At 45.0% G+C, this 72,089-nt stretch overlaps 1 protein-coding gene across 2 annotated transcripts; it reads right to left on the reverse strand.

The window, feature by feature from the left end:
- Positions 1-29,089: 29,089 nt before the first annotated feature.
- On the reverse strand, positions 29,090-57,542 carry Socs5 (suppressor of cytokine signaling 5). 2 transcript variants are annotated; one of them, XM_085833333.1, is made up of 2 exons: positions 57,395-57,542; positions 29,090-32,096 (listed from the first exon to the last, which is right to left on the reverse strand). In XM_085833333.1, the coding sequence occupies exon 2, from the start codon at positions 32,082-32,084 to the stop codon at positions 30,474-30,476; it is 1,611 nt and encodes a 536-aa protein (XP_085689459.1). In that variant the 5' UTR covers positions 32,085-32,096; positions 57,395-57,542; the 3' UTR covers positions 29,090-30,473. The 2 variants fall into 2 exon arrangements, with proteins under 2 accessions (XP_085689459.1, XP_021042087.1); XM_021186428.3 differs by lacking the exon at positions 57,395-57,542 and adding an exon at positions 56,822-57,268.
- Between the last annotated feature and the right edge of the window lie 14,547 nt (positions 57,543-72,089).

The raw sequence follows: 72,089 nt of genomic DNA on the forward strand, positions 1-72,089 counted from the left end.
AATGAGTAGAGACTAGGGCTGAGGATGGGACAGTACACAGCAGTAAGGGCACCTCTCGCTCTGCACAGGGCAGGGTTAGTGCAGAAAGGCCCACGGATACTGGTCCTCGGAGATGATGCTGGCTGCCCCCTGTCCCAGTGGTCAAGCATGAAGCACACAGCCGAACAACCCTACAACAGTCATCTATGTGAAACCATTTGTGGCGTGTCTCCTACGTGTCAGGCACTGTTCTAGGCATTGAGAACACGTACAGCTACAAACACATGGACAGGTAACTCTTCCTCCTTCCTGGAATCATAGCCGCCGTGGAGACTGAGCTGATTATGCCCGGGGTGGAGAAGAAAGGCCCCAAAGACCCTGAGGGGCGGGCTATTGGTCACTCAGAAAATCAACAGGCAGAACCAGGTGTCCTGACTCCTAGCCTTGCTGTTCTTCCAGCTTTGGAAATGAGCCTTTCCTAGGTAGCCAAAAGACCCTGTCATGTTCTGGGTCCCCACCTGGTGGGACCTTCACAGGTGAGCTTTGACATGCAGAGCCTGAGGAGAGGTGTGCTCAGGGCCCTGGGCTTCCATTTTAGGGAAGTCTGTAAGTGCCCAGCACTGACTGATTTATTTATTTATTTACTTACTTACTTACTTACTTATTTATTTATTTATAATGCATGGTATTTATGAGGGCTTTCCCCACTGGGACTGCCCCATGTTCTGAACTGTGAACACGGCAAGCAGGATGGATACATTTTTAGCACAGTAACTACAACCAGATGTGGGGAGGGGACTGAAGAAACACAGCAAGCTTTTGTGAGAGCTACAGAGCTGGGAGACCCAGCCTAGTTCTCTCCTCTCTGGGGAAATGAGTTTATAACTGGTGAAACACTCCAGACTAAGGTCTGCCCTGGATAAGCTCCGGGAGCCCCTGACAGACATCAGGGTCTGATCCTGCACCCACCAAGCCCTCAGGAACAGCAGGGACCAGGTGTTCGGCCACAATCCTCTCATCTCCCTCCAACTGAACCCATGGAATCCCGCCCCCCTCCCTCCGTGAGGGTAAAATGGAGCCTTGGTTTGGCCAGAGCCCACATAGTGGGCATGGCTGAGAAGAAGCAGAATGGTTGGGCTGACAACTTATTTCCCTTCTATTTTCCTTCCACATCTCTCTAGATTAGGCTCCATGTTCCAGATGCTTATGTCTGGGGCCAGTAGGCGCTCAGGGGTTCAATATGGCGACAGTAAGAAATCCTTCCTGGCATTTCTACAGCAGCTAATGATAAGGGTTCAAAATAGTGCTCATCCCTGAGTTTCAAACCAAAGGAGGCACAAGATGCAGATGCATCCAGCAAGCTGGGAGAGACACATGCATCAATAGTCAATCCTGATGGACTCCAACTAAATAAGAGGTGAATACTTGCCGGGCGGTGGTGGCGCATGCCTTTAATCCCAGCACTCGGGAGGCAGAGGCAGGTGGATTTCTGAGTTCGAGGCCAGCCTGGTCTACAGAGTGAGTTCCAGGACAGCCAAGCTATACAGAGAACTCCTGTCTCAAAAAAAAAAAAAAAAAGAGGTGAATACTTTCAGAGCTCCAGATTGTGACCTGGAAGTGTTCAGGCTGGAAGAATTTTCTTTTGGCACCCGAAAGATGGAGGATTTGGAGAGGCAGAGGCAGGTGAGAAACGTAACTAGGCTAGGAGTGCAAAGACTGCAGGAATGCAGGAATGCAGGGGGAAAGCAAAGGCTTGCGGGGAGATGGGAAAGAACATTTGATTGGTAATTTTTGTTTCGTGAATGGTGCTGGGGGGACTTGAACATGCTATAGGCCACACACACAAACACACACACAATTTAGTGCATAAGTCAATGAGCTTTGACAAATGTATATACCTCTATGACCATAGTCAATGTCCATATTTATGCCATCCCAAGGAGTACCCCTCAATCGTCTGTTGTGGTCGGCCGCTTCACCCATCCAACCAATCGCTAAACTAACGTCTATCACTAAAAATTAGGTTAGCTTTTTCTAGGTTTCGCATAAGCAGAACTGACAACCCTGGTTGGGCTTGTGCCACTGCCGGCACCAGCAGCCACGGAGTAGGATTTGATGGTCAGGTCAGACGGCAGTTTGCACATCCTCTCAACTACTGGGGAACTGCTCCTAGCTTGAGCTGAATTGGACCCATGTTCATGCGTGTTTGTGTACATGTTATTATATGTTACTGTGTAGGTGTGTTTTCACTCCTCCTGGATGAGTACATACAAGTGGAGTTTCTGGAGAGATGAGTGTAGGCTTTTGAAATAAACAGATTGTTTTCAAATATAGATTCACTGGGTTGCATTTCTAACAGCATTGGTTAAGATTGTCCCACCTACACGTCGACACTATAAGGTCAGCCATTAAAAGTTAGCAATTCTACTGGGTATGCAGGAACATCTCGCTATGGCTTGAGTTTGCGTCTTCCTGGTAATTACTGACATTATACATCATCTCTCATTTATTTGCCATTCCTATATCTTTCATGAAGGGTCTGAATTAAATTAATTTAACATAGTTTATACTTTTTTTTTTTCTATGCTGGGATGCCTTGCTTAACACTCCTTAACTGTGCCATTTTAAGAGCTGAAAAAGTTGATTTTTATGAAAGCCAATGTTGTATTTAAAGTTGTGAAGATTTTCTCCTCTATTTTCATGGAGATGTTGTAACATTTTAGCATTTATATTCAGGTCTATAAATATTTGAGGTTAATGTGTATGTGTACTGCGAGGCAGGGTCGGCGCTGGTCACCGCATGGCTATTGTTGTGGTGTCTGCTTCTCGATAGGACTATTCTTCCCCACTGAACTCCTTTTTGATCAATAAAATGTGGTTTGATCTCTTGAGTCTGTGTGCTCCATCAGCCTAAATGCCCACCATTGTGCAGGATCGGTGTCTTGAGAACGCCCTCCTCAGTCTCAAGTCAGGATCCTCGATGTCTCAATTTGATTTTTCCTCTTTCCTTAACTATTTAAATCTAGTTTTCAGTATTTGTTTATAAATTTATTTTTTTCCTGAGAGGATGTTGGTAATTTGTGTCATTCAGGAAATCTATTTCTCTTCATTGTCAACTTTGAAAACTATTCATAGTTTGCCCCAATGCCAGTTTTACTTTCTTTCTTATTTATTTTGTTTGTTTGACAGGGTTTCTCTGTGTATCCCTGACTGTCCTGAAACTTAGTCTGCCTCTATGCTAAGACTAAAGGTATGTGCCACTACCTCATGGACCTAATGTCTTTGTGAATGTGTGCGTGTGTGTGTGCGCGCGTGTGTGTGTGTGTGTGAGAGTGTGAGAGAGAGACAGTATGTGTGTATGTGTGAGTGTGTGTGTGTGAGAGTGTCTGTGTGTGAGAGTGTGTGTTTGTGTGTGAGTGTGTGTGAGTGTGTGTGTGAGAGTGTGAGTGTGTGTGTGAGAGTGTGAGTGTGTGTGTGAGTGTGAGTGTGTGTGTGAGTGTGTGTGAGTGAGTATGAGTGTGTGTATGTGTGAGTGTGTATGTGTGTGAGTGTGTGTGTGTGTGAGAGAGTGTGAGTGTGTGTGTATGTGTGAGTGTGTGTGTGTGATATGTGAAAATAGAAAGAGAGGCATAGGTGTTAAGTGTATACAGTTATGGAAGTTGGCAAAATCAGCAGGATAGACAGCAAGAGGAGAAAGCCAATGTTTCAGTTTAAGGCCAAAGCAATCACTTCCAGAATTTCTACATGCTTGGGGAACATGCTCTTTTAAGACCTTTACCTGATTGCATGTGGTCCATCCTGAAGGGTAATCCTTAAGAGCTAATCTGCACCTTAAAGCAATCAGTGAAGTCAAAACAAACAATAAAACCCACCATCTTCACAGGCACACTCAGAATGTCTGACCAAGTGCAAACATGTTTTATATTGCTAATTTAGATTTTTCTTTGTCAACGATCATAGATTTTTTTATGTATATCTTCATATATACTGTGCTAATTTTCTTCCTTTGAATTTCATATTTATTTATGTAATTATAAATGGGGTTGTTTTAAAAGTATATTACCAACTGTTTATTGCCAGGATATATAACTGTAACTTACTCTCAAAATACCCAGAATGCATCTGTGACTCTTAAATTCACGCATCAGTTCCAGGCAATTTATAGGGTTTTTAATAGTCTACATATTTGTCTATGAATAGCAACATCTTACATTTATTACCAAACTCCTGTCGTCTATCTCCTTTCTTTGGCTAGGACCTCTAGCACCCAGCTGAACAGTGCAGGTCGGCGCTGCTCCTGTGCTGATACCGAGGAACGCCTATTCTTACCGTTGTTCTCAAGCCTTCTTTGACTGGCTTGAGAAAGTTCCTTATCTTCAGTTTGCTGAGAGCCTTACAATGAACGGTGCTGAACCCCAGCCAGATGTTTTCAGCATCTGCCTAAGGTAACTGCATGTAAGAAATAATTGTACGCCACTCTGTGTGTCTGGACAGGCATAAGTGCAGGGTTTTGGCGGCCCAGGGCACCAGCAGTTGTGAGTCACCTGGTGGGTTGTCTGCAAAAGTGGTACCCACTGGTAAGCCCTGAGCCAGCCATCTCCCCGACCCGTTTCCACACGTTTAAACGTGCTCTTCCTTACTGTTCCCTGGGTATTTGATTCTCTGTTTGTTTGGTTTCTTCCTATTTTATGTGAATTGCACATTTCTTAGCATTCTGCTTTGGTTTCACCGGTGGCTTGCTAACTGTGCCGCTTGGTTTCCTTTTATTTAGTATTGCTGTAGGGCTTGCCTATGCATAGTTCATGAATCACAGTAGACTAACAGTATCACAGTCGTTCACAAGAAATGCAGAGAAGCCCAACAGCACACAGTCACTTCCGTCTACAGTTATTGTTACATTTTAAAGTTTTAATTTTAATTAAAAATTGTTTTGCCTCAGATTGCTGTCTCTCCAACTCAGCGAGAGCACCGTGCTCTTTATAAATCTCTCTCCCTGCAGCAGACTTCCAGAAGCTGCCTCAAGGAAGAACACTTGAGGCAACTACAGACCTTATTTTACAGTTTGGATTTTAATTACCCTCAAGGGACCTTGTGGTTTGAAATGTGGGTCTCCTCTAACAGTATTACTAGGAATTGGTGGACAGTCTAGGGGGTGGAGCCTATTTGCAGCAAATAGATCACAGGGGCCATGCTTTTGAAAAATGTATTTTGTCCCAGTCCCACTTCCTTCTCCTTTTCCTTCTCTCTCTAGCTGGAGAGAAGAAGAGAGATTTTTATATAGGTGTGCCAAGTTCTGAGCAGGGTACAGAATGCATTATCCAGAGCCCTGACTGAGCAGACAGTAGTACTGTGGCTTGGGTGTGGATTGTCCTTCCCGGGTTCATGTAGAGATGCTATTGCAATAAGAGGATGCTGGAAAGTGGGGAATTAATTATGTTGATTGAGGCTCTACCCCCATGAATGAAGTAATGTCTTTGAAACGCTGTGTTAGTTCTCTTGAGACTGTAGTGATTCTCACAGTGTCTTGGTTAGGGTTTCTATTGTTGTATTAAAATATAATAACAGAAATACAGGTTGGGGAGAAAAGGGTTTATGCAGCTTACACATCTACCTTGCTGTTCATCACCAAAGGAAGTCAGGGCAGAAACTCAAGCAGGGCAGGAACCTGGAGGCAGGAGCTGATGCAGAGGCCATGGACCGGTGCTGCTTACTGGCTTGCTCAGCCTGCTCGGGGTTGGTACCACCCACAATCCCCATCAATCACTAATTAAGAAAATGGCTTGCAGCTAGATTTCATGGAGGCGTTTTCTCAACTGAGGCTCTTTTCTCTCTGATGACTTTAGCTGTGCCAAGTTGACATGACACCAGCCAGTACACGCAAAAACAAGTTAGTTGAGAGTGGGCTGTCCCAAGCAAGCCTGGCTCCGGCTCTCACCATTACACTTGCTCTCTCTTCTGAGCATGCTCACTTCCACTCGTGTACAGTCTCACTGTCTGATGCCACCTGCCCTGCCAGAGAAGGCGCCTGGCCTTAAACATTTCTGCCTCCAGACCTGCTTTTCTTCATAAATTATCCAGTTTCGGGTATTTTGTTACGATAACAGAAAATGAACTATGAAAAATGATAAGAATACCTATCAAGGGGATGCATCATTTTACATAACTACCTTTAGTCTCTGGAAATGGCCTTCTCCTCTAAGATGCGCTTTCCAGGGTTCGTAATCAGGTTCTCGCCTGGGTCGAGAACACTGTTTGTTCCAGTTGGGTTGTGAATCCCAAGGCAGAATCTTCCAGCATGAACCTGGAGCCTCATTGACAAATCTTTGGAAATGAGAGCTGCAGGCTGCCAGCCCCGTGGCTTCAGTCCATCTGTTTCCCTCCCTGGTGTAGCAGAGTTGACTGGTGAGCAGGGGGAGAGCCAGGGAAGCTGCTCAAAGAGGCACAAACGCGAAAGATGGACTGAGCTTCACACTGTGGCTAAGAATCTGGCTTGCCTGCTCTAGAAACCCATCCAAACGCCCGTCCATGAGACCTATGACACACTCCAGATAGACTGGTTTTTTGTTTTTTTTTTGTTTTCAAATCCTCATTGTATATGTTAGTTCGTTATGAGGGTCCGTTCTCCACACCTATTCTTCTATATCCTCAGACTCAATCAGCCACAGATGGAACAGATGGGAGTGGACACCACCGTATCTTCCCGAACAGACTTCTTTCTCTTATTGCTATCTCTCTATAAACAATACAGCCGTGGTTTACATAGTCGAGATATTTTGAAAGTATTTAGGAAATCTAGAGATGAGGTAACACGTATGGGGAGGATGTGTGTAGGCTTTATGCAACGTGCCATTCTGTGGAAGGGATGAGCATTCGTGGATTTGGGATTCAAGGCTTGGGGTCCTGCAACCATTTTTTTTTCCATAGATAACAAATGACAACGACTGTGTTCAGCAGTAATGAAATCTGTATCTGGTCCTCCTTATGCCTCTCAGCATCTCCACGGGGGCAGAAGCAAGAGCTGTAAAGAGAGGATCTGAGGCAGAACCAAAACTAAGGACGTAGGAACAAACCGTTTGGAAACCTGCTGCTTTATACACTTATTAAAGGTAGCACAAAAGAGAGTCTGAATGGAAGTGCCCTCCATGGGTGGATAATGCTTTTTCCAGAAGTCATGGATTTTTAAATGAAAATCTCATTGCCAATAGTAGGATTGGTCAGGGAGGCCCCAGAGATGCCCTCACCGGCCATCGCTCTTGGTCACCTCCCAGAATTTTGTTTTGTTTTTAAGACAGTTTCTCTGTGTGGTCCTGGCTGTCCTGGGATTCATTTTGTAGACCAGCCTGGCCTTGAGCTCGGAGCTCTGTCTTCCTCTACCTCCTGAGTGCTAGGGGAAAAGGCATGCGCCACTACCCCTGGCTTTGCCTACCAGAAATTTATGGTAAGACCCTATTGCTAAAGTCATTGCACATTTTGGTCACAGGGCATAAAGAAATCGAGATGCAGCTGAGCTGGACGCCTCCTCCCAATGAAGTCTTACTCAGCTGTAACTCCTGTAAACTACTAACACTGCCAGAGAAGACACGCCCTCTGGGCTCAAAGTCCTACGGAGGTCAGGACTTCCAGCGCAGGGGATGCCGGGAGACCGGCAGTAGGAGGCGCCACACATCCGGAATCCCTCTGAAGCAGTAGTGGCTTGCCTGGTATGGGAATAATAAGGTGCTTTCTGATTGGATCTGAAGCCTGCTACACAGGAGTAAATGCATGCCTGTTACGCAAACCTGTTCAAGAGCCCTGGGCTGAGGCCATAGGCCCTGGTAGGGAATATGCAATTGTTTTGCTAAGTGGCCATGTTGCCAAACAGCTTTGTAAATGCTCGTGCTTATGTAGCCATAAATGAGTGCTGCACTCACTCAGCCTTCGTCAGAGAAGCTTCTCTCTGCAGTAGGTAATGCTTAATGCAGAAACCCATAGCTGGCCCAGGTGCCTAGAATAAATGACGATACGGTGCTCCCTTCACATCCGTGCTCATCCAAGGGACATCTGTATCCAAGGGACATCAGTGTCAGCCCCTCCAGAGCTCAAAGAACACGGAGCGAGACAGGGAAGAGAAAATGCAGGAGCCAGAGAACGGAGAGATGTACAAACAACAGGTGCATTGTAGACATGACCCAACCACACACTCACGAATTCCTGGCGGCTGCGGTCTGAACAACCAACATCTCCACGTGGACGGGGAAGGGACCATGAGGCCCCCTCCTCCTAAGGGGGTAGTGGTAGTTAATGGTTACTGGAAGGTGGGGGTTATCATTTTCTTCCATGGTGTAGCCATTGATAAGTTGTTTCTCCTTCAGTAAATACCCTTCCATTCAACATTAGTGCTAGAAATTAGTTTTAAACTCAGTGGGTCACGGACAAAAAGGGATCTTGTAGGAAAGGCGGCTTCAGTGGGAGAGAGAGAGGAATGGGGTGAAAATGACTAAAACTCATTACATACATGCATGAACCTGTCAAAAAGGGGAGAGAGAGAGAGAGAAAGAGAGAGGGGGGGGGAAGAAGAAGAATGAGGAGGAGGAGGAGGAGTGGGAGGAGAAGGAAGGGGTTTGGGGGCAGGGGGAGGAGGCCTAAGAAGGTTAGATAAATTCCCTGGGTGGTATAGAGTGAGCTGTGTGGGTGCCTTGACTCTTGGGTTTTAGATTTGTATGGAATTGGTTGTGGCTTAGATGGGAAGAGAGGTAAGATCCACTGGGCACGGGCTTCCAGGATCTGAAACAAGAGGCCTATTTACAGAAATTTTTATTCTTAATGGGACCAAAGGAGACAGAAGCTATACCTTCTAGGAGTTAAAGACAGTCTTTCCTCAAAACACTCAGTCCAAACTAAGGAGAACACTGTTGTTGATAAAGGCCAGATGAATCCCTGGGTGACTGCAACTTTAAGGAATTTACAAATGTGCTACCAGCTCCCCTAAGACCTGAGAGTGTGGCAAGGAGCTAAGAGACAGGGTCCTGGGCCATCTGTCCTCGTGGAGGTCTAGGGACAGCTGCCAATCATAAATGACTCATCTCTGTTCAGCATCCACTCTAAGAGAATTGCTTCATAATTCCTCTTGCTGAAGTCTCAGTTCCCTAGGAGGAACATGAGAACTGGGGTGTGTGTATGTGTGTGTGTGTGTGTGTATGTGTGTGCTAATCTAGAAAAATGTCACTTCCCTGGAAGTGTCCCATGTGATAGTAGAAATGGCACTGAAATGGTTAGCATTAAGTGTCACCACTACAGAGTATGGAATGGCCTGGGAGATGGCCTCTGGGCATAGCATACCTGTGCAGAACCACCTTGATTACCTTAACTGCTTTGAGAGGAGCCATCGGAACTGTGGGCAGGACCTGGGCTGGATAAGCAGAGAGTGCAAGCTAAACACTAGCTTGCTCACACTCATTGTTCCGTTCTGTTATGGTGGATGCAATGTGATCAGCTCCTTCAAGCCCCTGCTCTTCTTCACCATGATGGACTGTGACCTGAACTGCAAGCCAGAATAAATCCTCTCCCCCTTTAACAGCTTTTTATCAGGATATTTTTACTACAGCAACAGGAAAAGGAAGTAAGATAGGGGCCAAAGTATTTCTCTTCAGTCAGAGCTCTCAGGCACCCTGTGGGATTCTGAAATTCAGAGAGGCTCCATTCTGTCTTGGGGTTGAGCAGTAGCAATGGGCATGAAAAAGTTTGGAGTTTGCTGTGAGCTGGGCTGAGTTACCACTTCCAATCTATAGCCAATCCTGCCAAGAAGGTTCTCCAGTAAGAAACAGACAGAAGCAGATTCATCACAAGGGATTGGCTCGTGATTACGGAGGCCATGAAGCCTGGCAACTTGTCATCTTCAAACTGGAGGCCTGAGAAAGGCAGTGGTACCTACCGTTCCACATGAATCTAAAGGCCACGCGTAAACCTGTGTAAGTCTTAAGACCTGAGGACCAAGAGGTAAATGATAGAGTCTCCATCTAAATTGTAAGGTCTGAGAGCAGGGACTCTGATGTCTGACAGTGGGAGATGTCCCAGTTCCAGAGAGCAAGCTTGCACATCCCCCATCATCTCATTCTGCTCCTTGTGAGCACGGAGTGGGTAGATCCTCTTCACCCAGCCCACTGTTGTAAATAAAAACACCCCATACAGTGCTTCTGTCTACCTAGAAACCATGATTTAGTTTTAGCTCTCTGAGCATCTCCTGGCCCAGGCAAGGCGACCTATTACCATCACGATACACAAAAGCTTTGCAGTTGTGGGGTAGGTTCATATTCCTGATTGCTTTATGATAGAGTCATTATGTGCCTTATCGCTTATGTCCTGCTGGAGAGATGGCTTAGTGGTTAAATGCACTCGCTGCTCTTTCAGAGGACAGGGGTTCGGCTCCTATACCTTACACCCTCTTCTGTCTTCTCTGGGCACCAGACTCACATGTGGTACACATAGACATACGCAGGAAAACACTTATAAAGTAAAAATTAATCTTAAAGATGTCCAATTAGACGATCTTATTTTTATTTTATATGTCAAATTATGAAGTAATTAAGAGGGAAAGATGAATGTTTAAAACCTGGTTTAATAACATTTCTGGGACTCTATTCTTTTCTGATGATTTGAATTTAATTCTGTTCTTTCCCTTCTGCCTAAAGAAGAGATCTTTGGATCTTATGATATTAGGGGTTGAGCCCAGGACTTTGCACTTGCTAGGTGAACATTGCAGGCCTGAGTCTGCCTCTAGCACTTTAGCATTTCCTTTGCAGGCTGCTGCTGACAGCTCCTCTCTGTTTTAGTTCACTTAAAAATGTCTTTATTTTGCACCAATCCTTAGAAGATTTTTATTATGGAAATAGAGTTCTGCACTGACATATCTATTTACTTATTTTTAGGAACATGTTAAAAATTACTGTTGGGCTCTCTCCAGGTCATGTGGTGTCTGGTGAGACAGGCAGACAGAGAGAAGACTTCGTACATTTCCCTACACGTTAAAGGTTTGTCCTTTATAGCTAGCATCTTGTAATTTGCCTACAATAAACTCTAAGACATCCCACTCAGTGCTCCATCCATACTTTGAATCTTTACATTTATAGTATATGTATTATTTCTAGATTTCATAAATTGGTAGATTGGAAGGTTTGAGATAGATCACATCTGAGAAATCCACAGATATTGCTGCCTCCGCACTTGTCAGCCATCACCTTTCTCATTTCCTTCTGGAATTTCAGTATCATACATTGCTTACTGTATCTCAGAGGCTTTGCTCTTTTTTTCAGTTAAAAAACAAACAAACAAACAAACAAACCAAAAAAGAAATCCCAAGAACCAAAAAACAAAATAAAACCCCTCTCTACATCATGCTTCCTATGGCTCTAGCTTCAAGGCCCTTACTTTTTCTTCTGTCCTTTATATTCTGATGTTAAACTTATCCTGTATAATTTTAAAACTCTAAACACTTTACAGTACCCCTTTGTTGTTGTTGTTGTTTGTTTGTTTTCATTGATTGGCTGAAACTTCCTGTCTTAATTCACTGCAAGCACATATTAAAACTTCCAATGTGGATATTTTCATAATTGCTATTTAAAATGTCTTCAGCTAACTTGACACGCAGCTCCCAGCTTTGTTCTCGGCCGACACACCTCTCTTTTGGAGTGCATGGGTCACAACCTAGACACCATGAATGTTAATTTCAGCCATCTCCCATTCTGAGGATTATGTCGTTCCCTTCTCAAAGGTACTGTGTGCTCTCTCTCTCCCTCCCTCTCTTTCTTTTCCTCCCAGCAGTGAGGGGTTGAACCCAAGGCCTTGTGCCTGTCACAGAATTCTCTACCAACTGAGCTAGACCCCAAACTCTTCTTCTCTTTCAGAAAAGAAAAGAAAACAACAACAACAACAACAAAGATTCCACCTTTCCCCTTTTCTTTCTTTAGAGCAAGCAAATAGTTTTGTTGAATGCAAGCTACAAACTTTTGGCCAGCACTTACAATCTCAGATCATCTGTCTTTAGCTGGGCTACTTTGAATCTACTTTACAATGTGTAATTTAGGGGAGGTGGGATTTGAGCATCCCCTTCTAAGGCAGTGTCCTAGGTATTTATTTCTAGTCCTCCTGGAAGGCTTCAGACAGGCACTCTCCTTGATAACAGCCAAACACTCTGCATAAGGAACAACAGGGCTAAAGGAAATCCCCTTCCCAGCACAGAGCTCAGAGCACAGCTGTCTCCAGAAAGGAGCCGAAGTGAGCCCTTTTATCTTCAGGAGTGGGGCTTAACCAAGGCAGCCTCTGAGCAGGTGGCCCCCACACGCCATGACAGCAAGGCTTCTGGACCTACTTCTCCTTCCGCTCCGTGTCTTCTGACTTGCCCGAAGTTGACTGGAGTGAATGGACAGCAGTCAAGGGCTCTGTTCACTAACATGGCCACTTTAGTGTTTCCTCGTTAGGAGCTGGGAAATGTGGCTGGCACATGGCCTGTCTGGAGATCACTCATTGTTGGGAATGATGTGACCAGAGGACAAGACATTAAAAAGGAAAAAAAAGAAAAGAAAAGAAAAGACGAAGAGGAAGCAAGAAAGAGGCTGGGAAGGGGGCAGGGAAACTCATTACTCAGCTTTCTGCATCCAGTTCTACATTTCTCTGCCCTGGGGAGGGCAGAGGAAAGGGAAGTACAGAGTACACTGAAGGCAGCAGCCTCCAAATGAAGACTAACCAGGCCAGGGGCTGGCCATCTGTCCACCCAGCACATGAAAGGAAGTTATCTCTCCTGATGAGTTTATTTGTGGAGGTGGTAGTGTTCTACATTTAAAAAACAATCTTTGGTAAAATAAAAAGTTTAAATGACCATTAACCCGCTGTTCAGAGTTCTAGAGACACCATGTGCTGGGCACAGTGGGGAACTGAGCAGCAGAGGAAGCAGCCTTCTCACCCAGCTCCTTACTGACGCGTCACCTTTCAGGACAGGCCTGATGCTGAGTGTTCCCCAAACAGACCCAGAGGAAGCAGGCAGGGTGCTCAGCCCACATGCACCAGAGAGGCTGGGGGTGGGGGCAAAGGCTGGCGCCGGACCAGAGACGGTCAAGCCAGACATTATTAGGAAAGCAGTCCTTTTAGAAACCCTCGTTTCAGAGTTACAAATGGGCTAGCCTTCACTAATGAGAGCAAAACACAATTCCTGCAAGCAGGTATCTGAAGCTGAGTCCGGTCCTGACACACCAGTCAGGTTCTGAGAACATACTACTGGAGGTCACTGCCGTGCACTGCAGCCAGGGCCGACAGTGACTGGTAAGTTGGTTGAGTCCACCTGTATATGCCTTGACTTGCTGTTCTGCCCGTATGCTGCACATCTCATAATGAGCCAAAGTTACATTGAGATTAGTTGGGAAATAATCTTGACATCATAAGACTCTTAGAAACAAAGATTTTCACTGGAAGAAAAGAGCTGTATTTAGAATAAGTAAGCCAATGGATTGAAAACACAGTTTCCATATAACTGACAGAAAGTATACCACTGAATGGAAGAAAGCAATTCAGATACACACACACACACACACACACACACACACACACACACACACACAATAGATGAATCACATAATCAGCTCTGGAGAACTCCAGATAAGAAATACCATGCTGTAGTTGGTGTCTTAGGGTTTCTTTTGTTGTGAATAGACACCATGACCACAGCAACTCTTATGAAGGACAACGTTTAATTGGTGCTGGCTTTTAAGTTCAGAGGTCTAGTCCATTTTCGTCATGGTGGGAAGCATGGCAGTGCAAAGGCAGACATGGTGCTGGAGAAGGAGCTGAGTGTTTTACATCAGGACCAGCAGTAGGGGGGGAGAGAGAGAGAGAGAGAGAGAGAGAGAGAGAGAGAGAGAGAGAGAGAGAGAGAGAGAGAGAGTCGGTCTTAAGCTTTTGAAACCTCAAAGCCCACCCTCAGTGACACACTTCCTCCAACAAGGCCACACCTCCTAATCCCTGTCAAGTGGGCCACTCATTGATGATCAAGCATTCAAGTCTATGAGCTTATGGGGGCCATTCCTACTCAAACCATCACAGTTGGATTCTCTAGGTCAACTACTTGTGCAGAATTTGGGATGCAAAATATGATTAGGGCTGGACACTAGTGAAAGGAAGAGGGAGAAGGAGAATAATTCAAAGAAGAGCTGGGTTTCAACAAAAACTCCAGGTTCCTTGGGTCCTGCAAACCACAGGAACCCACTGGGCCTCAGTCTCCTGCCTGTCACAGGATGCAAGCTGCCCTGGCATAAACATGACCCGGAGCAAAGGAGCCCTAGGAGGCAAAAGGAAAGAGCTGTGATGGAGGCCTGTACAGAATTCGGCGAGAATCCACAGCACGTGGGACTGGGACGGTGTAACAGGGCCTGGGAGGCAGGTGGGTAGGCGGGCATGCAGAGCAAGGGAGCTCTTTACAGCTAGGCCAGCCTTTGAAGGGGCTGAGAGCTGCAGGCTGACTGCTGACTAGGTTTCCTGAAGGCCGGGCAGGAAGCTAGCGGGTTCCAGGAAGTGGATGGAGCAGCCACATTTACTACTGACAACTGTGCCCCAATGTTCTTGGTCACTTTATTTTGACAGTCTCTCTTTGGGCCAAGCATAATTAATTCTGGAATGTGTCACCCCTACCTTCCACCTCTGTTTCTCTTGGCTCATTTTTCATTCTCCTTGCTAAGTAACGAAGGGCAGTGTAGGGAGGATGAGGAGGGGTCAGCATCCAAGCCCTCTGCATCGGGCTAACGCTGTCCTTCCACAAATCGGCCTCAGCAACCAGGCCTTTCCCAACCACCGGCCCCTGTTATATGTCTGCACATTCTAATTCCTCCTTTAAGTGTTCTTAAAATCTCACCATAGTCAAGTGGAAATCTGAAAAACAACCCCCAAATCCTCGTGTACATTCTTTTTGTTCTCCCATAGCCCATGCATGAGCATTTGGTTTCATCTGGGGCAATGCTTAAACTTTTAAGCATTAAGTTCAGAGGTCTAGTCCATTTTCGTCATGGTGGGAAGCATGGCAGTGCAAAGGCAGTCCTTATTAGGAAAGCAGTCCTTTTAGAAACCCTCGTTTCAGAGTTACAAATGGGCTAGCCTTCACTAATGAGAGCAAAACACAATTCCTGCAAGTAGGTATCTGAAGCTGAGTCCGGTCCTGACACACCAGTCAGGTTCTGAGAACATACTACTGGAGGTCACTGCCGTGCACTGCAGCCAGGGCCGACAGTGACTGGTAAATTGGTTGAGTCCACCTGTATATGCCTTGACTTGCTGTTCTGCCCGTATGCTGCACATCTCATAATGAGCCAAAGTTACATTGAGATTAGTTGGGAAATAATCTTGACATCATAAGACTCTTAGAAACAACTCGGTTTCATGCAATGAGTCTTTGGCAGAAGGGTACAGGCCTGATCTTTCTGTGTTCTTTGAGGTGTCTGGATAGCGCTGGGCATGTGACATGTACTCCTGGATTTTGGTATTGAATCAGACGCAACTTCTTTCAGAAGGAATGTTCCAAATGCAATTAAATTACGACCATATATAAACACTTCCCGCTGCTGTGGTTTCCTCTCTGAAGGAAGGCAAGCAACCGTGAAGTGACTGGGGGAGCCACATATGGGAACTCAACTTCACTCATCTATAAAACAGGAAGAAAGGCTTATTTCTGGCTTCTCAGTGAGGACTGAACGGGTGGCCAGAGCCACACGGAAAGGCTCAAGGACTTAATGGATCCGGACTCTCTCGAACTCTTAACCCTCGGAGCCACCAAGTTGCTTATGTCATTCAAAGCATTCATGAGCCCCGCATAGGTTTGACAAGGTGCTTCAATAAAGAAAATATGATCTCCTTCTCTCTTGGCATACGTCATGAGTTTTAATTAAAACTCACTTGCAAATCCTCCTGTATCATCCGGGGACGCTGGAGGCTCCTCGTGTATCACCCGCTCCTTAGACAAGTGACGCATCAAGTGGAGCCCGGGGACGCTGGAGGCACCAAGAGTTTCTTGGGAGGTCTGGGAGGTTGAAGCTATTTAATAATAGCACTGAGATGTTTTTTTACCTTCATTCTCTCAGAAGCACCGTGGAGTTTCCCGGAGGATAGACTAGGATGACATCACTGCAGGGGCAGAGAAGGAGACATGGGCTTTGTGGTGTCTTGGGTTTCCTACAATATAAAAAAAAACTATGTTTTAAAATTATTCGTGTGTGGGGGGGGTGGATATAGGCTGTGTTCTGGTGCCTGTGGAGGTCAGAAGAGAGCACTGGATCCCTTGGAGCTGGAGTAAGAGGCAGGTGAGAGCCAACCCAGATGGGTGCTGAGGACTGAACTCCAGAAGAGCAGGACAGGGAACAAATGTCCCACCCAACCCTATAGTTTTTGAGGGTGATGCATTTTCAGAGGTAACTGTTTGTTTTTAGTAGTATTTTATTTTAGTATTTAGCATTTTAGTATTTTGAGAATGCTCTCTCTTATTTTACCTACTATAGTTTCTGCACTTTGCCATTGTTCCAAAGTTTGACATTTATTTGGAAGCTTAACAACAACACATACTTCATTATTATTTAAGAAACATTTCAAAAATTTCCTTCAAAATTATCTAAACTTACTACTTTAAGAGTCTATTTTTTTATAGGATGATAAGAAAAATTAGCTGGATGGTGGTGGCGCACGCCTTTAATCCCAGCACTTGAGAGGCAAAGGCGGGCGGATTTCTGAGTTTGAGGCCAACCTGGTACACAGACACACATACAGATACAAACACATACAGACACACACAGAAATACACACACAGATATATACACACAGACACACACAAGCAGATACACACCCATATAGACACACAAACACACACACAGTTACACACACATACACACATACAGATATACATACAATTTTTTTAAAAAAGGAAATATAATTTTTTAAAATACCCAAATTGGCAGGACATGGTAGCACAAGCCTTTAACTCTAGCATTTAGAAGGCAGAGGCAGGTGGTCCTCTGAATTTGAGGCCAGCCTGGTCTACAGAGTGCATTCCAGGAGAGCTAAAGCTACAGGAAGAAACCCTGTCAAAACACCAAACAAACAATAAAAAGATAAACCTATAGATCTGTTGTTTTGTTCACACGTGTCTGAAACAAGTTCAGAGTATCGGTCTCGATCGCTGAACATCCTTTATTCTGTGAACCGCCCTGAGCAGTGCCTGAGCAGCTCGAGTTTCAGGGTTTATTCTAGCACAACAGACACTGAGTTGCAAAAGCTAACCGGGCACACATATTGCTTCTCCCAGGACGAACACGTACGGGGTAGAATCCGGCTGCGCCTCTGTAGAAGGAAGTAAGTCCAGGCTCTCCCTTATAGGACTGGGGAGATGCTTCAGCATGTCAGACTGCGTGTTACTCTGTAGGGAACCCACAGTTTGGGTTTCCAGCACCCAAGTTAGGTGGTTTACAAACACCTGTAACTCCAGCTTCCAGGATCTGCTGCCCTCTTCTCTGTGGGCACTTGCACACACATGTGAATATCTACACACACACACACACACACACACACACACACAATCTTTAAAAAAAAAGAATGTCCTTAACAATACAATAAACATTTATTTCATTAAGCATACACTTTATTTAGTATTGTAGAACAAAGCAGATTCATATATATTTATCAAAATTTCTTATTCAGTGTGTAGTAGCTATTCCTGGTTGTCAACTTGACTATATCTGGAATGAACTAAATCCAGAATTAGAAGGCTCACCTGTGATCCAGATCTTGAGGCTGGGAAATACAAGTTTCCGCTGGATCTTGGCATGGAGATCTTGAGGCATAGTGGCCATGAAAAGCTGAGGCCTAGTCAAGGTAGTACACATCTTTAATCCCAGGAGACTGAGGCAAGGAGAGCTCTGAGTTCAAGGTCAGCCCGGGATAAAGCAAGTCCCAGATCCAGGCATGGTGGCACACCCCTTTAATCTGGGCCACACCTTCTGCTGGAGACCTACATAAGGACATTGGAAGAAGGAAGATTCCTTCTTCTTCACCTGCTTGCCTTGTGGGACTTAGCAACTGCTAGATCCTTGGACTTCATTCACAGCTGCTGCTGACCATTGTTGGGGAGTTGGACTACAGACTGTAAGTCATCAACAAATTCCCTTACTATATAGAGACTACCCATAAGTTCTGTGACTCTAGAGAACCCTGACTAATACACATTTTTTTTTTAGGATATTTATTTATTTATTTAAGAAGACATCTTACTGTGTTGTCCAAGCTAGCCTGGAACTCTCTGTGTAGACAGGCTGGTCTCGAACTCCTACAGCTGCACCTGCCTCCTGAGTGCTGGACCTCATTTTAACATGTGCGGAATTCATATAAAACATCTGTTGATCCTGAACTACAATGGGTGACTCCAAGAAGCACTTGTGGGGTTGTGCAAGTTACAAGCTGAACTAACCACCTGTTAGTGGTGCACCATTTTATCTGGAGGAATTGGTATAGAACTATGGTAGGTATTTACTGTCTGGAATTTTTTCTTAATAATGAAACTTAAGGATAACTACAAATAGCACTGGTTGACGATGATAAAATTTTGTGTTTTTTAAGCCAAAAAATATATTTATTTAAAAATCCTTCTTCTAAAATTGTGTCTCAATATTTAAGGCCAGTAGTTACTGGTGTTGTCAAGTGGGACTTTTTATATTGTCTACTGAAAATGAGCACAAATCAGAAGCACTTTCTAGCTCAGTGAACCAGTAGCTTCCGAATGATAGAAGTGTGATCCTAGAAAGATGCATTCAAAGTGCAAGGCAGATCACCGGCTTCTCTACTGTCCTGTGTTCTGATTGGTCCTACCTACCACTGTCCTGCATTCTGATTGGCCCTTCACATGGCCTCAGATCTGACTTTGTACCAACCCTTAAGAAATAATTGTTTGCCAAATTTTGTTCTAGCATCAACAGAGCATATCGTCGTAACTATTTGAAAAACCTATTAAAATACGCATCTCCTCTTCCAACTACACTTCTACGTGGAGCCAAGTTTTCTTCATATTTTTAAGCAAGGGAAAATACTGGAGCAGACTGAGCAGAGAGACAGAGAAATTCCCAGCTGTCTTCTATTAAGGCAGATGCTAGAGAGCCGGGCAGCAATGAGAACAGCGCTGCTCTTCTTGCTGCCTTGGCCTTAAAGAGCCCTCCCTCCCACAAATGTTACCCATGTTGTGCTTATCTTTTTGTAAACAATAAATATGTTTTCTGCTTTACATTTTTTTTCCAATATAGTACATATTGAAATATTGATAGATAAATCTTCAAGTTTGGGGAATCATCAATTATAGTATAGACTGTCAATGGGTCTTTAGATTTTAAGAAATGCTGTCCTGAGTGGCTGAGACCCTGTAAATGTTGGGAAATGGGCTCAAGTGACCTGACATATGGGCATCCTCTAGAAGACAGGAATTCTAACTTCAGGAGGAGACAGGGGAAACAGGCTGTTGTCCTTCACTCCTCTTGGTATAATTGGAGGGGATCTGTGTTCCATCCGATAGATGACTGTGAGCATCCACTTCTGTGTTTGCCAGGCACTGTCATAGCCTCACAAGAGATAGTTATATCAGGGTCCCTAATGAAGAAGCTAGAGAAAGTACCCAAGGAGCTAAAGGGGTCTGCAACCCTATAGGAGGATCAACAATATGAACTAATCAGTACCCCCCCAGAACTACGTATCTAGTTGCATATGTAGCAGAGGATGGCCTAGTTGGCCATCAAAGGGAAGAGAGGCCCCTTGGTCTTGCGAAGATCATATGCCCCAGTACAAGGGAATGCCAGGGCCAGGCATCGGGAGTGGGTGGGTTGGGGAGCAGGGTGGGGGGAAGGTATAGGGGGCTTTCGGGATAGCATTTGAAATGTAAATGAAGAAAATATCTAATAAAAAAAGACAAAACAACAAAAAAAAAAAAATGAAGGGGATCAAGCAGAGGACTAACCAGGACTGGACACAGCAACTCTCTGGTGAGAACGGCAAGGTACTTTTCTGAGAGGCAGGGTTAGGAGATCCCAAATGAATATGTCAAAGAAACAACAAAAAACAACAACAAAAAAAAAAACAAACAGACTTTAGTACATCTATCCAAAAATTTCAAACTGTGTGTTTGGAATCATTATATTCTTTTATCAAAGCAGAAAAAAACAACAAACAAACAAACAAATAACCCATGGGATTTTAAGAATCAACTGAGTTTTTACACCTTAAAGAAGTAAAGCCCCCCCACAGACCAGATCAGTGTTAAAGAAACTTCTGTCATCCACCCCCTCTCCTTAAGGTCTCTGGTTTATGTGTGTGGTGGTTTGAATGAAAATGGCCCCATAGGTCCATAGGAAGTGTCACTATTAGGTGTGGTCTTGTTGGAGGAGGTGTGTCACTGGGTACTGGCTTTGAGGTCTCAGATGCTCAAGCCAGGCCCAGTGTCACTCTCTCTTCCTGCTGTCTGTGGAGCCAGATGTAGAACTGTCAGCTCTTTCTCTAGCAAACATGTCGCCCTGCACGCTGCCATGCTTCCCGCCATGGTGATAATGGACTGAACCTCTTAACTGTAAGCCAGCCCCAATTAAATGCTTTCTTTTGTAAGAGTTGCCATGGTCATGGTGCCTCTTCCCAGCAGCAGAGCCGCCCACTAAGGCAGGATGTGAGCGCAGCATTAGCTAATTCTCTTCTCTCTTCCCTCTCTTCTCTTGTCATCTCCCCAGCACTGCCTCTTACAGCGCACACCAGTTTCTCACTCACTGTTTAACTGAAGTGGCCTGTCATTCCTCATCCTCCTGCCTCCATTTCCCTAGTTCTGGGATTAAAACTGTGTCATTTGCCCAGCTTATGCAAGGGTAGGAATCAAATGCATGCTGGGTAAGTACTCTACCAATCTGCTCCTATCCCCAGCCCAGCATCAGCTGTCTTGAATTGGAAGAGCCATCGAGTGATTTACAGTGGGATTAAGTTTTGCCTCTAAGGATGCTGAGTGGGGTGGCTTGGAGTTGACTGTGTTGTTTCTTGTTGACTGTGACTGGAGATGAAAGCGGTGTTGACCCCCACTGATGTGCTTGTGCCCTCTTATGGTGAAGGCCTGAACACAGGACAACAGCAGCTGACCTCAGAGAAGACTATGGGACCACAGGCATTGCCACCTCTCTACCAGGATGTCAAAGCTTGACTCTACAACCCTGCCTCTATTGATTCCCAAGACAAATTCTTTTACCCGATGGAAAACTAAAACATTTTATGAGCATTAAAATCAATAGAATTACAGCGTGCTTTAGTCTACCCGTGTCCTAGTAATTTTCTAAGCAAGAACTTTTATGAATTTTTTTTCCACAAAGCTCAGAGGTAATGTATCAACATTCTGACTATGTCCTTTTATAAAACCCCATATTGAACAAACAGTCTTTCAATTAGAACTACGGGTTCAATTTATCTTTTAGTGGAGCCTTCCTAGAGAAAGGAAAACTGGCCTTGCACTTAGGAGCTCTGGATTCCAGTGTGTAGATGGGTACAAGGACACTGAGAACAGCCACCCATGCCAGGCACTGTGCTATGCACATCTCCAAGATTATTTGGTCTCATATTTCCACACCCCCGTGTTAAGCAGGTGAGAAATCAGGCCCTGTCTAGAATGAGAAACTCACTGCTGAATAGCAGCCGAGCCGGGGCACAGCCCACTCAGGCTGACAATAATCCACAACTATGGAACACTGTTGACATGCTTGGAAGAAAATTGTTCTTTTCCACCACAATCAGTAAGGAGTAGGAGGTAGCTCCCCAGTAGAACCCTTGCTTCATACACACACGGTCTGGCTTTGATTCCCAGCACCACAAACTGCTAAGAATTCTAAAATTCAATAATGGGGCTGTATTCCCTCCTCTGATGAAACTTCCAAATATGGTTCTGTGAGGTTTTTATTTGATTAGTTACAGGAAGAAACAAAGGTCAAAAAAGCCATGCCTAAGACCATACACGTGTGGCAGGCTCCCCCTCAGCCTCGGTCCCTAATCACTCTCATGTCCCACCTCCCAGGGAGCGCATCAATACACAGATGATGGCTGGCTCGAGGGCATTGCTCTTCCTTAAAAGTTAAACAGCATCCAGTTATCGTATGACTTAAGACCCAAGATTTCAGTTGGACGGCTCTGTGTACACGAGGCCTCTCTTCAGTATTCGTTCCCTGTGTACCTTCTCCTTGAATTTCCTCACTCTCTCTACTGCCTCGAAGTTCCTTTTTTTTTGTTTTTTTTTGGTTTTTCAAGACAGGGTTTCTCTGTGTAGCCCTGGCTGTCCTGGAACTCACTTTGTAGACCAGGCTGGCCTCGAACTCAGAAATCTGCCTGCCTCTGCCTCCCAAGTGCTGGGATTAAAGGCCTGCGCCACCACGCCCGGCCCAGCCTCGAAGTTCCTTATCTCTTGTGTGGTTTTCAAAGCTACCTGGAGTGGCAACTTCCTGCCCACGCGGCAGGGAACAAACGCCCATTTCTATGGCCCATTCACTGAGCCTCTTCACTCCTAAGGAAGGGCAATTTACACCTGTCCTGTCCTGCAGAGGGCAAAGCCAATGAATCATGAGGCTGTAATCGCAAACCATTTAAAACCCCACTGCTCCTCAAGTAGTTCTCCTCAAGTAGTCCTCATCCAAAATACTACTCTTTCACGTTCCACCGAAGTTTATGTTGTTTCAAGTCATTAGCATAGAAGAAATTATTTCCATTTTCTGTATTTGTCAAATCACATGCATGCCTACATAGACATCTGGTTTTTGTGTACTGGAATTCATGAGAAGTTACCCACAGAACTTTAGGAAAGTAACATGGATGCTTAAAAAAAAATCCCTAACCTTATGAAAGAAAATTATTATTTGAATGCAATGTTGGCAAGCAAGGCTGGGGAAGCCACGGCCAAAAATGATAACAAGAGAGCTTGGTCCATTTGCTGGCATACTCCATGAGACCCACACTCTGAATAGCCAGGCAGAAAAATACATCCGCATTCTTCACACAAAACCAACACCTGAGCGACTTCCCAAACCCTGGATGGAATGGGGGGCGGGGGTGGTTGTTGGTATTAGCTGTCAGACAGGAACAGGGTTATCTGGAAGGGGGCGGGGCGGGGACGGGGGTGGGGTAGGGGCGGGGGCTCTGGGTTTATATTTGAGAGACCGTCTTGACTGTGGGCAGGGACACTCCCAGTGGGAACCCTGGACTGCAGGAATGGAGCCAGTGAGCTGCGCACCAGCATCTGTCCCGCTCCTCTGACTGTAGAGGTGACGTCACCGCGAACTTGGAAGTGGGAGCTAAAACAAACCTTTCGGTCCTAACTCAGGACATATTATCAACAGAAGCAGGGAAAGAAACCAAGAATCATCTTCTTTCCAAAGAGACTCTGACTCTGACTTAAAAAGAAAATCTAGCTGCAATTTTACTGCCTACAGTGGTCTATTTCACCTTCCCATAAAGGCTCCCTGCAGGACTCACTTCTGAGTTCTGTGACAGCTGTTACGCAAACACCGAATTCTAGAAAACAATTTGAGACTTTTGGCTCTTTATCAAGAAAGAAATTGCTAAAAAGCAGAGACAGTATTTTAGTGGCACAATTTATGAATTCTCAAAGTTGGAATTACTCAGCCAGACATTTCACTAGTCTCTTGGTGTATTAAAATTCAACACTGTCTCAATTACACTTAAGGGCACAACATATTTGTAAGATAATGAAACTAAAAGTATTACAATTCAACTGTTTTTAAAATGCTGTAGTTTTAAGACAAGCACAAATAAAATAATTTATCCTGTATTGAAAGAGAATCAGGGTAAAAGTTAGGTTTAAGTGCATAACTGCACCCATTTTATGAAGATGGAAAAACACAAAACCATTTAGTGTATGACAGATTTTCACCGTTATAGGACAAAAAGAGATTGTGTGGTGACGATACACCAGTCACCAAGCACAACTTGTGCAGTTTCAGGCCTGAGAACAGCTCCCTCCCAGGATTTCTGCTCCAGGAGCCCAACCTACAACTGCCTCCTGTGGCAAGTGGGGACCCTGGTGTACCTAGGCCACTGGGGAAGTTCCTGCACCAGCCTCACAGAGGAAAACGAACATGTCTACCCCACTAAGACCTAGGCCTTCCCTGAACGTTGTAAATGCCCCTGATGAAAGAAGAAAGGTAATTTGAACAAAAGAGAGATGCTCAGCCAATAAAATACTCTAGATTTGGAAGTCCAAGCACAGAAACAACACCAAAATGAACAAAGCAAGACCTGGTGCCTGCAGAAGTGACCGATATATTGGCATATAATCCATAATATTGGCATCGTCTGGAGTTCATCCAGGGCAGATTTGTTTTCCCCTTTCGCAGATGTTCAGTTTGTAGAGAGATTATCTGTGTACTGTATGGATGCATCACCCATCAATTAAGAAGACCTATGACCAATAGAAAAGGGTGGAATAGAAGGTGGGACATCCCGGAGGCACAAAGAATTCTGGGATAGAGCCAGGTGTGGGAGATTGACCCAGGAAGATGTGAGAAGACAGACGCATCATACCTGAGCACAGGAAACCAGTTACATGGTAGAATGTAGGCTAGGCGAGATGGGAGATTTTAAGTTAGAGGAGAGCCTAGTGTATGGCCGAGGTATTTGTAAATACTTTTGTGTCCAAGTCTCCTTTCTGAGATCATGGGCTGGGAGGAAGACCCAGGACTGAATCTACATCACTTTGCCATTACTACTTACCTCAGCTATTCCCTTAGCTCTCTTCATGCCCATGTCCCAGGGTAGACTCCTAATGAGGTAACATCCCTCATCTCCTCACATCTTACCTCCAAAGCCCCTCTCTAGCCCAGACATCACAGACTTGAATGGCTTGCCCATGACCTAACAATGACATAAGAAAACCTAAGACTTGGGGCTGGAGAGATGGCTCAGTAGTTAAGTGCACTGGCTGCTTTTCCAGAGGACCTGAGTTCAATTCCCAGCGCCCACATGGTGGCCCATGACCAGCTATAACTCCAGTCCCAGGGAATCCCATGCTTTCCTCTGGTTTTCAAAAGTACCAGGTACACACACACACTGCACAGACATACACTTACAATAAAACAACCAAAACCAAATAGCAGGAACAGCCTAATCCTGAGGCTCCGATAAGACCCAGACTTGGAGTGTAGCTCAACACAAGTACATTTAAAACTGACTCAGGATTTAAAATTGCTTCATCTTCTATTTATCATGTAGTATACACTTTATTAAACCCAGTCTTCCAGTTGTTAAAAACATTGGAAAACTGGAAAGAAACGGTTATTACCTCTGAAAGATTGTACAGTAGGAGGGTACAGGTCTTTAGATCCTTTCATGGTAGGTTTTGTTTTTTGTTTTCTTTAAACTAGGTTGGCCTCAAACTCAAAGAGATCTCCTGCCTCTGCCTTCCGAGTGTTGGGACTAAACTGTGTGCCACAACCGGCTTGTCTACAATTACATAAGCTTGTACTGTGTACACTGTAAATAATTGTGCTTAAATAGATGCACTGTAAATAATTGTGCTAAAATAGATGCACTGTAAATAATTGTGCTAAAATAGATGCACAGGCAAACCTGACATGGAAAGTTAGAATTCGATGCTAGGTTTGACTGTAGCTTCCTAATTTCTTTTGTAAAGCAAGGCTTCTATTGAAGTATGGTTTTAAAGGAAAAAGAAACAAACCTGATACCTTGTATCAAGAAACTAAGATGTCTCTGTAATTAGTTCCCTCAGACGAACACTTCATCCCATGGAAAATCCCGCTGCACCTGCCCTATGGTGCTAGATACTAGCTCTCCATGTTTAATATTCTTCCCTAAACTATATCCAAGTATTGAACTGTGCACTGTTTCCACTGGGGTCCTAGGAATCTCAAAATTGCACGCATCCAAGGCAAGATTTGATTTACTGCCCAATCTGCTCCCATTTTCCTAAAATCTCGGCCAATGGTGTCCTCATTTTTGTTTCTACCCAAACTCGGAGTCATTTCCCCCTTTGGACAGCTTGTCTGCTGACTTAATTGCTATAAAGCACCGGCTTGCTGTGAACTCATCAAAATCCTCCATCTCCCATGTACTGGGATGACAGGAACGTGCTGTCACATCCTGCCTTTTCTTTCTGTACGTTTAAGTCATCACCAAAATCTGTCACTCTTGCCACCAAACCACACCCTGACCTTGACCTCTAGCCAGGAGCACCAACCCTGCCCAGGCCCCCCAGACTTACCTAACAGCAAATCCTTCCCATCTCCTGTCCCCCTCCCGCACCAAATTTCCATACACCAAAGCAACTGAAAACAGACCATGCCATTCAAGTCCCCACATGGCTCCCGTCACACCCGGAGGAAACCTAAACTCCTTACTATGGCCCTTAATGGACAAAAGCTTGCCTGGCCCAGTGTCTTACAGATTCCCCCTCTACTTTATGGGTGTTTTCTCAGCTTTGGGGGGGTCTAGGTTTTATTTTCACTTCACCCAGAATGTTTTGCTTTTTGGCTTTTCACAACAGGGTTTCTCTGCGTAGCCCAGGCTGGCTTTGAACTCAAGAGATCTGCCTGTCTCTGCCTCCCAAGTGCTGGGATTAAAAGTGTGCACCCCCAGCAGCCAGCCTGAAGGCGTTTTTAAATTTTGGTGTTTCCCCATTGCTCAAGGTTATGACTCCCCAGAGAACCCGTGAACACCAGCACTCTCAGCGCGCTCTGCCGCCTCTCAGTTTCTGAGTTTTTTTTTTTTTTTTTCTTCTGTCTTACCTGTCTAATTCCAGAAGACAGGGCTTCATCTTGCACTCTGATGTCTGTCCTTTACAGCGAACAACGATGAACACATGACTTAAGTATTCCCAGGCTTGAAAACAAATACCTCAACTCATACAGACTTTGTAAAGGCAAGCGTTCTGCCCTGCCCACAATCACCAACTGTCTTCCGAAAGATCTCACTTGGGACTCCTGGGACAATCACTTAGATTCTATGTGCCATGGCAGCTGAGACAAGAAATGGGAGCAAACCCCAGCCTCTCACATGGGCAGCATCTCTGACCCTCTCCCCATCACCATTTCTCTTTGGAAACATTCTCTCCTGCTCGAGTGAGCACACTGTCTATTAAGCCAAACGATAGGCACAGGGGCAGGGAGTGAGCCTGTGACTGACAGGTTAGGATTCTCACTCTCAGGTATTTATGCATTTATGTATTTATTTATTTTGCTACAAAAATAGGACGTAGGGCCAGCCTTGATGAAGACCACCACCAGGTTAGTGACAGCGCCAGGCAGCGAATCAGCTTCGGGGTGAGAATGAATAGTCACTAGATCAAAAACATCAGGAAAGTTCATCAGCTTTGAGTTTTGTCAAAATAAAGCCTGGAATTTAAGTATCAGCTTAAAAGGTCCCAGCCATTATAAATCTTATAAAAATGTCCAAGGATAGGTGAATATAGATTGCTTTGTAGAGAATGGTGATTTGGGATCAATATTTTATCTAATAATATAAATTTGATTTTGACTGTATTATAGTTGTATTTGAAGCAACTATTTTTTTTTTAAACTTTCAAGCCAGAAAATAAAATACTGATAAATTCCCTCTGTAAAAAGACAACAGTACCAGGGCCAAACTTTAGGGGCACATAACGAGATCAGAATGGCACAATGATCCTCAGTGGCTACAGGATAAATGACATTAATTATTCTTAATTAATTAATTAAGCCAAGTGGAAATAGCGTTGTTTAAAATATTATCACCGTATGTGTATAAGCACATAAGTGCACACAATAGTGACTATAAATATGTATGCTGCATATGTGAACAAACTGAGGGACACAGGGGAGGGGGGACAGGGTGGGTGAGGAGGGAGGCGGGACAGAATGAGAGGAAACTCAGCTCCCTCCATGTGATATAGCCCTGTGGCTTACACTCGCACACAGCAACCGCTAAAGAACTCCTTGGTTTAGAATAAAATGTGCCACTCCCAAAACATAAAAACACTAATTTAGTCAAAAGGCTACAGTGGGCTTCAGGCAAATAGTGAAAAAAAGACTTCGCTGCACGTCCATGCTGGAGAATTTTTTTTTTAAATGTAAGCTACTAATATTTTAACAAAAAAATTAACCCCAAAGTTGCATATTTATATTGTACACAAACTGAAACATAAGTGCCTTTAGCACAGTGGACACATGCTTACATAAACTCAATAGTTACACTTAAAACAACTTGCATGTTACACAGGGAAAGTTCTGAAATACATAAAAGCATTAATATTTTCTATAAAACTAGAGTGAGAACATCAATTTGCTACAAGCATATAAAAACATCAAGGCTCTCTCCGAGTTTCAAGTTCTCTTCACAGCATCGCCTGATCACAGTCTTCCTCCAGCTCTCAGCATGGACTTATCTTTCCTTAAGAGGTTCCTCTTCCAGGTACACTGTAAGCTCAAGAAAACAGACCCAACAATTACACAATAGAATTACGTCATAACAACTTAATTGCACATTATGCTTTGAAAGTAGGTTTGGATGAAGTTCTCAGACACTTTGGTATATATTCCTCAGGGACATCTACTACAAGTAACAGAGAGATCCAAGTTCCTTCCATCCCCATTCTGCATTGAAATGAACAAGTCTTTGGTTAAAGGTCCGCATTTCAGGCATTTATCTTCAATTAAAATGGTCCCTAAACCACTAAGTGGAGCTGTGGCGTCCTGGTACACAGACTCCGTGTCCCCTGTTTCTGGTGTGGCTGGATGGTCTAACACTCATCTGCTAACGTGACCGCTGGTTTCAGCCTCTCCCTACTGCGCAGAGAATCACCAGGTTCTCAATCCTCTGGGTCCTGCTGTAAACTACACACTAATTTGCAGTGACTACAGACACTGGTTCACAAAATGTGATTAGGGTTAAAAAGCTAGAGAGCGTTCAACTTAGAGTTAGCGTATTCTGACAGGTCAGTATTCGGTTGTAGGTGAATCTGCATTAACTACGATAAGTTGTCAATGCTTATTTAAAAACCCCAAACCATTCCATGTACAAGAGAAATTGTGGCAAATGTATAAAACGGCAGATATACAAGAACACCAAACATACTTTATTAGCACGGAAAAGCAGCCAGAACAAGGCACAGCAAGCAGAAACATACGTTTAGCAGTTAAAGGGTTACTGTTGCATACAAATGTAGCATTTCTTTCTGGAAGCCCTGGCAATAGCCATGGGACAGAAAGCAACCTCCTGCAGCAGCTGGCATGAGGGCCGAGGAGCACCCGGCAGCAGTTACAGAGCACGGCAACACACAGGAATGGATTTGGCTACTGTAGTGCAAATGGCTAGGACAGAACCGAGAACACAGTCCAACACGAGAAGCAACACTAGAACTCGACAACACGTCCCAAGCATTCACTCAAGTTGTATTACTTACTATCCTAAGTGACAAAAGGTGCCAAGTAAAGTTATTTACAGGCAGCATGGGTGTACAGTACCTTTTAAATCTGCAATTTAGACTTCAGGTTTTCTGTTAAGAATTAACTGCACTAAAATTGTATAGTATAAATTGTACTTAAGCAATTCGGCTATGAGCTTACAACAAAGAGATAAATACTGCCATCCAAATGATTAATTATAGTTTAACACAACTTGGCATCGTCAACCAGTGGAGTTACTACTATCTGATGTGTCTGGGCATCTCCTAGTCTCATTTTCCTCTGGGTTCACATAGTCAAGGGCACAGGAAAGGATCCCAACTTTGATGAGACAATGGGAGGACTGCACATGTTGTCAACTTAAGAGCAAGACACCCCACTGGAAACCCCAACTGCATGCTCTCAGGTCACCGTGCTCATCCGAAATGCACACTGGGGCTTTTGCACAACTCCACCACTGACCTGGGAGTCTCAGGGTTAAGAACTGTCTAGGAAAACCTGGTTTACTTTAGAGCCTCCTTCTCTGAGGAGAAACGGAGGCTGACTACAAGCCACACTGACAGTGCACAATGCCCTGTGGCCGGAAAACTTGCATTTGTTTTTCTCTAAAGGGAAGGTAGTCTTTTATTTACTTGTTTGTTTTGGACTTTCAAAGCTTGATTTATAGTAACTACAAACATCATTACTTTTTCTGAAGGTTATAGAAAAATTCTTAGAAAAAATAATTTCAAACATTAGTCACACTATTGAAATACCCATCCGATATTAATAATTTGTTCTTCAGTAAGAAATAGAATTCTTCATAGCAAATGCCCCGGAGTTGCCTCCCTCAGTTGTCACAGCCCACCGAACACCTGCAAGCCACCTTGCTGTCCCTAGGCACCTTTGTCTGAGGAGCAGCGGATCCCATAGGGCAGAGGCTAATGACTAAGCTCCCATTCTGGGTGGGAAATCCTAGCGGCTGACTCTGCCTCCTATGGGTGCAGTCTGATGCACGTGAGAGCAGACTTAGTTAGTGCCCTTTGGGGACAGGAGTTACTTTGCCTTGACTGGCTCTCGTTCTAACCAGCGAACCCTAACTTTTTGTTTATAATGATACTCTTTTAAAAAATCCTGTAACATCGACGGTAGCGGGAGCCCGTCAATCCCATCATACGTAGTGCATCTGCAGATCACTGCGCGGCAGATATACTGCAGGCTGAAAGGAAAAGTCCTATTCAGTGATATCGTTAGCAACGGTTCAAAAAACATGCAAGAGCTGGGGTCTTTATAGTGTTCGAGAAGCCCCGTGACAGTGGAGGAGTGAAACACGCAGGGGTCGTGGGCATCGAAGCTGAAGTTGTGGTTCCACTGCTCGATCCGGGCGTGCAGAGACCTGTTGTAGCGGCGGAAGCTCACAGAGAAGAGGTAGTCCTCCTGCGCAGAGTCCCTGAGCAAGAACGTGCCTTCCGGTTTCCCTTCTAGAAGGGCTTCTGCCTCGTATCGGTCCATCACGCCCCAGTAACAGGGATTCCCTGTGATCTGCAGCAAATCTGGCACAAGGCAGTGTATGTAATCGATCTGCGTATGAACTTTCCACGCTCCCTGTCTGCTAACGTGCGCGTGGCTGTCCCCGGACACCTGGCGCTGCTTCTGCCTCCGGGACTGCAGACAGAGGGTGGTTGAATCCTCTTCTGAGTCACAATTCGTTTGTGGAATTGCAGAACCGTCTCCACTTATTTCTGTCATCCCAGGAGCTAACTTTGGTCCCAGCTTATACAATGGGTTGACCTGTGCAGTAGCTTCAAAGGTGTGTATTTGTGCATTGGGAGGGGGATCCACCCCTTCTTCGATACTAAGCCGTCTTCTCTCGCGAAGCCTATCTTCTTCATCTTCTGTAGACACCAGTGATGGATCAAATGTATCAAAAAATGTTGAGTGTGGGCTCACAGGGGCGGTATGCTGTTTAATCAAATGCCACTTTTGTGCTAAATCCGAGCCAGCAGGAAAAGGGCATTTCTCCAGCATTAATTCAGAAAGATGTATTTTTCTTTTATTGGAAAAGAGTGGCTTTGACTGCTTGCTGTAAGTTCTCATGGGAAAACACAAACCCACCGTGTCCTGGAGCCTCTGCCTCAGAGAGCGGCTCCCGACCGCGCGGCTAGAAACGCTGTCCATGTCCTGCATGGAGCTGACTCCATAGCGCCGCTCTCGCCTCTGAAGGCCGCTTCGAGTTCTACCAAACTTTTTCTCGGTATCCAATGAACTCTGGGTCTTTGTGGAACAGGAATGTTTCTTCTTTCCTCCCCACGGGGCGTGTCGAGAGTAGGAGTCTCTTCGTGCAAGCCTCGTTCCTGGGGTGGCACCCGAGTCACTGTCCTTCTCGATGCTGATTTCAACCACTTGAGGGATCTCTGCGGCACAGTTTTGGTTCCGTCTGGAAAAGGTCTTGGAAGGGCTCAGTCCCAGCTGTAAGGCAACATTTTCTCTTAAGGGACTGCTCTCTTGCTGGGGAGCTGCCTCTCCCAGACTGATGCTTTTCTCTTTGACAGACGGACATCTGTTGGGGTTCATCTCCACATTCTCATTACGGCTACCTCCTTCATGGCTGAAGAGATTCTGGCATCTGTATTTTAAGTTGTTCCACATTTTCCCCACTTTATCCATTGATTAGAAGAGCTAAAGAAAAAAAAATAGAAAAAAAATTTAACTAATCTGAGAGGCCCCTGCAGCTGGAAAATTGAGATCTCAGTTTAACAAGAAGACTGAGCGATACCAAGACATTGGAAGCCGAGTTAGTGTTGTGGGTTATGAAATTAGTGGACACTAACTTTGCTGTGAGCCTCCTGCAGGCTTACCCACATACTTCCAGCGTTAAATCCTCGGAAACTACCTTTCAGATAGATGCATATTTCTTTTGTTGGTGTTGCCATTCAATCAAGAACATTGTTGATCCAGTAGCTTTTTCTATAAAAAATGGGCATGGAGAGGCCCGTGCAGTTGTTTTCCTTCCTACTAGGAAAGGCACAACTCGGTGAAGATCTGGCCTTACACGGGCCACACCTACCTAAGCAGGGGCAGCAGGGAGCCCGGGCACCACTCAGGCCCACTCACTTCCCATTTCCTTTCAGAGAACTGAGTTAATCGGAAGGAAATAAGCCATCTCGAACTCTGCTTTCCGTTTCCCAGGCAGTAATTGAACCTCGTTGTGATACCGAGTTGTGTCTCCTTATTTCAAGGAACTGAATGGTCTCAGACAGTTAAAGGGGAAATCTATCCCTTACGTCAAAAGTTGTAGGTTTGGTGAGATGGCTCTGTGAATCAAGGTGCTTTGCTGTCTACTCTGATGATGCAAGTTCAACCCTCCTTCCCACATAATGGAAGAACCGAGTCTTCAGAGGTGTCCTTTAATCTCACACGGACACACAGACACATGCATACGCACAGTGTAGTCTGAAAGTTAATATTACTTATCAACTCCTTGATGCTCTGCCTGTCACAGGTTTATCTCAGGCTTACCTTGTTGAAGCCCCGTTTTTCAGCCCTCCCCACTCCACAGTGCAGAGTTTATCCTGATTCTGAAGCAGCAGTTTGAATAGGCAGGAAAAGGTGAAGAAAAAGACTGTAATACTTTTGGCTTAAAGGCAAGGATGTCCCTACAGGGTTCATGTTGGAGGAATAAGATTAGGAGGAATGCAAAGGGCTAAGGCACTGGATTAGCACAGGGCTAGGACACTGTAGCAATTAGCATAGGGCTGTGACACTCTCAATTAGCACAGGGCTGACACTGTAGCAATTAGCACAAGGCTGTGACAATGTAGCAATTAGCAAAACAGAGTACAAACTATGCACCTGGTGTCTACACCCCAGCCCTGCTTAAGGCAGTCTATGGTACTTCACAAAAAGCACCTAAGACTACAAACACACTATCCTACTTCAATGATGAGCAAGCTGTTAGAAGAACTGGGAAAACCTACTTAAATCTCAACTGTCAGCCACCTAGCCATCTCACTAGCTTGTCTTTTCCAGAGTTAAAAGAACAATAGAGAATATTCATTACTTAAAACTAATTAGTATCTCCATGCCCATTTTTTATAGAAAAAGCTACTGGATCAACAATGTTCTTGATTGAATGGCAACACCAACAAAAGAAATATGCATCTATCTGAAAGGTAGTTTCCGAAGATTTAACGCTGGAAGTATGTGGGTAAGCCTGCAGGAGGCTCACAGCAAAGTTAGTGTCCACTAATTTCATAACCCACAACACTAACTCGGCTTCCAATGTCTTGGTATCGCTCAGTCTTCTGCTCCTAAGTGTTAATCACAGGCAGTCCTGGAGCGTTTGTTTCTGGTGATTCTGTTGTCTTTGTAGGTGTGCTCTGGACTTCTAGTATTAGAGATTACTTGATGGCTTCGCAATATGGGGAGAGCTATATGATTGGTGGGATTTCGACCTCAGGGACTGGTGGGTTTTCAAAACCCGTAAGTGAGCTCGGACTTTCTGCCTATAGGTGTGGGGTTACTCACAGAAGCAGAAATGAGTCAGAGACAGCTGCATCACCAAGGCCCGTCCCAGCATGGGTGACAGCTCACCAAGCTGGGAGCCTGGAGCGCCCTGCACAGCCTGCAGGCCGCTCAACAGGCAAGAGCGTGTCCTTTCCAGGTGCCTCTGCTGGCTAACCCTCCTCCAGGCCGCTCAGCTGGTTTCTGGTTCTAGGAAGCTAGTCTGGTTTCACAGTCTGCAGCTTGACTCCACTCATCCAAGGGGGACTCAGCTGTTATTGCTTACTCTGTCAACAGTGAATCTGGTCAGTTTCAGGGACTTCTGGGTGCTCTTTCAAGTTGTTTCCCTTCCTGGTTAAGGAACTTCCTGCAAGATGGAACTCTACAGTCTTGAGGAAACTTAGATCAAGGCAGCTTCTAGCCTGGGACCCCTGGGCTGGTTCCAGAGATGGAACACGCAAGCCACTGCAATGCAGAGGCTCCCCAGGCTGCATCCTGACAAAATACTGTTTTCTTTTGCTTACAGACTGTCTTTGGGGAAGACAGCGGAGACTGCTGCTGCGTTGTTTTGTTTTTTAATGTAGAAATGCTACTGGGATGGGACTATAACAGCGGCAAACTTAAAAGTGTTGATAGTGATTAACAGTTGAGGCAAAAATTAAAAAAATGCATTCCAAATATCTTAATGTCACATTTGCGTTTCTGCTGCTAAATCTTTGGGAATGTACTTGGCTTGGAGCAGAGCACTTTTGGAGCTACGTACGTCACAACCCTTTCACTTTGTGGTTATAAGCGGCACAGGACTAAAGGAAAGGACTAAGTGTCAAATGGACCAGGTTCTAGAATGAAAGTGAAGGTCTATTCTAGTCTTTCACATTTCCACACATGCTTAACTCTATCAAAACAATATTCTAAATAGTTACTATTTTCCTCAAAGAGTTATAATTTGAAATTGGTTTTATAATGATTTGTTAAGTTAAATGGCATTTATTGAAAACTTGTATTTAATATAATAAGCAATAAATCAGCTTTAAGTAGAATCAGATCAAATTCCAGTACTTCAAAACTTTACATTAAAAAAACCTAAACAGTACAAAGACTCCCTTTATATCAAGTAGTGTCTATTACACATTTTCTATAAAAACAAAGTAACTGAAATCCTCTCCAGGAGTTCGATGCAATGGGACTGTGCAGGTTTTATGAGACATAGATTCAGAATGTTTTAAACACTGCACATCACAGTGGATAGAAAAACTAGAGCCCAACTCAAATCCTCCACTGCTCAAAATGGTCAGACTCAGCTCAGTGAGTCTCTCACACATGAACCAGCGCTACAATGGCCAGAAAAGCTGGGCCCTAGGACTGACTGCAGTGATTACAGTATTCCTTCCACGGCAGTGTGCATGGGAATCTTATCTGCTGTTCTTTAGGCATGTTAGCATTTGGAAATGGCAATATGATATTAATTCTACCATTAGAGATGACCCACAGTTCGAGCGATGTATGACCTGTCATATTTATAAACACTTCAGAAGGATCTGAGAACTATTTCAAAACATTTATTTTTCATTGTCTGAACACTAATGCTGTGATCTGGTCCGTGTTATCTAATTATTGCTGACACTGCTGTCTAATATTAGCTGAAACACATGCAAGAGATCCACATAAACAATGCTTTAAAGGCTTAAATGATCATATGATTCAGCCCCCACCCCCCAAGTTACAATAATGCAGTGCACACGATCTATCAATAAATGGACTGAATATGCACTCAAAAAAGTGTGGAGCCCTGGCTGAGCTATACTGAGTTAGTTATGCATCCTAAATCTGCTCGTGCCTCTTAGACTAAATCATAGGATGTAATTAACGCTGACTGCCATAATGGAGTGTGGGAGGGCTGCAAGCCTAAGGTGAATGACTTTAGAATTCTCAATGAAAATAGTTCAGTGAATTGAAGAATCCTACCAAAGATCTATAAAGATTCTAAATTTAGAATATATCAAGAGCATCTACTTAAACGTTCCCAACTGGCTTCGTAGCTGGTACACTGTGGACAGAGTTCTGTGAGACAGAAAGTCGGAACCTGAGAACCAGTGACCTCATCTCAGCACTTGAACTGGTCCCCTAATCAAAGGCTGATAACAGGGTGATTACATTTGCTAAAACGAGCTAGATTTAATGTGTGAGTCGTTTTACTAAGCTCTGGACAACTGGCCCAGATTGTGACAGGTAAGAGCCTTTGCTCAGTGAGCATCAGTCCATAGTGAAGCACGATTAAGTACAACAACATCCCATGATCACAGGAAGAGAGCCTGTCTTCGGAGCTGGCGAACAAGGAATCCTGGGGAGGTGATGTTCAGAATGTTGTCCTGAAGAATGGGAAGGAATGGATTGGGATGGAGAGGGGGATAGAGCAAAGTGCAGAGCACAAACAACGCTAAAGTCAGCACAGCCTAGCAGGTAAGGCCAAGAGCACTAGGAGAAAGCTGCAGAGAAGCAGGCTTTGTAGTCTGTACTGAGAGGATGCAGGGCTAAGCTGGAGCACACTGAAGGCAAGTGCAGAGCCCAAGTGAGAGCAAGTAATAGCCAGGCGGTGGTGGCGCACGCCTTTAGTCCCAGCACTAGGGAGGCAGCGGCAGATGGATCTCTTGTGAGTTTGAGGTCAGCCTGATCTACAGGGCAGGTTCCAGGTACGCCAGGGCTACACGGAGAATCCCTGTCTTAGGGGTGTGGGGGGAAGAGCTCTGACAGCAGAGATGGAGCAGAGATGTTTAGAAGGCTGATGACTGAGAATGCAGAATGGAGAAGTGGGAGTGCAGGATAACTTGGGCAAATGGTGACAAAGATGCTTTTACAGAGACAGGACAGGTAAGGCAGAACACTGTGAGCCAGTTAGGGCTTGGAGAAAGGTAATAATCTAACTTCTGAAATGCTGTGATTGAGATGATCGCAGGAACACATGAAGTGAACTCATGAGAAGTAAGAGTATTTCTATCAACAAAAATCTCAAAAGCAGATTAACACATTAATACACACATTATGAATTTATCTTTCATACAACCTCCACAATGTATTATTTAATCATATATATGTAACTGGCCAGTGAGTCTAGCAAAATGGTGAGCTCCAGGTCCAGCAAGAGACTCTGCCTCAAAGGAAAATGTGGGTGATAAGGAAACACCCGACATGGACTTCTGGCCTTCGCCTGTCCTAAGATTGTTCTACCTACCTACCCGGCATAAGCCTTAGCACTAAAATGTGACAAAGGCCGCAAATGCACTCCAAAAACCCCTGGCCTACTCGACTGTAGATGTAATGAACTGACGATCTGATAAAACGAATCCCAAGAACACGGTTATTCACAGCCCTGCTATGATCTGGTATCCATAGCCCTACTATGCTCTTTTATTCACAGCCTTACCATAGATGTTCTGGCTTCATTTTCATTCTCCCGGTAATGCTGGGGAGGGATGTTGGACCCAAACCTTGCGCACAGTAGAAAAAGCATTGTTCAGTCAGATAATTTCCCAGCCCTGAACATTCTGGTTTCAATTCTCCATCTACTATAAAACCCTTGGAATAAGACTGCAAGACACCTATAATGTTCTGCTACTGCTAGAACTAATCATCTATACCAAGTTCACTGACGCTAACAATGTGTTTGCTAGCACATGCCCAACTCAAAGAAATGATACTTAAGACGTTCTTGTGTTTTTCTATGCTGGTCAAGAGAAATAACAGTTAAAAAAAATAAATGAAAAGAAGAAAGAAATTAAGAGTCACAGTGTCTCATGGACTTCATAACAACATCCTTTGATGACAGAAGGTCAATTTAAGGTCTATTTTTTTCTAACTTAAAAAATAAGTAATTTTACAGTTTTCATTTCTTAAATTTATTCTCCTACTTCTAATGTACAGTGTAGTGTCACGAGGCAGGAAGCTCCAGGCCCACCTCATATACTATTCTTACACTAAGCCAGCACTTTGCTTGTTGATTCAGGCAAGAGAAGGAAAAGGCACAGGCTAGAAATAGTTAAGCCCGAAGGGGCTGGAGTGGAGGCTGCACTTGCCAGGTGACATTTCAGCTTCTCAGTGTGTCTCTTGCATGAGGTGGATGAGACCAGTAACACAGAGTGATGGGAACTTCAGAAGCACACACACAGAGCCCAGGGCTCCAGGACACACGGCGGAGGTTCCGGCCACACACGGCAAGGCACAGCGGAGGCTCCGGACCTATGTAACAGCAGAGGCTGCAGCCCCGCGGCACAGCACAGCGGAGGCTCTGGCCACTGCTGGACAGCGGTGGCTCCGGCCACGCGGCACAGCACAGCGGAGGCTCTGGCCACTGCTGGACAGCAGTGGCTCCAGCCACGTGGCACAGCACAGCAGAGGCTCCGGCCACAGCACTGCTGCTTCACATCGTCAGGGCTAGCCGGGCGTGGTGGCGCACGCCTTTAATCCCAGCACTCGGGAGGCAGAGGCAGGCGGATTTCTGAGTTCGAGGCCAGCCTGGTCTACAAAGTGAGTTCCAGGACAGCCAGGGCTACACAGAGAAACCCTGTCTCGAAAAACCAAAAAAAAAAAAAAAAAAAAAAATCGTCAGGGCTTTGATTTTTTCCCCTTTGATTCTCCCAGGCCACACCATAAACGTCAATATCTTCCTATGTATAATACCTGCCAGACTGCAAAGTCTATCACCCATTCATGCCTCTATAGCGCTTCCCAGGAAAGACTGTTCCGAGTTCAGCGTTCCTTAGCAGTTGAAGTATAGCTCGTCTACAACATAAACTACGGATGGCTAATCTGTGCAGACCTGGACAAGGTCCAACATAATCCGTACTCTCTTTTCTGTGTGTGTGCAGGCGCTTCAGAATTCCTTTTTAGTCTATAAAACACTACTACAGTTTAAATTGCAGCCTATGATGCTGGACATCTAGAAAACATAAAATCCTAACAGGTTATGTATGTTTTGTTCTTTCTGGTAAAGTATCTTGTGTAATAGACTAATAAGCATGCCAGTCACTGAAATGTTTCTTATCTCGCTGCTAGGCTCTAACACAAGGAACACATGCTTTGGATTTAGCTGGTCCCAGTGTCATATTCAAGCATTCATTAGCCGTGTGAGATGTCTCAACCTTGCCATCTAAAAATAGGAACAATTACCACCTCATGTTACCAGGATAACATGATACAAGTAGCTCGGGGTTCTACAGTGGTGCTTCTGACGTACAAGAGGAGATGGGGTGTTAGGAGCAGAGGCTGCTGGGTATCCAAAGCAAAGGCTGCTGGGTATCCAAAGCAAAGGCTGCTGGGTATCCAAAGCAAAGGCTGCTGGGTATCTGCAGGGATTATGCTGAGCTTCTCCTGCCGTGGTCTTCCATATGCAGGGAGGTAACTCAAGTCCTTTCACCGAGCACCGGATCTACATGCACTCAGTGGTACCATCAGTCACTATAATCAGGTCACTCATCCTAGGGCATACGACACCAACCTCACCCCCAGGGCCCCGCATACTAGCAAAGGGCGGTTAAGAAACAAACCAGCCGAACGGCAAAGCAAGTAACTTTTCCTTAAAGAACTTGGTGGGTATCTTGAGTCCAGAAAAGAGTCTCGTGGGGAACCCCTGAGCTCGTCGCACCTGACTGCTAACCCATACAGAATACCGTGAGTATCCACTCGCAGGACTGTTTCCTCTCTCCATAATGCCAGCAACCTAAAGTGTCACATCTAATCACAAAAGACACGGCTAAGACCTCAAGCGCTTCTGACGGCGATGCTTTCCCCTTTACTCTTTATCTAAAATGGCTTAGGACGCATTTACCTCGCATCTACAGACGTGGGGGTAACACTCTTCCAGCCCAAATTCTAGTTCTAAGGAGAAAGAAGTAGCGGCTAATAACTTCACTTGCAATAAATCGCAGCAAGAAAGCACTGGGGGTGGTGCCTTTCTTACGTCTTCCTAGTCATCTAGCCGCTCTCCCACCATAAGAGCAGAGAGCTGACGGAGGAAGGGACTGGGAAGGTCAAAGGAAAATTAGATGTTTTAGATTCATTTACACCACGTGCAGAAGCAGACTAGCTAAGGTTACAGATACAAACCCCGAGTCAAACCCCTTCCTTTGTTTTATGCATCACCAGGCAACTATCTGATTCTGATACGGGATCATCAAAAACCTTTGTTAACAGAAACAAAACTTGATCCATCAAATGCTGAGAAGCAATGGAAAAAAAAATCCCCCCCCCCAAGACTACGTAGGTAGCCCTTGCTCTGCAGATGAGGATGGGTTTGAAATCAAGAGACCCACCAAGCCTCTGCCAGCCTGGTCCACGGAGCGAGTTCCAGGACAGCCAGGGCTTCACAGAGAAAACAAAACAAAGCAAGCAACCAACCAACCATACACAAATCTGCCACTAAAAAAAGTGGTGACAAGCCGAGCACGGCCGCTCACCCTGTACAGTCAGCAGGCAGCAGGCAAGCATCAGTTCAACCGAACCACACGGTAAGATCTTGCTTTAAAAAATAAAAAGAGAGGATGGACCATCTAGAGACTGCCATATCTGGGGATCCATCCCATAATCAGCCTCCAAACGCTGACACCATTGCATACACTAGCAAGATTTTGCTGAAAGGACCCAGATATAGCTGTCTCTTGTGAGACTATGCCGGGGCCTAGCAAACACAGAAGTGGATGCTCACAGTCAGCTATTCCATGGATCACAGGGCCCCTAATGGAGTAGCTAGAGAAAGTACCCAAGGAGCTAAAGGGATCTGCAACCCTATAGGTGGAACAACATTATGAACTAACCAGTACCCCGGAGCTCTTGTCTCTAGCTGCATATGTATCAAAAGATGGCCTAGTCGGCCATCACTGGAAAGAGAGGCCCATTGGACACACAAACTTTATATGCCCCAGTACAGGGGAAGGCCAGAGCCAAAAAGTGGGAGTGGGTGGGTAGGGGAGTTGGGGGGAGGGTATGGGGGACTTTTGGGATAGCATTGGAAATGTAAATGAGGAAAATACCTAATAAAAATATTTAAAAAAATAAATTAAAAAAAATAAAAAGTTTAAATTTATGATTGTAAACATCAGAGACAGAAGACATCTCCATATGATGGGGAAAGAAATGCATTAGAAAGAAAGAACACGATGATTAGAAGACTTCATGATTCTGTGAGTGCTGGCTGACCAATAGAGGAGGAGTTTAAAGTCTGAGGCCAGCATGAGTAGTCAGTGAGGCTGAATACACTCTAGCCAGCCGGGCATGGCACACATAGCATCCACGGCTCTGGCACACTTGGTACACATGGCACCTGTGGCTCTGACACACATGGTACACATAGCACCCATGGCTCTGGCACACATTAGTATGCATGACACCTATGGCTCTGACATGCATGGCACACATGGCTCTGGCACACGTGGTACACATGGCACACGTGGCTCTGACACACATGGTACACATAGCACCCATGGCTCTGGCACCCATGGCTCACATAGCACAGACGGCTCTGGCAGGCCTTGCCCTTCCCCAGGTTCATTTCCCAGCATCCATCTGTCAGCTCACAAATATCAATAATCCTAGCTAGGGATTCTGATGCCTTCTGGCCTCCAAACACCAGGGACACATGTGGTACACAAACATGCAGGCAAAACATTTATGTACCTGGCATAAAAATAGATTTAAAGTATCGAAAAACTTATAGATAAGGAACACTACCACGGAGATGATCTCTGCATAGTTTTTGATTATTGTAATTTTATTATTTTTAATTGTAAATTAATTTTCTTAATTTCTAAACATTTGATTTGATGAGTATTAATTTTCAAATTGGAAAAATGTGCTATTTAAAACAGAAGTAGATCTTAGATAATACCAAGTTAATTTTATATTATAAACCCACAGTTATGTGTAAAATGCAGAATAAATAAAAGAAACATTAAAACTTTCCAAGGAGAAAGCGGGTGGCATTTGAGTCCTCGACACCGGACAGGTCAGATGCGGTGGCCAATCAGTGGCAAGAGTAATGACAGGTTCAGGTTCCATCGCTGTGAACCTCAGTCTCCGGAAGCCCTGGGGGCTAGCAGCAAGGGAACTGGCCAGTGACAGCAAGAGCATCGCCTTGTATACAGACATGTTTACAGATGAACTAGTTCCAGGAGAACATGAACGGATGCGATGCTGGATAACACCAACTGCGGGTACAGCCCGGGGCAGAGTGCAAGCTCTAAGACCCTGCTCTAAATAAAAGCAGAAAGTCTCTAATTCTGGACACTTGATCCTACATTTGTGCACTCTAAGATGTTATTCTATAATCAACAACATGAATGTTGTTGTACCCATTCTACATATTCCTAGCTATGTCAAGAAATCAGAATTCCACTCCAGTTATTGCCCTTAACTATCCTGCCTTACGCTTTGAAATGTCTCTCACTGACCCTTCGCTTCTCTAAAATTAGGTTAGAACGGCAGTCGGCAAGCCTTAGGAAGCCTCCTGTCTCTGCCTCCCCCGTACTGCAGACACAGGTACGTGGTCCGACACCCCGTTTTTTATATGGGTGCCAGGGATCCTGACTCAGTCCTCCTGCCTGCACCACGAAGGAACTACTCAATTTACTCACGGGGCTGCGGGTCTACCGAGTCCCCCAAGGGAAACTTTGGTCTAGGCAGTTTTTACATACGCCCCGCCCCTCTGCCTCATGCAGAGCGCTCTGCACTCTGTTTTTTAGGACTGAGTATCCGGCTTCTCAGCGGGATCTCAATTACATCCTTGAGTCCCTAGCAACCGCCAAGTTTTGGGAGAATTTGACTTTTCCTCCACTTACCACCACCTTATCCAACAGCCTCCCCCCTAGCCCCGTCTGTCTCTCTCCACTTTGGCTGCCTTGTGGAGTCTTTGCCACTTTCTTGGATTTCTCCAGCACCCGTGCACCGAGCGCCCTCAGTCCTCGCAGACCATCTTCTCTGAGAATGTGGAACAGCGCCGCACCTCGTGTCCCTATCACTGACTGCCGTCCTACGATTCGCTCCAGTCGTTCTCTCTCCCACATACTTTATTTTCACACCTACATCATGCTCTGGTGTCTGTGTACTGATTTTCTAAAAGAACTTACAATTAATATCGCAATTCATTCTTTTCTTTTCAGATCATTTTGGAGACCTCAAATTCACCTCTACAGAAAAATATATTCCAAAAGGAAGGACAATCTTATACTGTTTTTAATAACCTACAACACCAGGTGAGATATAGAAAACTACATCCAGGTTGTATATGGCAAACAAAGAAAGGGCATTGGAGCCCGGGTCTTCTGGTCTGGTCTTGGCTCAGATTTCTGATTATATCACTGCTGATATAATGTGATAGATATGTGGGTGGCTACTGAGCTACAACTCAAGTTCTGTCCGACTGACCAATGAGAAAGCTGCCTCAGATCCCTACTTACACTGCAGAGAATGCGTTGGGTCTGAATAGCCGGTTCCTGATCGGACTTTTTAGGAAGAGAAACTGAATGCTCTTTTGCTCTAGGTGCCTGCCAGAGAGCGCCCCCATCCACAACTCCCTAGGCAGGAGGCAAATTCGTGATAATCAAGCTTCCAATAATTACTGTCAATAAGCTTCCATCTGAAAGAAAAGGAATGAAGTTAATCTACTCACCTACCGTATAAAAACCCTTCTCGTTAATGTCAGAGAAGTTTCTATAACAGCGAAGCCATTAAAGCTGCAGCTGCCGTTTCCCTTCAGTGCCGTGGGAAACACTGTATTTGGAAGGAACGGGAATGTGCCTTCATGACAGAACTGATCAACCTCTTAAAACAGGATCTGTCCTCTTGTGAACCGTACTGCTGTGTTCCTGCCCCAATTCCATCCCTTGACTTTCAGATGGGACACTGGGGTAGCCATCATTATGATTTCAACTGTATCTTTGTTTATCTTCAGAGGCTGTAATTGGGAGACACGGTAATAGAAACTTCTAGAAAGCTGTTAATGCAGATGGTTTTATCTCCACTGTTCTTTTTTTCATTGTACTTTAAATATTTCCTTTTGAAAAAGTATCCTAAGGAGATGGTCTATATTTGGAGGTAACAAAACTTTAAAACAAAAATTCTTGATAAATACTAACAGAGTTCTTTCTCAGCCCATGGAAAGCAGGGTTACAGTTCTTTACTCCACCCCAGAAATCAGTCACAAGAATCAAGCAGCACTAGCTCTCTCACATCCACGGGTGCCAGCAGTGTCTGTACTAAAAGATCAGCTTCCCGCTTCAGACCTGAGCCTTCTAAGTAGAAGAAAACAGTCTTGTAAGATGCAGATTTCATACGCGTACACAACATACCTTGGTCATCCCCGGCTCCCCGCTCCCAGCTCTTACCTCCCCTAGACACCTAACACATCCCTTCCCACCTTCAGAAAACAAACAATCTGAACAATCACTGAAGAGCAGTCAAGGGCAAAGCCAACATTTGCTTTACTGGAATGACTTGAATGATTCTAGTTAGTCCTCACCGCAGTCTTATGAGATAAGTGACCTAATGATACAGGCCTAGAGTCCTACTTGGAAGCTGAGGCAGGAGGATCATGAGCTCAAGGCCTGCCTGGGCTACAGCAGAGGTTCAAGTCCACCCTAGGCAATGAAGTGAAATCCTGTTTGTGAGTGAGTAAAACAGGGACAGGGACAGCTCTGTGGGAACACACTTCACACCTGGGATGTCACAAGACACACTCAACCCCAGTGCCATCCAAATAAGTAAGAGTCTACACAGTAGCTGGGTCTCGTCAGTATTCTGATGAAAATAGAAGCTCAAGATACTAAACAACTCTCCTGCAACTACATGGCCCTTCACAAAGTCTACCGATAGAGAAAACTAAACCACTGTCTCCAACCTTGAGGACGGGAATGAGCTGTGGTCTCTGGCAGATACTAAACTGTCACTCTTTGACACCATCTAATCTTAATAAAATGTAAAAATTAGATGCCTTCTATATTAGTCTTCTCTATGTTTGTTTAAACTAAAAACCTATTTTTCCAGGCACAGTTAAGTTTCCAGGTCTGCAACAGCTAAAGAAAATGTATTCTAGAACATTCACATTACAGCCATTTTTGAATGGGTGGATGAATGGTGCCACCCTAGAGTCCATTTGTCCATCAACTATATTCTTTTATCTTTCTCAATATTCACATTCTCTAGATTTCTAAGATGTTCTATACATTGCAAGTATAGGAATCTGAGTCACTAAAGTGACTTTCCAGGTCCATATGCTTAAGATGCTAGGGTCAGACACAGGAAGAATCGTGCAGCCACAAGCTGCAGGGCAGAGCACAAGAGACTCTGAGAAAAGTTGAGAAATATGGATATGAAGGTAAAAATCTTACAAACTTTTTGAAAACACTTTCTACAGAAAAGTATACAGTACTGCTCAAGAAATTAGATCTAAATAAACAGAGATCTATACCCTCCATTGCTATGGAGTACCCAGGAAACTAGCATACAAGAAAGTACAAATACAACAGAAGACAACATCATGAATAGGCACCACAGACAGAAAGAAACACTAAAACTCAGCAAACAGACAGTTGGCTGTTTTGAACACGTGCTTCACAAATGATAACAAGCAGATGACCCATGAGCATACAACAGAGTACTCAATTATCAATAACTGCCAGGAAAGTGAAGTTCAAACCACAATGAGCGACCCCAACATGGCAGCTAGACCAGTGGGGAAGGCCTGATGTAAACAACTCTCTGAGGGAGGGTATGTCCATCAGTTTCCTGTGCCCTTAACAACATACCCAGGGAAAACACCTTAAGGCAGTGTTTCTCAACCATGGGTCAATCCCTCTGTGGGGTCACTTAAGACCATGGGAAACACAGATATTTACATTGTGATTCATAACAGTAGCAAAATAGCAGTTATGAAACAGCAACAGAGATAATTTTCTGGTTGGGGAATCACCACTAGATGAGAAGCTCTATTAAAGGGCCAGAGCATCAGGAAGGTTGAGAGCCACTGTGTTAAGGGGACACATTTACTTTAGATCATTGCTTTCGAGGTTCCACTCCACCGTGGCCAGAATATGGAGAATAGGACATACAGCCAATGCCATCATCACAAGTCACCCATCAGAGAAAGTTTTGCCCCAGGAGGTAACCCACACTGTCCTCTTTTTAGACCCAGAAGCTAGGGGTACGGCTACCCACATGCAGGGTGGGCATGCAGCCCTTAAACTGTTCTCTCTTGAGATGAGCTTTCTATTCTCTTGGGCCTTTCTTGAGCCAATCAAGCTGAGAAGTTAACAAGCATAGACTGTCAAGTGGCAAATCCACCTCAGAAACTCTATGTCAAGGACAGCTGTACTTCTAACTATTCCCTAAAGAGCAAAGGGAGCCCTAAGAAAAGATATCAAAAGTGTTCACTGCAGCCTACCACTCCCTTCACTAAACTCTACAACAGCACAACTAGTCTTAGTAGTGTGTATGTGTGGGCAGGCACAGGCGCCTGTGCACACACATCACATGTGGTATGTATGGGGTGTGCATCACAGGCGCCTGTGCACACATATCACATGTGGTGTGTATGAGGTGTACATCACAGGTGCCTGTGCACACATATCACATGTGGTATGTATGAGGTGTGCATCACAGGCGCCTGTGCACATACATCACATGTGGTGTGTATGAGGTGTGCATCACAGGCGCCTGTGTGTGCACATCATGTGTGATCAGGCCTCTTCTACTGCTCTTCACCCTCTTTTCTGAGACAGGGTCTCTGGTTGACCCCATGCCTGCCCTCTCATCTACACTGGCCGATCACGCAGTCCTACCTGGCTTTCTACATAGATGTTAGGGGTCTAAACTCCGGCCCGCATGCTTGTACAGCAAGATCTTTATCCTGAGCCACCCTCTGCAGCTTTGAGACTTGCCTTATATTGGGGGGAAGCAGAACACTGGCTGCAGGTATGTAGAAAAGAGAAAACAAGAATGGAACAAGCACAAGGAATCTTTCGGGATTGATGGAAATTGTTAATTATATGGATATAAAAAGCGTCAAGAGAGTATGGAACTGAGGCTGGGCACTGTGGCTCAGACCCGTGATGCCTGGCCGTGGGAAGTGGAGGCAAAGGGGTCAAAAAAAAAATTTAAAAAGTATACTTAGCATGTTTGTACTTTATTGCATGTATACTATACTTCTGATTTTTTTTTTTAATGAAAACAATGACCAAAACTTGTAATTCTGGCCAGGCGTGGTGGCGCATGCCTTTAATCCCAGCACTTGGGAGGCAGAGACAAGCGGATTTCTGAGTTCGAGCTCAGCCTGGTCTACAGAGAGAGTTCCAGGACAGCTAGGACTACACAGAGAAACCCTGTCTCGAAAAAAAAAAAAAAAAAAAAAAAAAAACCAACCAACCAACCAACCAAACAAAAAACCAACCAACCAAACAAACAAAACCTTGTAATTCTGTCTTCTTACTATCTGTCCATCCTTAAGAATGGTTCTTTCCAGACTCTGAAGTGTGTGTTAGACTCACCTGGCCCTCTATGAACTTACTAAACCAGAATTTTGAGACCCATAAAACTCTCAAGTCCATGAAATTTTAAGATTCACTGTTATAGAGATATATAGTAACAAAATGAAGGACAGGCCTGGGCTTTAAACTGCACATAGCCAATCAGTGCTGTCTCACAGACAGAAGAAACAGCTGTCAGCTGAGTGCTAAGCTGCTGTTACATTCTCATCCTGTTCACTTCAGCTTTCTACTAAGTTGCTCCTGGGAGCCTCAAATCCAAGCTTTGGTTCCTAGCTGTCTACCCATTCTTATTTCTCACAGAACCCCAACTCAAACTGCTTTAGTTTGGATTATGAATGTCCTCAATGGCCCTCATCTCCAGATGGCACCGTTAGGAGGCGGTTGAGGGGCTGGAGAGATGGCTCGGAGGTTAAGAGCACTGACTGCTCTTCCAAAAGTCCTGAGTTCAGTTCCCAGCAACCACATGGTGGCTCACAACCATCTGTAATGAGATCTGATGCCCTCTTCTGGTGTGTCTGAAGACGGCTACAGAGTACTTATATACATAAAATAAACAAATAATTCTTTACAAAAAAAAAAAAAAGGCTGGGCAGTGAGTGGTGGCGCACACCTTTAATACTAACACTTGGGAGGCAGAGGCAGGCGGATCTCTGAGTTCAAGGCCAGCCTGGTCTACAGAGTGAGTTCCAAGACAGCCAGGACTACACAGAGAAACCCTGTCTTGAAAAAAATTTTTTTCTAACTTTTAAAAAAAAAAATTTATAGTTGTGAATTCAAGTGCTAGGACTTTTTTGTTCTGAATACATTCAGAAACTATACGTAGTATTTGCCCTACTACCAATTTTTCAGCAACAAACTAAATGCTTTCCCAATTGTATCTATAAACAAGACCAGACTCTTGATGGAGACTTACATGCTAACTGGTATACTGGTCGTGTCATGACTTACTTAAAAATCATCTGTGGACATGCAAACCCAACACTCCCCACTCTGGAGTTTACATGTGGAACTCTTCTGCCAAGCTGGCTAGCTTGTGCTCAATTTCTACCACCCCAGCTAACCCAAGTCTAGAGACGATTTCCTATACTTCTCACAACCCAGGTGTCATTTCCATTCCATCACAAATTCCTTGACTCAGGCTATCAGATAATCTTTCTTACACAAAGGCAGTCTTCAATGACATCCTCAGTTGCAATGTCCTAGTGAGAGGTCAGATAGGGTCACCGAATTCCCTCATGCATCTTGTCATATGTGGTCACTGGTAAGTAAGGTCTACACTCTCCTTCCCTCCAGAATATTATATTTATTACCTCTATGGCCATATTTTTAAAAAGGCAAACAGCCTTACTTTCCAATGCGCATAGCCAGATAAAACCCCAAACTCTAATACTGTACTATATTCCTGCTCCACCTTGGATCAAGTCTAAGGTCTTCATTTTCTTATTCTCATTTAGGAAGCTCAAAATTTACCCATCTCCTTAAGCACACTGTGCCCTTTCATTTTTAATAATACAGAATAAATAGTAACTCAGGCTGGCTTATTTTATTTTTACGAGCTCCCTTCTACTATTTAAAGCCATTAGCTAACCCTGTGCAGAAATAATGAGTGAAGAAACAATCAGACAACGCAGCCAACTCGCAATTAGCTCCTCTCCCAGCTGTGTTAGCGCCATCTGCATCCACTAAGAGGAGACTCCACGCTGGCTCCTCCTCCCACCTCCTTACCATTGCTACCTTACAGACCTTACAGACATTTTTGTGACCTTCTATGAGCGCGTAATTCAATTCTTTCCCCATCTGTCTCCTGGACTGTGATCTCCAAAGCGTCCCCATCCCCAGGTGTTTGCTCCTTTAACCCCCACCCGGCTCCTGCCCAAGGGCATCAGGGTTTCTTACCCAGCACTCTCACATGCGCGCCATTTGAATCATTTCCACACACACAGCATGCACGTGCACACGTAAGAGACCAGGTACAGTGAGAGCTGCCCTGGTCCTTTCCGGTGGTTGCTCTCAGCTTTGAGACTATTCTAAGGCTCAGTGGCTCCTCTAACGTGCTGAAATAATCCCCTTGCCTCCCTCTCTCTCTACCTGCTCCACTCAAGCCCCTCTTCAGTCGGAGCGTCTTCTGCCTGTCCCAGTGCAACCCTAACATTTGCCCTGCTATACTCACTACTCCGGTGACCCAGAGACAGTCCTCCTATTCGGTGTCTTCCCTACCAAATAACATTCTCCTTGGTCACAATCATTAAGGTTCACAATTTCATAGTCAACCAAAGCAGCATTTTATGGGTGGCCAAGATCGACCTACCAACTTTAAAGGGCAAAACTACACAGCAAACCATCTCTAGTTTTTCTTGAAAAGAATTTTTCCTTTTTAAAAATTTTTAACTTTAAAAATTTTGTTTTGCCTGCATATCTGTCTATATACTACGTGTGTCCCTGGTGCCCATAGAAGCCAGAAGAGGGCATCAGATTCCCTAAGACTGGAGTTATACATGGTTGTGAGCTGTCATGTGGGTGCTGAGAACTGAACCTGGGTCCTCTAGAAGAATAGCCAGTGAACTTAACCATTGGGCCATCCTTCCAGCTCCCCCTTCTTTCTGAGCAAAGGTTTTCTATGGCTAGCTATGTAGCCCTCAGGCTGGAGTCACATTTGTAATGATCTTGCCTCAGCCTTTGAATGTTAGGATTACAGGCCTATCCTGCCAGGTACTTAAAAATAAAACAGTAGGGAGCCTGAGGCAGGAAGATTTCCTGAGTTCAAGGCCAGACTAAGTTAAAGAGTCATCAGAGCAACCTGAAGCTATACACACACACACTCACTCACACACATACAAACACACACACATATACACATACACACACACTCACTCACACATACACACACACATACACACACACTCACACGGGGTTGGGGGAGGGAATAATTTAAACCCTGTCTACAATCCTCTCACAATATCTATATACACTCTCTAGGCAAGGCATTAAAAGTACCCCATAAGCCTTAAATTAATCTATTAAGAGATGTTTTTAGTATCCTAAGGATTAATGATCAAAAGACTTGAGACTTGATCCCAAATCCACCACATAATAGCTGTCTTGGGAAAGTCACTTAATGTGCTTGAGTCAATTCCTCTGTGTAAATTGGATAATGCCACCCACCTTTCAGAATTGTTAGCAAATGAAGGGAAAGAAGAGCTGTAGAATATTAGCTAAAGAAATGGAAACCTCTTGATAATTATTGTTATGCACAATACCACCTCTGTTTCCAGAACCATGCCCAACAACTCTTGATATATAATTGGACTTTCTGGTCCAACAGCAACTGTAATAAATGCCTTCAAGGAAGCCATCTATGTAACTTCTGGATCCCCTTCCTGGGTTACAAGTCAGGTCCTAGAAACAGAATTTGGAGTATCTTCATCCAAATGTATGCTCCCCAGGCTACATGAAAACCCACCAAGGGGTGTTCCTAAGTCCCTCCTTGCTGCCGGACTTAACCACCGGGAATGGCACACGGATGTCACTGGCTCTATACTGGCAACTTCCATAGCCAGTCTATTAAATCACTTAAAAAATGTGAACTGAAACTGATCCTTCTACTGATCTAAATGAAGGGTAAGCTAGACTGCAGTCTCCCTGTAAACAGCCTGATGTTCTATGTGATGCTTAGAGATCCTTTAGATCTAAAACAACCGGGGGAGGATCAGTTCCCAGGACCCCCACCCCCACCCCACTCAGAGTGTGTAGATGCTCCTTATGTGAAATGGCATAGCATTTGCATATAATCTATATGCATTCTCCTGGTTTTTCTTTTCTTTTCTTTTTTTTTTCTTAGGCAGGGTCTCATATGTCCCTTAGGCTGGCTTTGACCTTTACATAGCTGAAGATGACCTTGAACCTATTGTCTTCCCACACCCTATTTATATGCAGTGCTGGGGATCCACCATTTTGCATGCATGCTAAGCAAACACTCTACAATACCTGAGCTACATTCCCAGCTGCTGTATACACTAATAAAGGGAAAGCAGTGCCAATGGCTGTTACTCTGGACGGTCAGAGAGCAAGCAACGGGAAGAACACTCCATACCTATCCAGTACAGGGTAGACTTTTTCCCACAGTGTTTTCCAATGCAAGGTTGAATCTACAGATGAGGGACCTGTGGCTTAAAAGAGCAGACTACAGGCCTAAGACAAAGTGTAGCAGAGAAGGCCCCTGGATTGATGTTTACATAATATCCTTAAAGCAAGGGAACAAAAGGGCTTGGGGAGGAGGTGGCAACCAACCCTGTGGGGCTGCAGTGGAGCAATGAGAATGTACAACTGATAACTGCTTGTGTCCTTAGGCAGACAGACTCTAAGGTGCTGCCCTCAAAAGAATAGGTGACCGCCTGGGGCGATCTGTCTGAGGGAGCTGTAGTCCTCTAATCTCTCTTCCGGATATGATCTTTCCTGGATCCTCCTTAAGGAGATAAGGGAGGCTCCCAGAAGCCTCGAGTGCAGCACTGTTTACTAGGGCAGATTTACTTTATAGATGGAAATTTCTTCTACAAAAAAGACAGCTCTTTAAAACTATTCCAGTGTCGACAGTCTTTCTAAATATGCCAAGGAAGTATATTTTGGGGTGGCGTATTTTGGTTCCCCACAGTATTGAAACGCATATACGAATGTGTAGACATGGAACCGTGTCATTATGGTCTCTTTCCAATCATTTATTTGAATTGTTCTTCAAAGCAGGCGACTAATTTTCACTTAAATTACCCAAGTAAAACTTACCCACCATTGACACGGGCCGATAGTCTAGCCTAATTACCCTCCAAGACCTGTCCTGCCCTAACCAGACCCAAAGACCCCTTTTTCCTAACAAAGAAAACACCTGGCCAGCGCAGATGAAGAACTCACTAGGCTTTCTCCGGCTCCATGCATTCTCTAACAACCTCACTGAAGCTGAGGAAGCATCACGGAAGGTCTGCTCAGCCATGCACCCTGAGTGACAGACCATGCTCAATGACACACAACACACAGACATACTCTCTCTCTCTCCAACCTAGTGGGGGGAAAACTGAAGGGTGCCTGTTTTACTTTAATGTATTTTTGATGCCTTCTAAAATCATATTTAACTAATCAATGTATTCATGTAATTAGAATACGTGAATATGCAACAAACCCAAAGAACACCTGTTTTGTTTCTATAGAATCCCATTAAGTCAGGAATCCAACAAATGACCTAAACTGTGATAAAATTATCATCTTTACAATAAACAAGAGATTAGGAGCTGGTCACTTCTCAAACATTAAAACTCTATAAAAGTGAAAGACAACTCTAACCCTAGGAACTCCCGATGGTTCCAGGTGACTGACTCTCTGGCCTGCTAACAATAGCTATTCACTGCCCCACCTGTCACATCTGCCAAACCACAAGGTCATAATACTAGCTGGACCTGAGTGACGGCAAAAGTAAAAGAACTTTATTTTTTAAAGTTGGAGCTACGCAAATTGCTAAAACCTAGCAGTTTTAGCAGTTTAATGAGGAAAGCTTAAAAAAAAAAAACAAAACAAAAAAAAACCTCAATTAATAAGGATACATGGCTCAGCAGTTAATGGCACTTGGTGGTACCAAGCCTGACAACTTGGGCTCCACTCCCAGAACCTACACAGTAGGTGACAAGTCCCGAGTCCTACCAGGTGTCCTCTAAGCAACGCACATGCTTACACACATACAGTAAATATGTAGAATGTTGATGAGAAATTAACAGACAACAGGGTGATTCAATGATTCGTCTATTGTTCAGTTAGCAGAAGGTAGTTGCAGTCAGGAACAGGCCTTCTAAACTCTTCCCCCCTTACCTAAGCTCACTTAGAAAGCTCTAGAACTCTGGGCTTTCTCCAGAACACCGACAAAGAAGCACTCTTTCAATCTGGAATAATGAACCTGGAAGGAGGGTTTCTTGGAGATACTGGAGAAAGAGTATTCTCCTCCCAGACCTAAGGTTTAGTACTGGAGTCTATTTAAATAAATAAATAAATAAATAAATAAATAAATAAAACAAAAGACAGATGAGCAGAGGAATGGCACACACTTAGAACCTGCATGCATGGGTGCCACAGAAAAGATGAGGCTCAAGAAAGGGCCAGAAGGAAAACTTAACTCACTGGTGGAGGGCTGGCCAAGCACGCCTGAGGCTGGAGATTCTAGTCAGCAGTGGGGACAGGACAGAAGGAAGAGGGGCTTGAGAAACTGGGGCGGAGGGTACTAGGTTCTGGGAGGGTGGAAGGGGGATGCCTTTCAGAACAAAGACTGTTGTCTCACACAGATAGAAAGGACCTCCAAGAAGAGCCCCCAAAGCTATGTAACATCTTCAGAGTATGTGACACTCTGCAGTCGTTGGGATTTAGCCATCCTCTCATAGATCCAGATAGGAGATAACGGGGCCTTAAGGAAGCTGTAGTAACTGTTTATTTCACCAACAGATTTCTTTACATGTTCCCCTACACACAAGGACAGCTTCTCACAGCTGCTCTCTGTGTGCACGTGGAGGAACCATCCAGAAACATGCCAAAGGAGCACCTTTGGGGTGGCACTGCTTAAATGTCCCCCACCATTCAAAGAAATGGACACATTAACTTGATATGGAGATCTAATTAAAGTCTAAGGTAAGCCGAGGCAGAGAAAAACCGTAAGCCTGCCCTCTCCACTAAATGTCCAGTCAGGTAGTGATGGTTTGATTTGTGTACTCATCCAGGGGTTTGGTTTTTTTTTGTTTTGTTTTGTTTTGTTTTTCTAGCCTGAAAGAAAGCATTAGCACCAAGGAGAAAAAAAAAAAAAAGGTATACATCATAATTAAACCTAATGGAACACAGAAAATAATGTCTAGTATTTATTGTGCCCTCTCTATGTGCTAGGCACAGTTAATCCTCACCAACATGCCTTAAGGTAGCTATTTCCTTTGTCTTTTCTTTTGAGACAGGATTTTACTCTGTAGCCCTTGGCTGCCCCTTAACTAGCACCTCTCCTGCCTCTGCCTCCCAAGGGCTGTGAGTATTGATTACTTGGGCACCACACCCAACCAGGGCAGCTGCAAGTTAAGTGGCTGAAATACAACTCCTGTCTCTGTTACAACTATGGCATAAATTATATTTTCATAATTATGTAAGTCTACTTCCTTTTAGAGGAACTGAAATCTTCTTCGACATAAGAAAACCCCACAATTAGAAAATAATTCTCACACAATTCACTTAAAATACAAAAACCCTTTTGCATTCTAAAAGCCTCAATTAATTTTAGCCCAAAATAGAACACTTGCTTCATCTAAGATGCTCATGCAATATTTTAACCCGGATGACAGTTTTCTCTCCTTGCAATGAAAAGAAACTTAGCATTTCCACTAATAATGCTAATAATTGTCCTTAACATCAAATAAAAGCTTATGCAGTTTTGTATCACTTCTTGCATAAAGCATTCAAAGTTCCCCTTCATTACAAAGGAACAGTATCACAAATAAGCCGAAAATCATTTATCGCTGGCACGAGCAGTCTTCAGAAACAGTCATTATGGATGGGGTAAAATAGAAGAATAGGTGGACGCCACTCTAGCTAGGGTCAGGCCCTCCAATCCTGCTCCAAAGCAACCAGCAACTCAGTCCCTTCAGAAGCTCTGGGCCTTGATTCCCGATCCACAGGATAGCCATCTCTACCTTCTACTCTTCCAGCTCGGAAAGAAATGACTCATCGGCCTCTCCTTCTCTTTTTGTGAAAGTTATCACCATTACTTCGCAGCCAGTAAACTGTTGTGCTCTAGGCCCACCATAGGAGACAGCCAGCCCACTCGCAACTGAAGAGGAAGGGAAAGCCCACCACTGCTGGCTCGCCAGAGATGAGTCTCAAGGTGAATCATGCAGAAGCCATTATAATGTCAAAAGGTGTTATGTTTCAATATTTTAAGCTGCTGTTTTGTATGCCAGTACATTCTCCCTAAGGACAAACGGTAAAATTCAAGGACAATAAGAAGAAAAATATATAATTACCCACTACTTTTTCAAGAACTGGGAAGACCCATTAAAAATATTAGCACTTTTTTTGCAGAAATGTTTGAATTAGCCAGCAAAGTAGCCTTCAGATTTTTTTTTCCCCCTAAATGTTAAGGACTCCCTAATCAAGTGAGTTTTCATTTTGTAAGCCATAGGGAACTCCACAAATGTATGAAATTAGTAATACAGGTGTGACTTTAACAAGAGACTACAGACTAGCTGTGCAATTCTCAGCTTACTCTTTCTAGTCCACAGACATGAAAAAGGTAATATCCCTGCAGGACAATGACAAAGGTGAACTCCAGACAACAGTCACCGCTTCCTGCTGTGTCTTCCTTCCGTTGCTAGGCCGGTCTCAAAAAGGGACTATGAATCCGAGACTATTGCATTTAACTAAATTCCTAACTGTTAGAACACTGGAGCTCATTTTAGCAGAGCCTTCTAACACCAGCATCTTTTTCCTTTCATTCCTTAAAGAGAAACCATTTTTAAACTTCTATAGAACATGTAGTTCAATTTTACACGGCCCTGTAAAGAAACAGTTAAAAGCAAGCATGACTTAATCGTCTTCTAGGATAAATGTCAGTACATCGTAATAGAACAGTCTAGCCCAGTGTTAACTTTGAAAGGAGCAGGCCTCCGGTGTAGGTGAGAAGCTGCTGTAAGAATGTCAAGGTGTAGTTGGAAGAATGTCCAGGAGAACTGGTAACTGCCCAACCCCATCAAATATATACATACAATTAAAAGTAAAGGACCACTGACGAAGTCCAGCAGCCAGCCACCTTTTGCTTGCAACGCCAAAAAAAAAAAAAATGCCAAAAATCTCGTGACTGACCCCCATAGCCTTCAAAGTTGAGAACCAAACCAAGTGTATTCACGTTGTTCCTCAGCATCCTTCTGTCAATGCAACTCCCTCTCCACAAACTCACTCCGCTTCAGCTACTCGAATGCCCAAGCCCCAGCACCAAAGAACCATTTATTAAAAGCTCAAGGACTTGGAGCGGGGTCTTCCTTGCGGCCGCCTCCGCATCCTGTAATAACCACCCCAGGTTAAACCCCCCAGAGATGCTCCAGTCTTTTCCCGCATCCACGCTCCCCGGCTCCTTCCTTCACGTCCCGGTAGACCTTTTATCGTCGACCTTGAGGACCCTCAGGTCGGAGCTATGGAGCTCTTAGGTGACCTGCCTGGACCCCGTCTACCCTTGGCAGTGGGCACCGACGACCTCCCCCACCCAGTCTCGACCCACCACGACCCCGAGGACGAATGCCCTCCTATCGGCCCCAGACGACCCCTTCTTCCCCTTAGGTGTCCCGACTCCCACCGAAAAGCAATTCCTCCGAGACGTACCGAGAGCCTACTGCGAGTAAGCTCCCACTACGCGCGGCGGCACCGTGCGCAGGGGCTCAACGCCCCGGCTTGTCTTCCTCTTCCCGGCGGATCCATCCCGGCCCGAGGGCCGTGCCGCCTGCGCCGAGGTGCGGAGGCGCCCGCCGGAGGAGGACTGCGCCGGGAGAAAACGGGGACCCGGGCAAGGAGAGGCGGCCGCTTGAGGGCAGGCGCCGGGCGACCGCGGGGGACACTCAGCGGCCGGGACACGCGCGGCGGCCTCATCCAGGGCACCTGCGGCCAGGCAAGGATGGGCCGGGGCAGCGCAGTCAGCGACAGGGCGAGGGCGAGCGCGACCGCCCGCGCGTCCCGTCCTCCGCTCCTGCCCGGCCGGCGGCGCAGCCTCGCTTCCTCCGGACGGAGCCCGGGGACCCCAGCTCGGCCGGATGCCCCCGCCAGCCCCCACCCCTTCCCGGCCGCCTCCCCCTCGTCACCCTCTCCCCTCCCCCCGCCCCCCCAGCCCCCCACCGGAATGGAAAATACCTCCCGGGGTGGGGGGCGGGCTGGGCCACGCCTCTCTGAAGGGCAGCCTACCGTGACCAATGGCAGGCGGGGCTCCAGGTGGGCGGGACTCCCGGCGGCCAATCCAGAGGCGGGTAGGTGAAGGCCGGAGGAGGGAGGCTGGGAGCTAGAGAGGGGAGGCCGGCGAGTTAAGGAGGTCCGGCCGCGCTGGTGCGTGCTGTGCGCGGCTGCCATTTTGGAGTCGGGCAGCTGAGACAAGCGGCCGGGTTCGGCCGAAGAGGGAGGAGCCAGTCAGGTGGGAGAGAGGCTGACACGTGGGCGGGGTGGGCGGGGCCAAGCGGGTTCGGGCTGGAGGGGAGGGGGAGAGGCCCGGGAGGCTAGGAGGCTGGAGAGGGTCACGTGGCCGTGGAACGGGCTAGGGGTGGGCGCTCGGGTGGAAGGTCAACCCGAGGTGTGGGTGGGGAGTAGCTTTGTTCCTTTGGGCTCCGTTAGGGAGACCAAGGGGAAAATGCTGAATGGAGGTTGCGAGTGCCGGGTAGGGAAAAAATGTGAATGAGTCTCCCTAGCTCCCTTCAGCATGGAGCCATCCGAGTCACCCAATTCCAATATTCAACGGGAAACCGGGCACCTCATTGACTTCAACTCTTCCTATCCAGGCTCTCAGCTGCCACGAAGATGAGTCATACACGAGGGGAGGGGTGTTGTCGCTTCCTCTCTTTGCTTGCATTTTATGTGGATCTCCCCGGCCATGGAAATGACTGCAAGGACGGAGAAGTGAATGGGGGGTTGTGATACCCGCGAGACTCCTCAGCCCTCCCTGTAGAACCCTGGTTACCACCGCTTCTTGGCCTTTTGACTAAGATCAAGTGTAGAACCGTGGTTACCACTCGTAAGCTAACCGGCCACTTCTTAGACATACAACTTTCCGGTGCTCAGATAAAAAGACTTGCTTACTTCATGATTCAAATACAGTCTGTTTCTCCCTGCGAATCTCCCCAAAGTGGTCCTTCTATCAGCGGCATACACATAGGGTCACACCTTAGTCCGGTTTGTTTGAAACAGTCTCACTGTATAGCCTAGCATGATTCGGAACGCAATATGTAGCCCAAGCTGGCTTCTAGCTAACGGTGCTCCTACTTCAACCTGCTGAATATTGAGATTTTTGACCGCCTTTAGTCTTTAATGCTTTGCAGTGGGGACGGCAGACTACCTTTTTCTTGAAGGCTTTTCTTAGACTCTTTTCAGCCCCACCCTACCTTTCTTAACATTGTACACCCTCAGATTGCTTTCTCAGTTATTTTTCAACTGTCTGTTCTCTTTGACTCCTTGAGAGTCGCAGGGTCTGGCCCTCAGCCCTCTTATTTGGAAGGCACACAGTGCACAGGAGCTGATCTAGCCATTCAGATAGAATCACAGATGGACATCCGGTCTTCCGGTCAGTGAGGGCCAGATTTGCATTCCTAAGCAGCTTTTAGCCACTCTACTTGTCTATTGGAGTAAGTTCCACGTTGGAACACATACCTTCCGAACTTCCCCAAGCCTTCTCCTCTTCTGTTCCTTGTATTGTTTTATAGTACCACATTAGCTTTCTCTCCAGAGCTCTTGGAACCAGAGAACAAGCCTCTCTCCACTTTCTTACTGCTCCAGCATCTCCCTATGTGCTAAAATTTGGACCTGGGATGTTCTTCACAGGCCTATGAATTACTCTTGGTCCTTGGCATGAAGGTGGTGTACCCTTTAAAAGACAGAGAGGCTAGTGGGAAGCTCTAGGTCATGGAGGGGGGTTATAGTGAGTTGTGAGGCCCTCATCCTTTTGCTTCACTTCCTGTGTAGGATGTGAGCAGTTTTGTTCTGCAGGCCCTGCCCTCTTCTAGTGAGCTTTAGCTGTTAGGCTGACACACCTCAGCATTATCTGAAGGGAAGCTCAGATGGAGGACTACCTTGATCAGCTTGGCTCTTGGATGTGTCTGTCAGCATTTTCTTGGTTGCTCATTGTTGTAGGAGGGCCCAGCCCCTCTTGGCCATGCATCCCCTGGGCAGTGGACTTGTTAGTCTCTCTATAAGAAAGGCAGCTAGCCTTCCTACGCTCATCATTGCAGTGCCGTAACCTGACCGACACACTTCTCATGGTGTCACACTGACCACTGACTGTATGAGCTAAGCGCCGTCTCTCCATTTTGCCACCTTCACTTCCTCCCTTGTGCCATTTAATCATTAGGCCAATATTTATTGAGCATTTTAGTATTAGCTCAAGATGTAATGGTCAACAAAACTGACAAGGTTGCTGATGGGGCAACACAAACCATATGCGAGTAAATTAATAACTAGGTAAGCCAGGAGTGACATGCGTTCCAAAAACCAAAACAGGAGAAGCTAGCAGGACCTCTGAGTTGTTCCTGGGCTTCTCACTGCAGGTGCCCTGCCTGCCTCTTGCTTCTCCTCAGAGGGGGCTGCCCTGGTTCTCACCTGCTCTTGGGTTGTTCTCCTTCATCTGCTCAGAGTGTGTCCTGTTTCTATCTCTGGTGCCGAAGTGAGAATCCTCCACATAGATGGTAAGCTGTTCTTGCCTCGGATCAGAATCACAGGGGACACTGAAGAGTTTGTTTGTTAGCCACTCTGTAGCCCTAAAACTCATGCTGGTCTTCCTGTCTCATCCTCTTGAGTGCGGAGATTACAGCTATGAGCCACCATGTCCAGCAGGGGTAATGCTATCCATCTCTGTGCCTGCACAGTGCCTTGGCTCAGAATAGATGCTCACCGTGAGTGTTCATTGAATCGTGAGTCCCCTGATGCTTGAGTCAGGCTACCACAAGAGCGGCCCTAGCCCAATGCAGAAGGCAAGGCTCACCTAGCTGACTGTGGTCGTGGGGATGTTTAGAAGACAGGATGATGAATGAACGGACTCACCTGGTTTGGTACCTTCTAGACCTAGAATTCCATGATGTTGTACTCCATGCATGACAGCATTTGCTTCGTGTGTACGCCTTACTCGGCAGTGCCAAGCACACGTGAACAATTTAGAAGTACCCTTTGTTTCACATGGCGAGCCTCAAACCCGAAGAACTGTGGGTGCATTGCCAGGACAGGCCCTGCAGGAGGTCTCAGTGGCCACTTCACTTTGTGTTTCCAAGCCCTTGGGTATTGCACCCCAACAGGGAACAAGCTGTTGCCAGTTCCATCATAGCCTTTGTAATTAAATCCAAGTCTGGCAGAGGGCAGTGCATAATTATGAAGTATTATTATGGTTTTTATCATTATTAGGCACCCAGCTGCCCAGCCCAGGAAACCACAGTAGTAAAACACTGAGAACTGAGCTCCTCTACCAGCTGGCATGAATAAATACCAGGTGTATTGGCACAGGGCTTTGCAGCTCCACACTCAACGAGATGAGAACTTCTGTCCCTTCCTCTTGGGGAGCTCCAATTTTGAATGAATGGAGAAAGGAAATACAAAGACAGACCTTTGCCACCACCCCTGAATCTAATTCATTTTTCTACATCTCCCGAGAACGGTTTCTTCTCATCTGCATATTTATTGCATAAATCTTTTCCAACTTTATCCTTGACCTGTACACTTCCTGAACATCATTCTCCAAATCTCCTGAGAGCGTGTGGGATTTGTGAGGGCTTGCGAGGGGTACAAAGAAGGGATGCCCGGAAAGCACAGCCGCGTGTGCAGTGAGCTCCTCCTCCACGTGTACAGTGAGCTCCTCCCCAATGTGTGCTGTGAGCTCCTCCCCCATGTGTGCAGTGAGCTCCTCCCCCATGTGTGCAGTGAGCTCCTCCCCCATGTGTGCAGTGAGCTCCTCCTCCTCTTTGTGTTCAGTGAGCTCCTCCTCCACGTGTACAGTGAGCTCCTCCCCAATGTGTGCTGTGAGCTCCTCCCCCATGTGTGCAGTGAGCTCCTCCTCCTCTTTGTGTGCAGTGAGCTCCTCCTCCACGTGTACAGTGAGCTCCTCCCCAATGTGTGCTGTGAGCTCCTCCCCCATGTGTGCAGTGAGCTCCTCCCCCATGTGTACAGTGAGCTCCTCCTCCTCCTTGTGTTCAGTGAGCTCCTCCCCAATGTGTGCAGCGAGCTCCTCCCCCATGTGTGCTGTGAGCTCCTCCCCCATGTGTGCTGTGAGCTCCTCCCCGATGTGTGCAGTGAGCTCCTCCTCCTTGTGTGCAGTGAGCTCCTCCCCCATGTGTGCACTGAGCTCCTCCCCCATGTGTACAGTGAGCTCCTCCTCCTTGTGTGCAGTGAGCTCCTCCCCCATGTGTGCAGTGAGCTCCTCCCCCATGTGTACAGTGAGCTCCTCCTCCTTGTGTGCAGTGAGCTCCTCCCCAATGTGTGCAGTGAGCTCCTCCCCCATGTGTGCAGTGAGCTCCTCCTCCTCCTTGTGTGCAGTGAGCTCCTCCCCAATGTGTGCAGCGAGCTCCTCCTCGGTGCTGTGCTTGGTATTTGCACTCACGGTAGCTGACTCCATCTGCAGCACCCTCTGGGATAGCTTTCACATCCCTACTTCCTTCAAGGTCACAAAGACTTAGTAAATGACAGAGCTGAGATTCCAAAAGAAACTCAAAAAGTTGGTGATTACTCAAAGTGACTTCTCCATACCGGCAGCTGAATGGAAGTATCAGATTTCACCTCTTTCTATCAACTTAAAAATGGTTTCCTGTACAAAGTAGATTTTAAGCTGAGCACTGGAAGGACGGTTCGGAAGTGCTGTTGGGGGAACGGTGCCAAATGAGGACGCTGTGCTGGCCATCAGCCTAAAATCAATCAATATGAAGAGGTTTCTGTTGTTACTCAGAGATGAGTCATGCTATGTTCTTCAAGTACCTTCATTGTCTCGGCTGCTCCAAAGGGAAAGTCAACAGTAAGATGCTGGGCGAAGGCGTGAGCTGAGGAAGGGTGGGTCAAGGATGGAGCAGGATGAGTAGGAATAAGTTCCCCCACTGCAGAATTTCCCGAATGGCTGGGCAAGTGGTGCATCCAGCCTTGGCTTCTGAGGCAACCAGAACTAGGGCAGACTTGCAAAAGATGTTTGTAGCTGGTGTCTACACAGCAGTTTCCTGGTTTTTCTAAATCAGTTGATTAATGACTAATAAAATAATTTATTTAGTACTTGCTATATCTTATGAGGAATTCCACTTCAGCTATTTTTAGTGCTTCTTTTCGGGGATTTAAAATTCTATAGAACACTCATTTTAAATGTACTAGTTTGTTCTGTTTTGAAATATATACATCCCTTTGTAACCACCATCATTATAAAGAAATCAAGCATTTTCGTCTCTCTCAGAAAAGGCTCTATGCCCATTGGCAGCAAGAATTTTAATTCAGCATCATATATAATATGTGAATATACATATAGATTCTTGGGATCAAATCCAGGGTCCCGTCTATGCTAGGCGTGGGCTCTAGATGCTACAACCTCCCCTCCCTCCAACTGTATTTAAATGTCTCCAAAATCTAGATCTCCATTCAGCCTCTACCTTACTTCAAAACCTAGATTTCATTTTCATATGTGTTTCAGCTGTCTTCCTGGAAGTTACAAACAGGTGCTCAAACCAAACCAATCCAATGGCAAACGCTTTCCCTTAGGTACAGCTAAACGCCCCTTCCTGCTGCTGCTTTCCTCCCAGAGTAGTTTGTCATCGACCAGGTCATATTCTCCCCATCCCTCTGTGTATGTGTGTATATGTGTACTATGTGTGTGACTGTATGTATGTGGAGTGTGTGTGTGTGCATGGGTATGTATGTGAGTGTGCATGTGTGTGTATGTGTGTGAGTGTGTATGTATATACGAGTGTGTAATGTGTGTGTATGAATGTATGTATGCGAGTGTGCGTGTGTGTGTATGTGTGTGAGTGTGTTTGTATATATGTGTAATGTGTGTGTATGAATGTATGTATGTGAGTGTGCATGTGTGTATGTGTGTGAGTGTATGTGAGTGTGCAGTGTGTGTATGTGTGTATGTATGAGTGTGCATGTGTGTATGTGAGTGTGTATGTATGTGAATGTGTGTATGTATGAGTGTGCATGTGTGTATGTGAGTGTGTATGTATGTGAATGTGTGTGGAGTATGTGTGCATGTGTACTTGTGAGTGTGTGTAGAGTGTGTGTGAGTGGGTATGTGAGTGTATGTGTATATGTGTATATGTGTGTGAATGTGTGTAGAGTATGTATGTGTATATATGTGTGAGTATGTATATATGTGAATGTGTGTGTGGAGTACGTGTGCATCTGTACTTGTGTAAGTGTATATGTGTGTGTGAGTGTGTGTGTTTCAAGAATTTTTCTCCTGTCTGTCTTCCACCACCAGAGTCCATATGTGAGTGCCGTGCATGCAAACGTTCTGTCTTCGGTTTCTCCCGTCTTCTCTGAGCTAGCTCATTTGCACAATTGCATGAAGCTGCTAACCAACTCCTTTTTTCATGCTCTGATTCGCCCACCAATCTGCCACTGTCATTTTCTTTAGAAAACCCAGATCTGTCTGTTTCAATCTCCTGTTTTCACGGCTGCCCAACTGTCTGTAAAATAGCACTGTTTTGTTTGTTTTTTTCAGCCTTGCCCCTTCTGGGCAATCGCCCCTTCTGGACATCCCTACTTCTCTCTTAGATGTATATGTTCTCCCCTTTTTTGTTTATCATTACATTTTTACCTTAATTTTGCCTCCTTTGCTTGAAAACTGTTTTCTTACAGCCCCAATGAAAGGACCTTCCCTTGGTGAAGCCTTTGCCCTGTGCCCCACAGATGGTCCTCTCTAATGGGTTCTTTCCCAGAGCACTGCCCTATGCCCTGGAGACAGTCCCCTCTAGCATTTGTTCTTTCCCAGAACGCTGAGCCTGTGTGTATCATGTCACTGCCGAAAGAGAGCAGGAGACCTTGGTGGAAAATCGGTGCTTATCTGCTGTGTTCTCCAGCCCAAGTCAGAAACACCTCCAAATCTTGGTTCTTTCACTTGGAGAATGGGCATTAAAACAATGGTAGCTAGAGATCTGTCTCCTAATGGATTTTGAGCAGCTCTAGTGAAAACCCAACATCTGAACATTTTCTATCCCCTTCTGCTAACTTATTGCCTGCTCTGTAGACTAGCTTGTGGCAGAATTTACTTACTTATTTTTTTGAGGCATATTTTCCCAATTGTTACCTCAGTTAGCTCTCTTTATGTGGTCTCTATACTGTTTCTTCAGAAGCCACTCTGATAGGCTCTGCCCTTTTTATAATCAGTTCTTGGCTTTATAATTAGTCACATAAAGTTCTCAGAGCAAATGAAATGAATATTCATAATTTATTTTAGAAACCTTTTTTTTTATTCAATTTTTCAAAGCCATTATCTGTGGGCCTGTTCTAGGCACCAGAGCATACAAAGATGAGCAAGATTAACACAGCACAGGTATGACTAGGATAACAAATCCAAAGCAGTAAAGATTCTGATCCGCAGAGTTAAAAGGTGCTACAAATAGCTCAGAACACCGGTGTACCTGGAGTGGTCAGGGTAAGGCTCCCTGAGGAGATGCGTTTGGTCAGAAGGAAGCGCACAACACACAGCTCCAAGGGTATCCCAGGCAAAGGCAAAGGCACTGACAAGCCCCAAGGCAAGAACACAAGGAAGAAGCCAGAGTATTGGTAGAATTACAAAGACTGGATGAGGCCACTGTGACGCGTTGAGGGTCTGAGTGAAGAGTTTAAATCTTGCTCTAAATGCAACCATTCTCCTTTGGAGAGTTTTAACCAGGAGTATGGTAGGACTTAGATATTAGGGTACAATTACTTGTTTTCTACATCGCTTTTAAGTGATTTTAGGGAATGCGTTCATGGGGCAGAGGATCAGGAAGAAGTCCAGTTGCTTTGGTGCAGGCTACAGATGCTAAGAATCTGGACCAGGGTGGCAGTGATGAAGACAAATTGGAAAAGACAATGTCTAAGAGATCTTTTCAGATAGAACTGAGCAATTTCACTGATGGATTCAGTGATGACAAGGGGAAGCTACCAAATATAAGTAACTTGGTAAATATTCAGTCTACTGAGTAACAGCTCCATGGCAGGTTCTGAGATTATAAAACATGAACAAGGCACAGCCCTTGCCCTATTATGGGAAAGAAAATATAGTCTTGTCACGTCTGTAGAATATTCAAGCACAGGTTGTGCACAAGTTGGTGTGTAGCACCAGGACCCCTGGTATATATATTGAAGTGGCCAAGAGCCTCACTTCTGGACAAGATATCAAACTCTCAGCATTTATTATTATATGCAGAAAGTCACACCTTAGAAGAAATGATGTCTTCACCTATGTGTTTGGTTTGATCTTTTATAAAATAGCTTCCCCGGGCTGGTGAGATGGCTCAGTGGGTAAGAGCACCCGACTGCTCTTCCGAAGGTCCAGAGTTCAAATCCCAGCAACCACATGGTGGCTCGCAACCATCCATAATGAGATCTGGCGCCCTCTTCTGGAGTGTCTGAAGACTGCTACAGTGTACTTACATTAAATAAATAAATCTTAAAAAAATAATAAATAAAAATAAAATAAAATAGCTTCCCCTGTGTGGCTCAAGCTGCCTTGAACTCACATTGAAATCAGCATGTTCCACAATCTCTGACTGATCGGTTGACTTGAAAAGAGGAAAAGAGCAATATAAAAAATATCCAAGAGACTGAAGATATTGGAAAGAACGGAGTGTACAGCTGTGGAGAATGAGCGCCAGTATGGGTAGACATCTCCAGCAGCTGCTGCTTGGCTCCTACCAACAATATACCTTGGATCATTGATTTGATTTTTTTTTTAAATTAAGAGCATCTATACCTTTTATAAAATTACCTTATACCTCTTGAATGATTTCTCTTAAGCTTTTTTTTTTTTTTCTGTTTGGTGTGGATTCAACCAATATTCTCATATGTCAGGAATCAGAACAGAACGGTATAGTGTAGTCTCTCCTCCCCTCCCCTCTCCTCTTACTCAGTTCTCCTCACCCCTATGGGTTGAGATAGCTGTTTAGGTTGTTCCTTTGTGTATTTTCCATGTTTCTGCAAATGCAAGCACTTCTTGTGTATATTTTCTCTTCTCTTCCGACATGAGAAGTAGCAGGTTGCATTCCCGTATCTGCACCTGCTTTTCCCTCTAGCATTGCAACTGTGAGATTTCTCCTGTCTGTTGGAACACAACTTCCTCATTCTTTCAACAGCTGTATAGTATTACCCTACAGGATAGGCTGTAGTTTATTGAACCATCCCCTATTGATGACCACTTGGATTGTTTCCAGTCTTTTCTGTTTATTACAAACAATCCTGCAATAAATAAATAACCTGGTATGTATGTAAACAATAAATAACCTGGTATGTATGTAAACAATAAATAACCTGGTATGTATGTAAACAATAAATAACCTGGTATGTATGTAAACAATAAATAACCTGGTATGTATGTAAACAATAAATAACCTGGTATGTATGTAAACAATAAATAACCTGGTATGTATGTAAACAATAAATAACCTGGTATGTATGTATGTATGTAAACAAGAATAGGCTCCAGATAAATTCCCAGAAGTTTCCCCGGCTATAATAAACTTTCTGAATAAAGATTTCTGAAAGAATGTTCTGAGATGGTGTGACCAGATTACCCAATCAGAACCTTGGCTTTCCGAGGATTGACTTTGACGGTCCGTGAAGAGTACTTCCTCATTCTTGGCCTGGAAATGACATCTTTGTATTTTCTCCGACAAGGAAATTAAAAACCATTTAAACTGCCTTTTCTTGAAGGCATAAAGAATACTTGGAGTGATGTGGGAGAGTAAACCATGCCAGGAAATTCGGTAAGGGAGAGCAGGTCTGAGACCTGGAGACTTGGTGGGTACATACCCAAGACTTAGGCGAGTCCCTACTGCCTGCCAAATTCCTGGCCTGGAACACATGCCACACTCTCCACATAAGGAAATGTGACCTGTGGTCATGTAGACCCAGAACAGAGTTCTCCATGCTAATGAGGTACCAAAAGGCCCTGAGGGGTTAGCCAATAAAATTCCCTTACCAGACATTTCTCTCTGCAAAAGGTATTTAATCTTGGGCCCAACCTGAGAAGTTGGTACAGTGTGGTATGCATCCATTTTCCACAATGAACAGCCAATAAACAGTTTAGAGCCATGGAGTGTCTCTTTCATCAAGATCCACCATGGAGAGCGTGTTCTCCTGTAGGTCTCTCTGTGCCTCCAGCCACAACCACCATCAAGCTAAGGGCAGTCACTGCTGAGCTAAGTAGGAGCTCCCCTCCCCCAACCCCTCCTGGCCCTGGGCTGAACACCATCCTTAGCCTTCTGGCCTGGCCCTGTTGCACACCTATGCGCACCCCCCCACACACACACATACACTCCATTCCCCAGCTTCTCTGTGCAGTTCTCCAGCAGTGACCGGGGACCCAGAAGCCAGGGAATACCAGCTCTGGCTTTCTCACATCTCAGCTGGTGGCTTTCCCACTCCCAGAGCTAAGGTATCTTTGAGCTTCCCTGGAGCCCAGCACCCACCCAGTCAAACTCCCTAAGTTTTGCCTCCTGAGCAGCCGTGCCCTGTAGCAGGGTGGAACTCTAACCATCAGTGAGTGGATTTTAAACTCTTAATTCCCTGTGCAATGCCTCTCTGAGATGAGGTATCAGATAGGGATGCTATGTTTGTAAGTGAAGACTTAAATGAATCCTGACCCTACCAGCATCAGCCCTGCCTTTGCCGTGGGGCACATAGCTTATGATGTGTTTTTTTTTTTTTTTTTATTGCCAAGGCTTCTCTTTTCCTCATAGCGGACACTATCCTTTTTCTGATGAAATGTTTCACTTAAACATTCTACTCACCCTTGGCAAGCAAATAGCTTCCTCCCCCTGGCAAGGTGTGGATGCTAACCCCAGGATGTATTCAGAATCCAATCAGGGAAAAATGACGACTGATGAAAGGATTCGTCTTCCCGATCTCTGAGTATCTGTAGACGGTGTCACCCTACTGAATACTCTTTATTTGTGGGACCATGGCCCCTTAGTCTCAGCCTTGAGAACAGTGACATCCCAACCCTAGCCCCCACCTCCTTGCAGCAGGAGTGAGCATATGGCTTAAACCATACAATACACACTATCCCTTTGGCTACAGTGAGTGAATCTAGACAGTCTAAGATGAGTCTCCCATTGGAACTGGGGTTACTTGGACACATACAGCGGAAGCTAGACCGAGAGTGCGACTAATATTAAAGAAGCCTAATTGAAAATGCTTAAAAATAAAACCAATACTAAAGATGTTGCATTTCAAAGCACATGAAGAGGCTTAGGTAGGCCCTGGGTACAGTGTGTGAGCCCTGGATCAAGCTTCATTTCAACTCTAAAGCAATCACACTGGCTCTATTAGCTACTTTTCTGTTGGTGTAATTAAACACCGGGACCAAGGCGGTTGGTAGAAGGAAGAGTTTATTTGGGACGACAGTTTCAGAGGATTAGAGCCCACCTTGGTGGATGGCATGGCAGCCAGAGACAGGCGTGGCAGCAAGAACAGGATGCTGAGAGCTAACTGCAAGCATGAAACAGAGTAAACAAACTGGAAACTAAGTGAAGCTTTTAATCTTAAAACTCCCCTGCCCCACCCCGCAGTGACACACACAGTGGACCAACAAATCTACCCTTTTATTTTACTTCAGTGTGTGTGTGTGTGCGCACGCATGTGTGTGTGTTTGTGCATGTGTGCATGTGTGTGGGTGCGTGTGGGTGTGTATGTAGTGTATGCATGTGTATGTGGAGGGCAGATGTCTATCCTTCCTTGACAGCTCTCCTCCGGACCGCAGGCTCCAGGAGCCTGCTCATCTCTGCCTCCCCAGGACTAATGTAACAGATGTGCTTAGCTTTTGTGTAGACACTGGGGACCCAGATTCGGCCGCACATTTATGTGGTAGGTGCTTAGCTGACTGAGCCATCTCCTCAGCCCTAAACCTACCTTTTTGACGAGGCTACTTTGTCAAACATGCTCTTCTGTCAGATGAATTCGGTGAATTAGACTCCTGGTGTTGCCCATTAATTCCCAGAGTCCTCTATTCTTGGGAAGGGTAATGCTACCCTTGGGTGGTACCCAGTGACTGACACCAAACCAGAGTTCTCTTTCTCTTCCCTGGAAGTCTATACGTAGATCCAGCACGCTGGCAAAGCTGATGACTGAAGGAAACAAGTAGTAATCTGAACAAATTTACACCTGGTTATCTGTGGGGTCAGTTCTAGTTCACTTTCAGTAGTGAATGAAATTGTTTGACTCTGTTTCTGGCTCCGGCTTATAATCATCTAGGCTGATTCACAGTTCACATGGAAGATCACTTGGAGGTTTACAGTTTCGTTTCAGTTATGGAAAACTGTAACCCAGAATCAAGTCAAGCCTGCCTTATTAGGCCATTTGTACCAGAAAGCTGTCATCTGCACTGGGCAGAGTGAGGACTGGTTAATATCGTTCCTTCTTGTTAATGTGTGTGTATCTGCATGTATGTGTGTGCATGAGTGTAGGTATCCATGGATAACAGAAGAGGGCGTTGGATCCCCAGAACTAGGGATACAGGCAGTGTGAGCTACCTGACATGAGTACTGGAAACCAAATTCAGGTCCTCTGCAAGAGCAGCAGGTACTCTTAATCACTAAGCCATCTCTCCAGATTCATAATAATCTTAGTACTGAAAATTAGTCTAAATTAGGTAGTGTCCAAAGCTTACCTTTTGAATTTACTCTCAATATTTTCAATCCAGAAGGCAGTGTGGTTAGAAATTATAGTTTCTAAAACACAAGTTGAAATATCTTCTACAATTAAAAATTATTTAGATTGATTGCATTTTGTGTATATGAGCATGCATGTATATATGTGTACCATGTGCATGCCTGGTGCCTATGGAAGTCAGAAGGTACCAGATCTCCTGGAACTAGAGTTACAGGTGGGTGCAAAACACCCAACTGAGTGGGTGCTGGGAGTCCAACTAAGGTTCTCCAAATGAGCAAGGAGTTCTCTTAATCCCTGAGCCATCCCTATATCCTCTCTTCTGCAATTTTTTGAGGCAATATCTCAAGAAATATATAGCTCAAGCTGTTACAGCCTTCCTAGTGTTAAGATTATAGGCATAAGCCACTAGGCCTGGGTTTTTGCCTCAGCTAGATCAAAATTTTCAAAGGAAAACACTTACAGCCTCTGTTTGAATTTTTACTGAGCTTACAGGTGCACACCTTTAATCCCAGCACCTGGGAGGCAGAGGCAGGCAGATCTGTGAGTTCCAGGACACCAGAGCTACATATCAAGACCCTGTCTCAAAGAAAGAAAGAAAGAAAGAAAGAAAGAAAGAAAGAAAGAAAGAAAGAAAGAAAGAAAGAAAGAAAGAAAGAAAGAAAGAAAGAAAGAAAGAGAAAGACAAAAAAAGAAAGAGAGGAGGGAAGAAAAAAGAAAGAAAGAAAGAGAGAGAGAGAGAGAAAGAAAGGAATTTATTTCTAACTAGAGTGCTATTTTGCCAGTGTCTTGAGGCATTAAGATATAAATGACCAGTCTTAGAACAAACATAATACTTAGAAAATGATCTTTAAAATGTAGGCTCAGAACATTAATTGGATCATTTCAAACCTACTGACTAATTGACTGGATAGGCTCTGGTATGACATATCCTTTGTTTCATTGTCTCCACTTTTAAATAAAAATCAACATACAAAATGCATAACATGTTTTAGTGACTAGTTGTCATGCAACAAAAGACAGAGTGACGGATGCCACCTGTGTTTTACTGAAACACCTATTGCTTAGGCATGTGCAGCCAGAGTTGGATGGAGCTGGAAAAGGCATGTCTTCTCCAGGCAGAACCCCTGAGCCGGACAGAACTGTCAAAATGAGTGGGCCATAAAGGTAGCTCCCAGGAGCACATAGCCATCAGTCAGACCTGGCCTTCTGCGAAGAGATTCACAGAACTCAGTTCAGTTCCCTAGGATGAGCTGAGAGTTCCTCCCAGATGCCTTGCATAGCTTCTGGGTTCTAACTGAGTTTGTCCTGTTTCTCCTGACTGGCACTCAAAGTTAAAGGCTGAAATTCTTCTACTTAGGTCTGCAAAAACACCCTAACAGTAATTAATTTTATAACATTAAACTCACTGGTCATGTGCTTTGCAGGGAACAAACATGTGTTCTGCAAAAGGGCTTGGCTATACAGAATTTCAATGCCTCAAATGATGTAATTTCCTATCATATTTAGCCTGCCATTTTTAGTTCAGTGTTCAGATAATAGGAGTCTTCGAAGAAAAAGCTAAAGAGAGGCTGATTTGCCTGGTAGTACTTCTGTCCTTTTGTTCTTTTAGAATCTAAAATTAACCAACATCTGCAGTGTCAACAGGACTCCATATGGCATTCAAGTCTGCACTTTTCCTAAATACTGCATCTGAGGCTGTGGAACGGGAGAGGAATTCTGAGGTGATGATGGACGGACGGAATAGCGTGGACTGTGTAGAACTTCAGAGCTGGAAAACGACTTAACAAATAGGGCCTTAGTTAATCTTCACAACAATGTTAGGAGGCAAGAGATCAAGGTTTTTTATGCTCGCTGATTAAATGAAATAACAGAAGTCCACAGTGCCAAAGAGGCACAGCCCATGTCACCAACCTGAGAAGGGGCAGTATCAGAATAGAGCCGAGGCCACCTGATTCCTCAGAACTCTACCGCCTTACCAGGGTCAAGTTACCGACAGCCATGTTAAGTCAGAGCATCTTCACAAGAACAGACCCCACAAATAACTGCCAGAAAAATTGAAAAGAAAAAT

The sequence above is a fragment of the Mus caroli genome, unplaced genomic scaffold, assembly GCF_978045245.1.
Source record: "Mus caroli unplaced genomic scaffold, Mus_caroli_1 scaffold_18, whole genome shotgun sequence".
In the NCBI taxonomy this organism is placed as follows: Eukaryota; Metazoa; Chordata; class Mammalia; order Rodentia; family Muridae; genus Mus; species Mus caroli.

What these genes read in the sequence shown, in the direction of transcription:
- Socs5 (XM_085833333.1), bottom strand. Translation starts at nt 32,084, where the DNA reads ATGGATAAAGTGGGGAAAATGTGGAACAACTTAAAATACAGATGCCAG.